The 72,089-nt window shown below is 34.2% G+C and overlaps 1 protein-coding gene and 1 long non-coding RNA gene across 2 annotated transcripts; both read left to right on the top strand.

The window, feature by feature from the left end:
- The first annotated feature begins 12,397 nt into the window (after nt 1-12,397).
- On the top strand, nt 12,398-43,853 carry LOC138693846 (uncharacterized). Its single transcript, XM_069817669.1, has 7 exons — nt 12,398-12,502; nt 14,963-15,007; nt 21,327-21,371; nt 25,509-25,583; nt 28,044-28,088; nt 35,990-36,067; nt 43,779-43,853. The coding sequence occupies exons 1-7, from the start codon at nt 12,398-12,400 to the stop codon at nt 43,851-43,853; spliced, it is 468 nt and encodes a 155-aa protein (XP_069673770.1).
- A 542-nt stretch (nt 43,854-44,395) lies between these two features.
- Nucleotides 44,396-67,490, top strand: LOC138693842 (uncharacterized). The gene is made up of 4 exons (XR_011330534.1): nt 44,396-44,445; nt 51,565-51,624; nt 56,178-56,237; nt 67,445-67,490. It is a non-coding gene; the product is annotated as an uncharacterized lncRNA (long non-coding RNA).
- Nucleotides 67,491-72,089: the final 4,599 nt, after the last annotated feature.

Genomic DNA, 72,089 nt, shown 5'->3' with positions numbered 1-72,089 from the left:
CAGCACCTAGAGCTGAAAACCCGGGTTTAAATCCCGGTGCCGGAGAGAATTTTTCTCCGTTCCACTACTCTTTCGTCGTACGATGACACAGAATATCTGCAAGGAAAGATCATATATATGTACTTCGGTACATTAAAATTATATATATACATATATATATATATATGTATATATATATCATATGCGTAAATCACTTCGTGATTTAAGACGGCGCTTATTCCGTCGGATCCCGGCCAACCATTAACTCATAACGAGTGCACCTCCGCACATATGTGGACATTAGTCCTACGTTCATAGACATCTATGACGTAGTGAAGAGGGCGGCCACCAGAGGGAACTCAAGAGGTGGAACTTAAACTGAGAGGATTCGATCCGACACCGGGATGGGAATCCGGTGTGGCTTAGTGGATAAAGCATCAGCAAGTATAGCTGAAAACCCGGGTTCAAATCCCAGTGCCGGATAGAATATTTTTCTCCGTTCCACTACTCTTTCATCATACGATGACACAGAATATCTGCAAGAAAACATCATATCGTCGCTTAAGAACCAATACCACGTAACTGACAAAATGTAAATTTTACAGGAGAAGGAAAAAACCGAATAAAAACCATAAATATAACGCAATAGTCTTGAAAATTGGTGTATGGCTATGAAATAGCATAACTAATTTGTAACTAAGTGAAAATGGATGATCACGGCCGTAGACATTTGGCCATGTCACTTACGCGGTATTGGAATTCTGCCGTTGACTACATTTTGTTAGTTACGCGGTATTGTGAGACAACTTTAGCAGCTTCAGGACACATGCCGACAAGCGTTTTCTTTGCGTGTAAACTGCCTTCTGGAAATATTATTCGTGCTCTTGTATATGTCAATGTGTTATCTGAATTGTTGTCCTACCATCTGACTTGAGGTCAAGGTCGGTAGGCTGTAGCTTGAATCAGCACTAGATTACGTTCCAGACAATGATTGCTACATTCTTAGTCAATCAAATGCTGAAACTATGGGAAAGGAAAAAGAAGACACAGTTCAATGCTTATTGTTATAATAATAAGAACAATAATAATAAAAATATAATAATAATAATAATAATAATAATAATAATAATAATAATAATAATAATAATAATAATAATAATAATAATAATAATAATAATAATAATAATCTGATACCAGGTACTTTATTTTTACACTACGTATTTGAATAGATAAGTAGAATTGTTACTAAAAATGTTGCTAACAAATATAATTTTATAATAAAATAATGAATAATAACAATATTATTATTATTATTATTATTATTATTATTATTATTATTATTATTATTATTATTATTATTGACAATGGACTTGACTGACTTGCGAATAATGAAAAGAAAATCATATAAAAATGTAATAATGATGATAATTTTTCAGGCACAATATTTGTTAAACATAATAAAGAAATAATTATAGGTCTATGCTGAAATCACAAAAAGTAGTCCTTGAGTAACCCTAGTGTGGAATACTATAATAAAAACTATGGCACAATTGGTTCTATATACAATAATGTCACGGTAATTTAGGTAGGCTACTAATGCTCTTTTTTTCTGTGCTTTTGCACGAGATTTTTTTTTTTCATACTGAAGGGACGCCATCAGTACTATTAGCTAACCTATATCGCACAGTTCATTCTTTAATTCCCAATGTACACAGGAACATCTTTTTGCAAACCTGAATTTTTTTTCTCAGCAACTTTTAGGTTGTAGACAAATGTTCCCTTTCTTCTCGATTCAGAACTTGTACTACCAGGTCTTTTCGTAGGAGTGAAATCCAACTGAAAGATTTGATACGTAAAGGGTCTTCTGTTCCCAAGTCATAGTTTTCCAGAATGCCTGAAAGATGTGTCTTCTCTCATTAGAAATTAAATTAGAGCCCCTTACTTTCGAATTTTGGCACATTTTATAACTACACTCTGGCCCCAAATTCCTTGCATCTCTTTCCGTATCATGTGTCACTTTGCCATCTTTCCACCTCTTGTAGCTAAGATAAGCTTCCTCTTCCATTCTAAGTTTTCTATTTTCCATTTTCTTCCACTTACCCTTTTGTGGCTTTGAACTACTTTTTCTTTTCTGTCAAATTTCCATGAAACACTTGTAGATTCTTCTCTTTACCTTTTTCTGACGAATGTAAAGATGTAGAATAAGTAGCACTCACGAATTCTTCGGGGTCGTCTACATCTGAAGACGCATCCGAAATTTGGTGTAGATCCTTCATTGACGGGGTATTGTCTTCAGTTTCTGTCCTATCCTATTTCTAGCGGTATTATTTTAATAGTGTGCTTTAAATCATACCAGACTGCATAATACGATCATAACCTTACCGTTAACACTGGACGGACAATGCCTGATCTGCAGCAGCCATTTTCAGAAGGACGGTTTTCTTTTGCATTTGAATTATCAGGCAGTACACCTACGAATAAGATGAGATTACTAGTGTTTATAAATGTGATATAAATGGATTAAAAATATGTGTAGTAAATATTATCATCAATTTAGATCTTCCTCCTACCGGAGGAAATGGAAGGAACAAGCTCAGCACCACTGAATGTAGCGTAAATTATTTTAGCGGCCCATTCATGATTATTTACATAAAGTACTTAAATTAAGTTTGTTGTTATGATTCCGTAACGGAAGAAAAATAAACGTTTAATAACTGTGATATTTCTTATGCCATACCTTCGTTAATGTTCACAGAAGTTTCTCCCGTCTTGAATGCAGAACATAGCACAGATAGGATTTCGTTCTCGCTGAACTGACTGTCGTCTGATTCATTATCCTCTTCTTTTCTTGTATCTGTAGGCCTATATAATAATAAAATAATAAATGTACTATATTTCAGTGAATGAAATTGCAGTAATATTCTGCGGGAATTCAGCTCAATTAACATTCAATTAGTGAAATAATTCTATTATATTTACCTTTTAAATAATTGAAACTGAACACTTCTTTAATCTTCTCAGAATATTACACACTGTTGATACAATTTCACAAGGCAGGGAGTAGACATAACAGCCTATCTGTTGTCAGTCAGATACGCGGTATTTCCAACAGACTTCTCGTGACTTCAGATACGCGGTATTGTACCCCCCTCCTTCGCACGCAGACCATACATGTAATTAAATTCCCGAGCTTGTCAATGCATGCAGTGACAGTGGAGGCACCATCTGTGCAAAAAAACAGTTTTGACCAAACATGTCAGTTACGCGGTATTGTTTCTTAAACGACGATATGTACTTCGGTACATTAAAATAATATATATCATATGATATCACATCAGCATTTACAATTTTATGACCTATTTGAAATAAAATTCAGTTATAAATTTTAAAAACAGTTTGAAAATATTATATCAAAGATTTGTTTAAAACACACAGCATGCAAAATTGGGGTCACCCAATTACGGTGGTTAATATCAATAATACAGGGTAGAAGTGAAATAACCCTGTAGATTGACAGGGACGATAAGTACATTTGAAGGAATAGAAGACATATTCGTTTAGCAATAAAATGCACGGTTAATTACAAAATTAAGTTTGAAGTTTCAGCAGTCCGGCAACATCGCCACTAACAGAGTAATTTTTTTTCTAGTAATAAAGATGTAAAAGGTCAAAGAACTCAGGTCTGTCTCTGTACGCGAGACTTTCTCACTACGACGTTACAATCTGTTCGCAGCGTTCAGTGGCTGAAAATTAGTGGTTTAAATTAAATTTACAGGAAAAGCGTCCACAATATTGAAATACACCAGGGGGATATATGATTTTTTATTAGATTTTCTATCGATATGGAGAAAAGTCACTATCCTATCGCAATAGTTAACGAATAAGAGGGTATTAAACATTTGGGAAAATAAAAAAACATTTTTTCTGAGAAATCTATGAACTTTCCAATATATTGCACACTTTTTTTATTAGAGAAATCATGATCTGTTCGATTTGAAAATATGCAGGGTTATTTCAATTCCACCCTGTATGTCAGGCATGTTAAAAATCAGACACTGAAAGTGCAGTGTATGTGCGCGGAACGCCGGTCTGTGCAGATTGCGCCATTCACGTGTTGCTCTTACCAGTTCTTAGCGGGAGTGATGTACAAGAATCTATTCTGCGCTTCTAGTGTTCAATTAAATTGACATTTGGACATTATGAACATATTTAGGAGAAGGAAAAAACACAATTATTGTCAGTGTCTATATTTGACAATAATTGTAACACAAGAAAGAATAGACTTACTCAGTTACAATTCACAATGCAGTCGTTTGTAAAGAATCATTTATTTACATGATTTGTATTCAGTATTTGAAGAAAATATAAATATTACAGTAATTTCGAAACAACAAAAAACGAACACAATATTTCATTTTACATAGTAGGTACTGATTATTTCAAAGTAATACTCTTCATTGTTCCTCAAGCATTATTGGGACTATTGGTGCACAAATGCTAAGAAAGAAACTATTTTACTCCCAGTTACATGCAATAGGACATTGTGAGGCTTTTACACTGCTGGCCTCACGGCCACATGCCGAAGCAGAGGTGGACGATCATCCAACCAGAATGGAGGTACCGTGTGGTTAGCACGATGAGCCCCCCAGCCGTTATAGCTGGTTTGCGTAACCGGATTTCGCTACCTATCGTAGCTCCCCAAGTGCATCACGATGCTGGGTGGGCACCGGTCCCATACACTGGCCGAAATTTCATGAGAAAATTTCTTTCCCCATGAGGATTCGAACCAGCGCGCATTCCGTAACCCGAGTCCTAGGCAGGATGCCTTAGACCGCGACGCCACGGCGCGGGACGGAATCATTTCCTTGCTGTATATTAATATAAATTCACATTATTATTAATAAATTGGATAAATTAAGCTTGAATTTAAATTTATATATAGTTTATTTGGAAAACGTTGAGAGCAAGTATTAGCAAGTTGGGAGCGTTACTGAATTGAGTTAAAAGAGTACTTCACAAGCTGTGAAGCGAGGTCATTTTCTTTATGTCAGGTTTAAAGATTTATTAACGTAAGTATATTAGAAAATATAGTAACGTGAGATGGAAAATTCGCCATTATGTATTATTTTTCCAGAAAATTTTTCCGCCTTACAAATAGTTGCTTTCTTCCTTCCTTTACAACCTCAAGAGCCTCACATGTATTACTCACTATATCCTCATCACTTATCAGCTTATCAAATAAAAGTTGTAAGTCGTCTAACCATTTATGGCTGTCTTAGTACAGACTCCAAAACAACATCATTGTCATGTTTGTTTTGCCGTGAGAGTACTAATTAAGCAATAAGAGCTGGCGAATATCATATTTTGAGAACTTTACTAATATGATTTAAATTCTCATATCACTATTAGGTCCACATGATATGATGAAAGCCTTTCATTTTAAAATAATTACTATTGGCTGAGGAAAACATCATAACAGTTATGTTATATGATTCGTGATTTCTCTTCTTCGTTATATCTGTGGACTCCTCACTTTATTTTCCATAACGTATTCACAATCACAGCTCAACGAGCACCAGTACTGATCTGTGTTACTGAAACAAAAGCTGATCTGCTACTATAGGTACTGTACAGCCCTGTCGCGTACCCCTCCAAGCCGATTCGCTCCCTCCAGGTAGGGGAATAGGAACTGCACGTTGCACGCATCTAGTGCACAATGTGCGCGACTGCACAATGTGCAGGGTTTTGACACGCCTGCTGTATGTAGTTAAAATCAAGGCTTTTGTACAATTTACTTAATTTTGAGTAATTTATTGGAAACGTGTTCCAATAGATTACATGTTTTGGAATTCGATATGTTGTGACAAATTCTATGTAAAATAATGTGCACTGTGCTGACGACGTGGCAGTAACATGAGCAAGTTGGAAAATTAATTTCTATTTAAAATTTAAATTTGAAGCGATATATCTTTTATGCGGAATTATCTGTTGCACTGTTACTTACATATTATATTCTCCAAAGAAGGATGGTGAAGACTGGAACGTTACCCACGTACTGAATGAAGTTCACAGAAATATATCTTCTGACACGCAACTGACTTTGCCGGGAGGAACTGCTTGCTATTCTGCACATGTGATGCAATCGTATAACGGGTTCATTAAGCAATACAGTTTCTTATTATAGTATTTAGCAATATGACACTTTTCAGCGGTGATCATAATTTTACTGCTATTACTAGGGCTAGGATTTTGATGACATTGCATCTTTTTTCTAGTAAGCCAGAAACATAGTTGCTTTAGTATTTATATGTTATGTGATAAACTGAGTGTTTTAAGACATATTTGTTAGGGCATTTTTTTTTGCATTATTTGCCTGTTTCAACTCATAAGAGCAGCTTTTGTTTTATTCGGATATTTTTGAGGAATTTTCATTTAATTTTGGCCATAAATCCCCATTATTAATATAAAATAATGTTTATTCCTTTAATATTTGTCTACATATTTTGTCCATTGATATCCATTATTTTTTTACTTGGTTATTTAACGACGCTAGATCAACTACGAGGTTATTTAGTGTCGATGGAATTGGTGATAGCGATATTATATTTGGCGAGATGAGGCCGATGATTCGCCATAGATTACCTGACCTTTGTTTTACAGTTGGAAAAAACCTCGGAAAAAACCAAACCAGATAATCAGCCCAAGCGGGAGTCGAACCCGCGACCGAGTGCAACTCCGGATCGGCAGGCAAGCGCCTTAACCGACCAAGCTACGTCGATGGCTAATACCCATTATTTTGTATAATATTTTAATCGTTTTTCTACACAAATATTGCCATTTTAACGTCGTACACTCCAACCACCCCTCCAATATAGACTCCTCTATTCCTGCTAATTCCGGGTAAGAGTGGCCTTGTGGTGAGCTACATGGAAATTACATAATGTAAAATAATTAATTAAAGTGTACCACTTAGAAAAAATTATGTAAAATTAAATAAACTTAAATGTTGGTACTACTCTTAGAATTTAATTTTAATTACTAGTTTAAATATTAAGTAGTACAAAACCTCTTTTCCTACTAAGCCAATTATGTAAGAACAATTTTTAGGGTATTTTAAGGGCATTTTTGAAAGATTTTTAGGTCATAAATGCATTGTTTTTAGGTCATTTTTTCATGATTTATACGTCATCAAAATCCTAGCCCTAGCTATTACTTTCAAAATTTTAAGTGTGTTATTAAAGTTAGTCAGTTCGCGGCCCTCTAAGATTAAACGGGTTGCAATTTCTTTTTTCAATTGTTATGAAAATCTACAACATGTTCACTCTACCTGGTTCTGAAATTTCTTTTGTCTGACCGATACATATTTTGTTATAATTTTTCTGGTTTATTTTCTTGTTACAGGAAGCCAATGCAGATGGTAGGCTCTACTTCAGGAAAGAACCAAATGTAAGTAACTCATGGATATACATAAGTAACAGTGTAGTAATATACAAATCTGGCTTTCAGGTAGGAGCTCCCTGTAAAGCAGGTTTGAATAATTTCAAGGAAAAATTGTTCCGGAGCCGGGTATCGAACCCGGCGCTAACGCGCTACCGACTGAGCTACCCCAGGAACTATACACGACACCGTCACAATTTTTCCTTTTATATCCACAGAACTCAAATGAGCTGACAAGACGCCAGAACTCAACTGTGAGTGCCACAAATTAAGTCACACAGTATTTTGTGTGCACTCATAGTTGAGTTCTGGCATCTGGTCAGCTCATTTGAGTTGTGTGGATGTAAAAGGAAAAATTGTGACGGTGTCGTGTATAGTTCCTGGGGTAGCTCAGTCGGTAGAGCGTTCGCGCGCTAAGCGAATGGTCCCGGGACCGATACCCGGCTCCGGAAAAGTTTTGCCTTTAAAATTATTCAACAGTGTAGTATATTGTGTGCAGTGCATTTCTTATGATACGTGTTTATTTGTTTATTTATTTTCAAAATTAAATTTAATTTCAGGACAGAGATATTAATACCAGTTTCGAACTACATACCTTCCTTCATTATCGGTAATTGAATTTTGTTTGATGAAATAGGCAAGTAGCTTCGTAATTAATAAAATTTCTCTAGGACTTACTGTCTTTAGATATAAAAATAAATGCTACAAGAAAGAGAACACTTCTCATCATTCATATTGCAAACGACCCATAGACCTTCAGTAAATAATTTTAAATGTGCGCGCACAATATTCACATCGTGTTTTACAATACTTTGAAAATTCTTGAATTCAGTCAATGTTCCAACTTTATACGATATCTCATCGGTGGTCTTTAATCCATATTTTCGTCGTCGTCGTCGTCATCATCACCATCACCACCATCATCATCATCATCATCATCATCATCATCATCATCATCATCATCATCATTTGAAATATTTAGGCTTCATGACTAATATCGTTTTCCGCGGTTTTTTCTGCTATGAAGTTAAGCACGGGCAGGGCATGTAGCTCGTATGGGCGAATCCATAAATGCATGTAGTGTGTTAGGAGAGAGGCCGGAGTGGAAGAGACCTTTGGGGAGACCGAGACATAGATGGGAGGATAATATTAAAATAAATTTGAGGGAGGTGGGATATCATTGTAGAGACTGGGTTAACCTTGCTCAGGCTAGGGACCGATAGCGAGCTTATGTGAGGGAGGCAATGAACCTCCGAGTTCTTTAAAAATTATATTTGCACATATTAAGAGATAAATGTTTTCGGCTCGAAACTGCCACCTTCATTTACAATATAGTATACCTATCCAATACATTCTATATATATATATATATATATATATATATATATATATATATATATATATATATATATATATATATATATACACACACATTTTGATTACACAACTTTTAACACTGTATCACTTCGGAGTATGTATGATGAGACTTTCTTGTGTTAAATTTTAACATACCTTGTGAACATGTTTCGACCTATTTTGGGTTATCGCAAAGGGAGAGGTATTTTAGGAACAAAAAGAGAAATAGGAAAAGTTAATTGTATGTAAACCATTTTCTTGTTAAAAGCACTTATTTATTATGCAAATAATTCACTTCATTGGTTAGGAGAAACTAATAGGGGCTACCTGCTCGACGTGTGTGATCTCTAAGTATTTTTGAGTATTCATTGAAGAAATATTAATGGCAATATTGATTGAAATAGAGTATATCGATTGTGTGATTGTGAAAATGTAGTCCTTACTCTCCAGTCGTAATTATGTAATGAGTTTTCTTAGAGTGATTTGTGAGATGCACGTAACGCGAAAAAACAAATTGATTAAATTAATATATTGAGAGACATCGTAATTTTTGGGGTCAATCATTTAAGGGGATATGTATGGATATGTATGACTTTGAAAACTTCCACAATTTCGGCTCAAAATTTGTGAAATTTAAACTATATCAACAGATCTATAATAATATCATCGGTACAAAATTTGATACAATTAGGTCTAATAGTTTTGAAATTATATTTTTAAGTATATTTTATATTGACGTTACTAAAAAAGTTTCTTGCATCAAAGTTTTCAAAAAGTTTAGTTCATATTTGCTCAAAATCTTGAAAATAGTTATTGGAATAAAAGTGAATTAGCTTTTTGAGCTTAGTAATAGTATAAGTTAAGGTGCAATCAAAGATAAAATATTATTTCTAAATTAAAGATACACGTAGTCCAATAAAAGTAAATATCCAGAAACGAGCAACAAATAAAACATCAACAATACATTTAAAATAAAGAAATAAAAGGAATCTAGATACAAACTATTGATCTTAATGTAAATTAATTTATCTTCGATGACAATTACGACATCAATTTATTTCTCTCTTCTCCTGAATAAAGCTATTTTTTTCATGTTGCGTCTCATAATGCCGTTTTATGTTGCTTTTTTTTGCAAATGATATTTTTTTTACACAACAAACACTGGACTTCATCACCATGTTCGAAGCATAAATATTCCTTGAAAGCTTTAAGCGCTTCCGTTCCGTCATGATGCGCTGCATTTTAAGATCTGTACATCCTTTAGCAATGTTTACAGGTAAAAGAGCTCCGCGCGCGCGCAGCTGGCATAAAAGAGTTCTAGCTCGAAATTATTAGTCACCATCGCAAGACTGGCCTACGTTATGGTAAAAATTTTAAGGGAAGAGAACATGTATATTTGGTTTATTTTTATTAAACGATGTGACTGATATAGATTGTCTGCTTTGGAATAAATTTGACACACATCACAAAATCTCTGTTATTTATATACAATCACATATTTACAAAGATTCATTAAATATCTTCATTACTAATGTAACAAGTGCGACAAGATGGATGTTGAATAACATAATAAATAACAAAAGGTATTACTTCATTTAAAGAATTCTGTTATTTAAAAATTAAATTTTCTTGTTTAATTGTTCAATATTACTTTCCAATTTTCGCGCACTGTGAAATAAAAAAAAGAATCTGATTAATAGCCGTTCGATTACGCTTAAACACATTTATAGTGCCCAATACCAACAATAAATAATAATAATAATAATAATAATAATAATAATAATAATAGTAATAGTAATAATAATAATAATAATAATAGTAATAGTAATAATAATAATAATAATAATAATCATAATGATTAATTTAGCTGGCAGTGTTAATGCCGTAGGCCTTCTCTTCCATTCAACGAACAAAAAGTAAAATAGTAATAGTAATAATAATAATACATTATAAAATAATAATAATAATAATAATAATAAAATAATAACTGTAATAAATCTGTGCCTCCTTTTTAATTCTCTTTGGCTGGTGCTCGTTATTTATGAATTATTCAATTTTATTTGGAGACAGAAATTTGAAATATGATACTTTTTCGTCGGAAATCACTTTTGCATCGCTTTCAACCAAATTTTCAAGCCCTTCGTCCAGTTCCAATGTTTTTCTTTACAATACAATATATGCCTTTGCTGTCGTGTTTAGGGTTATTAATATCATTTGTAGTTTGTATTGGTTACTGCAATATAATTATAGCGGAATGATTTTCCTTTTTTTTTCAATTTTATTTGAAACGAAATATTTAGAGATAGTCTGAGTTATAAATTTTAAGCAAATTGTAATTGAAAAATATAAATAACAATAACAAACACTTTACGTTACTCAATTTGAAGATTCTTATATTGAACAATAAAATATAATAGTTATTTATGCAACAAGTGGGTAATCTTGATGTTTATGGCATAATAAATGTTTGTCGCACGAACGATAATGAGTGCTACAATTTTCATGAATTTCATAATAAGATTATCTACGAGTTGATACAACACTTTATGGCATTTTAGCATCATAAATTGTGGGAAAAATTTATGAAAGATATTCTATTCGGGATCCATAGCTGACAAATTGAAATAATATATTGTTATCGATTAGTTACACCTCGCTTTTACATGCAGCAAAGAGTAATGGACGACCTTGAAGGTTACGTCACAAATGTTCTTTTATTTTGTAAACGTAGATTCTCGTCCACAACCGCGGAGTAACGGTTAGCGTGTCTGGCCACGAAATCAGGTGGTCCAGTTTCGACTTCCGGTCGAGGCAAGTTACTTCGTTGAGTTTATTTTCCGGTGTTTTCCCTCAACCGAATATGAGCAAATGCTGGGTAACTTTGGGTGCGAGACTCCGCACTCATTTTATCGTCATTATCATATTTTCATTCAGACGCTAAATAACCTGAGATGTTGATAAAGCGTCGTAAAATAAGCTACTAAAAATTGTCGGACCCACAGAACTGTGTTATGTGATATTACAAAATTTATACAAAAGTGTTAAAGATTGAAAATAAATGTTACGTTACTTTCTGTCCTGCAATTCATTTCCTGTTACTTTGCGCGTAGAATGGAAAACGAAGATAGCAAGCGTTCCGGTATTACATTATAGCAAATACGACATTGCTTTTATCGGCACGCGTGCCACATAAAGGCAATTACGCACAACTTTCGACGTAGTAACAATCTGTTTATAATGCTAGGATGGCTTGAAAGTCTTTATGCAGTATGTTTTATGTATTTGATTAATGTCTGTGAGAGTCATGATGTGAGACTTCTTGCTATTTGATGATTTCATTTTCTGTGATGTGTTTGCTTCAATTTGCATGACACGTTTCGTTGCTGAGACTGAGGTTTCTTTTTGTTTACTATTGGCATATATCATCTTGTTCGTAAGATGTTTTGACGAGAAAACACTATGGCATTAATTGAATGCACCAGCACTTTCCCAATAAAACCTTTTTTCTGGTCATTAGATATTTTTTGAGAACGCTGAAGTCTACATTCCACTTTACCACAATGAGTACTTACATTTCGGTCAGGAAAATTGTTTGGCCTGAAGACGTTTTTCATGTTTTTGTACAATGCCTGATATTCTTCACTTCGTTTTGCAGCAATCCCCCAATTTGCGACATCAGAAAGCGACAGAATACGCTGACCAGCTAGCGTCCACGTCCAGTGATCAGGGGGTAAGTAAATTTTTCATATATACATGAATTGACGTGGAATATGCGTATAGTTTGGGAGAATCATTTAGAATTCACCTGCGGCAGAAGGGCAGAAGAGACCAAGGACGTCCATGTAAACGATGGAGAGATCAATTTAATTAATATTGAATAATATTTCAGTCTTTTGAACTGTAAATTTTAACATTTTATAAAAACTCAGTACAATTTTAATAGGCCATATTACTATAATATTTCATGTAAGCACAATACTTGAAGCCGGAAGAGCCAAAGGCCAAAGCCATACTGTTGATGATATTGATGATGAGTAATGATTTCAAGGGCAAACCTCTTTGGAGATATATTTGAAAAAGGATACATTTAATGCCGTAATCATTACAACAAGAGGTGCAATTTTAAGACATATATTTGCCTTATAAAAAAAACTGCATGAATAATTTTTAGTTGTATGGGGTTATTTCTATCGATGTCATAAATTGTAACGAACTACTACTTCACATACGGTATAAATAACGAAATCGTGGATTTCGTAATACTTCGAAAAATTACCTCCACAAAGGCCAAATACACAGCTTTAAGCAGAGTCATATCAGTGATCAATAAAACTAGTTGAGATTACTTGCTCAAAACCCCGCTACTGCAATCAACTGGAGCTTGTGATAAAGGATGATTAAGTTCTATCTAAACAAATCGATGTGCGCCACGAAAAAGGCAGATTAGAATTCATCTGAGTGCAATAGAAGCGTTATATTCCTTCGCTCTAGAATATTCCAAGAGGAAAGTTCAGAATAACATACAGGATTTGGAATTGAACGGGTAACATCAGCTTCTTGTCCATTCGAATGACGTGAATATGTTAAGAGAAAATCCACAAAATATTACGAAAAACACGGAAATTTTACTTGAAGCAAGTAAAGCGATAGGTGTGGAAGTAAATCCCGAAAAGACAAGGGGAATGAATACGTATCGTGACCAGAATATTGCACGAAATGGAAATATAAAACTTGGAGATTTATTCTCCGAAAAAGGTGGAAAATTTCAAATATCTTAGAGAAAATAACAAATTTAAATGACACTCGAGAGGAAATAAAACACAGAATAAATTATAGGAAATGTTTGTTATTATTCGGTTCAGCAGCTTTTGTCATCTCGTCTGAGTCTAAAAAATCTGAAAGTTAGCATTTATAAACCATATGTATTATTTTAATGTACCGAAGTACATATGATATTTCCATGCAGATATTCTGCGTCATCATGCGATGTAAGATTAATGGAAAGGAGAAAAATTCTCTCCGGCGTCGGGATTTGAACCCGGGTTTTCAGCTCTACGTGCTGATGCTTGATCCACTAAGCCACACCGGATACCACCGCGTCAGATTAAGCGCCAACTTTTGGGTTTCCTCTAGTAGCCGTCCTCTGCACTACGTCATAGAGTCTATGAACGTGGGACCGAAGTCCACACATGTGTTGAGGTGAACTTTTCTCCGTTCCATTACTTTTACATCGAATGATGACGCAGAATATCTGCATGGAAATATCATATGCACTTCGGTACATTAAAATAATATATATGATATGCGTAAATCACTTCGTGATTTAAGACGGCGCTTATTCCGTCGGATCCCGGCCAACTAGTCACTCATAACGAGTGCACCTCAACACATGTGTGGACTTCGGTCCTACGTTCATAGACTTTATGACGTAGTGCAGAGGGCGGCCACTAGAGGGAACCCAAGAGTTGGAGCTTAATCTGAGACGATTCTCTCCGACGTCGGTGTGGTATCCGGTGTGGTTTATTGGATAAAGCATCAGCACGTAGAGCTGAAAACCTGGGTTCAAATCCCGGCGCCGGAGAGAATTTTTCTCCTTTCCATTACTCTTACATCGTATTTATAAACCAGTTATGTTACCAGCTGTTCTGTATGATTGTCAGACTTGGACTCTCGCTTAGAGAGAGAAACAGAGATTAAGGGTGTTTGAGAATAAGGGTTTAGGAAAATATTTGAGGCTAAGAGGGATGAAGTTGCAGGAGAATACAGGAAGTTACAACGCAGAACTGCACGCATAGTATTTTCACCTGACTTAAATAGCAACATTAAATCTAGTCGTGTGAGATGGGCAGGTCATGTAGCACGTATGGGCGAATCCACAAATGCATACAGAGTGTTAGTTGTGAGATCGGAGTGGAAAAGACCTTCCTATCTTATTTATGAATGCTTTGATGTGGCCTATTACGACCTAGTCTTCGAAGACGGCATTTAGTATTCATCCTGGATGTATATGTTATATGCGTAGATGTAAGGATTTCTTGACAGTTTGTCAGACGAACATGGCAGTAGCCTACATTGTTTCCTTGGTTTGTTCTTATTAGCATTAGTGATAAATCAATAAGTACTGCTGGTAATTACCGACGCAGTACTATGTTTTTAACATTAATTTTAATAGTTTTTTTTCCTTTTCTAGGTTAAATTACATCGATCAAAAGGAGAAACAAACTTACTCGAAGATGTAAGTAACTATATATGTATTCAAGCAGTATTATATTATAAAGCTTAGAGGCTCTTCCTTAATATTAGTACCACTGGCTCCCATACCAAATGGGTCTATTGAAAGAAAAAATTTCAAAATTATTTTCATTTTAGAACACGGGTGTTGATACTGGTTTCGGACTATATGCCTTACTTGAAAAATCTCAATTTTTTTTTCAGTCTCCACAATGGATACAATGAGTAATTGTCTCATTTTTTAAATATATGAAAGAAACCAAGGTGTAAATTCTAGATAAGATTAAAAAATATTAATTTTATAAAGAAATGACAATTTTTCCATTGATTCTTTTAATTTTGGAATAATTTCAGCACGTGTTTTGCTTTCTCCATCCTCGATATTTCTTGATAAGATCGTTGAATGTGGAATAATAGAATGTATATCCACCTTACCATAAATATCTCTAACGTGAATCATTGTCTGTTATTAAGCATCTCTTAATATAGCCTACATTATGGTAAAAATGTTAAGGGAAGAGAACGTGTAGATTTGGTTTATTTTTATTAAATAATGTGACTGATAAGTTATAGATTGTATTAGTATTAGTGTTTTTGTATTAGTATTACGGTCTTACTAATAAACCGTGTGTAGTTTCTAAACTAGGCGTATGCAGAATTGAGACAGAAAACGTTACTAATAACCCTTGCATAAGCGATGGGTGTATAAACATGCTGTAAGTATACAATGGGAATTCCTTTTCAGTAGTTATATACACGAAAACCCCTTGATTAAGCGTTGTATATAGAGAAAAATTGGCCGCCCCTCTAACAGCTGTTCGTGTCGACAGTCATTTAATGATGATGGTTGCCTTGTAACCACAGAAGAACAAACCAAAGAACACAGAATAATAGGAATAATATTGCTGTAGCTTGTACTCTTTGACCAAAATATAGTGTGGTAATCGATCAGAGCTAGTTGTACTATCGATACTTAACACGGCACACTAGAGCGCTCTACCGGATTCAATAGAGAACCTCAGATGTTCTATTACTTTCGTAATGAAGTAATGACGTAGCTGTGTAACAGCTATACTGTTATACACGACGTATGTAGTGAATATTAGTAAGGAATTTACACACGACTTATAAACGAGCTACTCATTGTTTTTTTTTTATTTTAGTTGGTTATTTAACGACGCTGTATCAACTACTAGGTTATTTAGCGTCGATGAGATTGGTGATGTCGAGATGATATTTGGCGAGATGAGGCCGAGGATTCGCCATAGACTACCTTGTATTCACATTACGTTTGGGGAAAAGATCGGAAAAAACCCAACCAGGTAATCGGCCCAAGCGGGGATCGAATCCGCGCCCGAACGCAACTTCAGACCGGCAGGCAAGCGCGTTAACCGACTGAGCCACGCCGGTGGCGCTGCTCATTGTATCAGACAGTTAAACGTCTGCATATAGAGTCTTTATTAATAAGACCGTTAGTGTTTAATTATTTAACCTGGTAGATATATGACCGCCAGGCCTTCTCTGCCCCTGCCTCTGCTTTTGAATAAATTTGAGACGCATGACAAAATCTCTGTTATTTTATTGCAATCACATATTATTTACTAAGCTTCATTAAATACTTTCATTACTGATGTAATAAGTTCGACAAGATGGATACTGAATAACATCATAAATAGCATAAAGTATTATTTCATTTAAACTTATTGTGTTATTTAAAAAATAAATTTTCTTGTTAAATTGTTCAATTTTACTTTCTAATTTTCGTGCTCTGTGAAATAAAACAAAGAATCCTATCAAAAGCCGATCGATTACACCTCAAACCACATTTATAGGTACCAATAATAATAATAATATTAATAATAATATAATAATAATAAAATAATAAAAATAGTATAATACTACTACTACTACTACTACTACTACTACTACTACTACTACTACTACTACTACTACTACTACTACTACTGATAATAATAATAATAATAATAATAATAATAATAATAATAATAATGATCATTTATTTTAGCTGGACGTAAGGTCTTCTCTTCTACTGATCCAGCAAAAAGACGGTGGTGGTGGTGGTAACATTAATAAACTGTGCCACCTTTTTAATTCTCATTTGCCTGGTGCTCGTTATTTATGAGTTATTCAATTTTATCTGGAGACAGAAATTTGAAATATGACACTGTTTTGTCTGAAATCACTTTTGCCTCGTTTTCAACCAAATTTTCAAGGCCTTCGTCCTGTTCCCCTGTTTTTCTTTACAATGCACTATATCCCTTTGCTGTCGTCTTTAGAGTCATTAACATCATTTGTAGTTTGTGCAGGTTACAGCAATACAGTATATAGAGGAATGAATTTCCTTTTTCTTCAATTTTATTTGAACAGAAGTACTTAGAGATAGTCTGACTTATAAATTTTAAGCAATTTATAATTGAAAAATATTAATAATAATAATAATATAATAATAATAATAATAATAATAACAATAATAATAATAATAATAATAATAACAAACTTTTTACAATACTGAATTTGAAGATTCTTATATTGAACAATAAATTATAATTGTTATTTATGCAACTATCGGATAATATTGATGTTTATGGCATGATGAATATTTTTTTGTCGCACGAACGATAAAGAGCGCTGCAATTTTCATGAGTTTCATAATAAGATTATCTAAGAGTTTGATACAACACTTTAAGGCATTCTATCATTATGAATTGTGGGAAAAAATTATTAAAGAAGTTCAATTCGGAATCCACAAATGACAAATTGTATTCATATGTTCTTATCGATTATTTGTGCTTGGCATTGACTTTGAGTAAAAAGTAATGTAGGTTACGTTATAAATGATCCTTTATATTGTTAATATAGATTCTCGTCCACAACCGAGGAGTAAGGGTTAGCGTGTCTGACCGCGAAATCATATGGCCCAGTTTCGATTCCCGGTAGAGGCAAATTACCTCGTTGATATTTTTTCCGTTTTTTTTTTCTTTAACCGAATATGAGCAAATACTAGCTAGCTTTCAGTGCGAGGCACCGCACATGTTGATAAAGCGTCGTAAAATAAGGTACTAAAAATCCCTGAACCACAGATCCGTTTTATGTGATATTCCAAAGTGATACAAAATTGTTAAAGATTGGACATAAAAGATACGTTACCTTCTGTCCTGCATTTAATTTCTTGTTACTTCCCGTGTAGAATGCATAACCAAGACACCAAACATTCCGATATTACATTATAGCATATAGCCTACGACATTGCTTTTATCGGCACGCGTGCCACAATAAGCCAGTTACGCACAATTTTCGACGTAGTAACAATCTGTTTATAATGCTAGGATGGCATAAAAGTCTTTATGCAGTATGTTTCATGTATTTGATTAATGTCTATGAGAGTCAAAATATGACATTTCTTACGATTTGATAATTTAATTTTCTATGATTGCATGACACTTTTTGTTGCTGTGACTGACGTTTCTTTTTGTTTACTATTAGGCATATATCTTCTTGTTCGTGAGATGTTTTGACGAGAAAACACTATGGCATTAATTGAGGGCACCAGCACTTTTCCAAAAAAAATTGTTTCTTGTCATTAGACATTTTTTGAATTTGGAGTGGAAGGGTAACCATCAGCTTCTTGTCTATTGGAAAGACGTGAATATGTTAAGAGAAAATCCACAAGGGATTAGGGAAAACAAGAAAATGTTTACTTGAAGCAAGTAAAGCGATTGGTTTGGAAGTATATCCATGAAAGACAAAGGATATGATTATGTTTCGTGACCAGAATATTGTACAAAATGGAAAATAAAGCTTGGAAATTTATATTCTGAAGAGGAGGAAAATTTCAAATATCTTGAATGAACAGTAAAAAATATAAATGACACTCGAGGGGAAATAAAACGCAGAAGAAATGTTGGAAGTGCTTGTTATTATTCGGTTGAGGAGCTTTTGTCATCTAGTCTGCGGTTAAAAAATCTGAAGGCTAGAATTTATAGACGAGTTATATTACCGGTTGTTCTGTATGGTTGTGAGACTTGAACTCTCACTTAGAGAGAGAAACAGAGATTAAGGGTGTTTGGGAATAAGGTTATTAGGAAAATATTTGGGGCTAAGAGGGGTGAAGTTACAGGAGAATGGAGAAAGTTACACAACGCAGAACTGCACGCATTGAATTCTTCACCTGACATAATTAGGAACATTAAATCCAGACGTTTGAGATGGGTATGGCATGTAGCACGTATGGGCGAATCCAGAAATGCATATAGAGTGTTAGTTGTGAGACCGGAGGGGAAAACACCTTTTGGGAATCCGAGTCACAGATGAGAGGATAATATGAAAATGTATTGTGATGTTGGAGACTTGATTAACATTGCACAGGATAGGGACAGATGGCTGGCTTATATGAGGGCGGCAATGCAGCTGCGGATTCCTTGAAAGCCATTTGTAAGTACCGTAAACTGGGGTTACTTTGAACACAGAGGAAACTCTGACCATTTTTTTTTTTCAGAAAATCATATTTAGGTTTCTACATGTTGCATTTGTTATAGATGGAGGTAAATTATCATAAAATCATTCTCATACCAAATTTACCTCCATCTATAACAAGTGCAGCATGTAGAAGCCTAAATGTGATTTTCTGAAAAAAATGGTCAAAGTTTTCTCTGTGTTCAAAGTAACCCCAGTTTACGGTAATAACAATAAAACTGACAATGATAATGGTATATACGTAGGCTACATACATAAATACATACATACGTACATACATACATGCATACCTGCATGCATACATACTTATATACATATATATATATATATATATATATATATATATATATATATAGATACATACATACATACATACATGCATACATACATACATGTTCTGACTCCGGGCAGGTCTTTCACTGCAATCCCAGCATTCCACAATCTTTCGTATTTTCTCCCTTCCTCTTAGCCTTCGCATAATGATCCATATATTTTAATATCGTCTATCATCTGAAATCTTCATTTGCCCCGAACTCTTTTCCCGTTTCCCATTCCCCATTCCTTCCTTCAGTAGCCAGTTTTTTTTTTCATCCAGTGATTCAACCAATTCCTTTTTCTCTTTCTGATCAGTATCAGTATCAGTCTGTCTTCACCCACTTTTTCCAACACAACTTCATTTCTTATTCTGTCTACACACTTCACACTCTTCATTCTTGTAGATATTCAAATTTCAAACAAATGCTTCTATTTGTTTCTTAATCGTAATGTCCATGTTTCTGCCCCATACAATACCACACTCCACACAAAGCCCTTCACTAGTTTCTTAATAATAATAATAATAATAATAATAATAATAATAATAATAATAATAATAATACTTACAACTTACAAAATCGAATCTCCTCGAAGAGGATATAACAGGTCATGCACTCTCTGTGATGGGGAGCCATAAGCTGATATGTATGCAAGTTTGCGTCTTTACATGAGAAGGTTTTGGAAGTTACGCAAGCTCCGAAAAACCTCTTCGTGCTGCTAAAAATTTTCAGATTTAGAGTGTGTTTATGAATTATTTCTTAAACAAACCGCAAATAATAATAATAGATCAATTTTATCATTCATTTTTGTTTAAAAAAATGTTCAATACCATATCCAGTTTTGACAGGGAATGCCTTTTTCAAACATATGGTTAAACGTGCTTGTTCAATTTTACATGAGTGAAGACATGGCTGTTTGTTAAACTACTTACGTCTCTATTATCAAAGTAGAAACAATATACTATGCATTATGTGTTTTTTAATTAAATAATATATTCCAAACCAACAATAGGAAAAGTTCAAGATATAGCTCACTTTAATCAGCTTCTGATGTGGACTGAATCCTAGTAAAACTGTGTGCGTCATGCTTGGAGCAAGAAAGTGTAATTTCGAAGTGCGGGATGTTTGATATGGACAAGTCGGAGTCACAGTCTGAACTGAAAGCTTCAATACAAAAGCGTTTCACACGGAAATAATATTTGATCCTATAGACAATTGGGGAAAATAGCAAAATAGAGTATTGCTTCCTATCTTATTTATGAATGCTTTGATGTGGCCTATTACGACCTGGTCTTCGAAGAAGGCATTTATTATTCATCCTGGATGTATATGTTATATGCGTACATCTAAGGATTTCTCGACAGTTTGTCAGACGAACATGGCAGTAGCCTACATTGTTTCCTTGGTTTGTTCTTATTAGCATTAGTGATAAATCAATAAGTACTGCTGGCAATTACCGACGCAGTACTATGTTTTTAACATTAATTTTAATAGTTTTTATTTTTCCTTTTCTAGATTCATCTTCACCGCACAAAAGCGGAGACGAACCTGTTGGAAGAAGTAACTATATATATGTATTCAAGTAGTAGTATATTATAAAGCTTAGAGGCTCTTCCTTAATATTAGTACCACTGGCTCCCATACCAAATGGGTATATTGAAAGAAAAATTTTCAAAATTGTTTTCATTTTAGAACACGGGTGTTGATACCGGTTTCGAACTATATGCCTTACTTGAAAAATATCAATTTTTTTCAGTCTCTACAATGAGTGCAATGAGTAATTGTCTCTTTTTTTTAAATATATGAAAGAAACCAAGGTGTATATTCTAGATAAGATTAAAAGATATTAATTTTATAAAGAAATGACAATTTTTCCATTGATTCTTTTAATTTTGGAATAATTTCAGCACGTATTTTGCTTTCTCCATCCTCGATATTTCTTGATAAGATCGTTGAATGTGGAATAATAGAATGTACTTCCACCTTACCATAAATATATCTAACGTCAATCATTGTCTGTTATTAAGCATCTCTTAAATAGCCTACATTATGGTAAAAATGTTAAGGGAAGAGATCATGTAGATTTGGGTTATTTTTATTAAACGATGTGACTGATACAGATTGTCTGCTTTTGAATAAATTTGAGTCGCATCACAAAATCTCTGTTATTTATAAACAATCACATATTTACTAAGCTTCATTAAATATCTTCATTACTGATGTAACAAGTGCGACAAGATGGATGTTGAATAACATAATACATAATATAAGGTATTACTTGATTTAAAGAATTGTGTTATTTAAAAATTAAATTTTATTGTTTCATTGTTCAATATTACTTTCTAATTTTCGTGATCTGTGGAATAAAACAAAGAATCTGACTAATAGCCGTTCGATTATGCGTAAAACAAATTTATAGTGCCCAATAACAACAATAAATAATAATAATAATAATAATAATAATAATAATAATAATAATAATAATAATAATAATTTATTTTAGCTAGCAGTGTTAATGCCGTAGCCCAGGTATGCTCATTCTCTGACTCCCGATTACGTTCTGTAATCGCAACCTTCGAATGTAGAGCGTGCTGTTCCCCGTTCGAAGCTCGACGGATGACTGCGGAAGGCAGCTCAAGTACTTAGTGAACGCACGAACTGTGCGGGACAATGACACAGTCAAAACCTTCTGTAAGCAAACGATCATTCCGTACAGTGTGGGAGGAAGACTATTTTTGTTGTGAAAACGTAAAGTGTTTACTATGTTGTAAGGTATTGTCAGGAATACTACTGAGCAACATAAAACATTATACGCTCTGCCATCCAGAACATGCCGAAGTGACAGGGAAGCTGTTTTCTGTAATATGTAGGCCTATTCATATATCAACATTATTATTATTATTATTATTATTATTATTATTATTATTATTATTGTTATTGTTATTACTACTACAACTATTGTTATTGTGGTGATTTTATTCCAATAGAAATATATGTTATGATAAAATAATTTTTCAGGGGTCCAACGTGCAATAAAGTTTCAAAAATTGAAAGCACTTCATGATAGGCCAAACATTGAAGAGAGTCGAACAGTTCAGAGTCTTTGTTTAGGAGCAAGTTATGTAGTATGTTGGGAATTAGCTAAGGCACTAAAAAGCCTTCACGGATGGTGAACTTCTAAAGAGATGTATGGTGCCTGAACAAAATATAGTTAATTACATCTCTGTACTGGAACAGCACAAATGTGAATTCACAGAACATAGATTTAATGATTTTAGACGTACGGAAAGTGATATTAATCTTTTTGTTAATATTTCATAGTAAATTTAGTACAATCTGTGAGAGTGCAGTTCCAGGACGAGTTAATTGATCTACAAAGTAACGCAGAATTATTCTGAACTAAATGCAGAGAATATGACTTGCCAAGCATAGAAGTGTTAAAAAATGAACAAAACGCAATAACCCAAGATGAGCTTATTCGCTGTCACTCGAAATATGTGTGCAAACAATTATTTTCGAGAATGAAGGTTGCTAAATCCAAATATCCAAACGTAGATCCCGATTAACAGATGAGAATCTTTTGTGCATTGCAGTAAATTAGTTGGAAATAGATTTCCGATTACTTGCAGAAAAGAATACACATGTTGAATGTGGAATATGAAAATAACATTATTTATGATATAATAGTATCATAACTGTATAAAATATAATAAATAATGTAATAACTGAATATTGCAGTGTATACTCTTTCCTTTTTCAAATTCAGTTTCTTATCCGTATTTGTAAGACAGTGAGAGCTATGCCACGGTCGGTGCTGCAATATAGTTGCGGAGCCCAGTCCGTACGCTGTGTGTGTTATGCAGTGCAGCATCATCCGTGTAATCGGCGCTTTTACAATTTTGAGCATACCTGCCGTAGGTCTTCTCTTCCACTCAACGAACAAAAAGTAAAATAGTAATAGTAATAATAATAATAATACATTATAAAAATAATAATAGAAATAATAATAATAATAATAAAATAATAACAGTACTAAATCTGTGCTTCCTTTTTAATTCTCTTTGGCTGGTGCTCGTTGTTTATGAATTATTCAATTTTATCTTGAGACAGAAATTTGAAGTATGATACTTTTTAGCCCGGTAATCACTTTTGCCTCGCTTTCAACCAAATTTTCAAGCCCTTCGTCCAGTTCCAATGTTTTTCTTTACAACGCAATATATGCCTATGCTGTCGTGTTTAGGGATATTAATATCATTTGTATTTTGTATTGGTTACTGCAATATAATTATAGCGGAATGATTTTCCTTTTTCTTCAACTTTATTTGAACCGAAATACTTAGAGATAGTCTGAGTTGTAAATTTTAAGCAAATTGTAATTGAAAAATATAAATATCAATAACAAACACTTTACGTTACTCAATTTGAAGATTCTTATATTGAACAATAAAATATAATAGTTATTTATGCAACAAATGGGTAATCTTGATGTTTATGGCATGATGAATGTTTGTCGCACGAACGATAATGAGTGCTACAATATTCATGAATTTCATAATAAGATTATCTACGAGTTGATACAATACATTTAAGGCATTTTAGCATTATAAATTGTGGGAAAAAACATATGAAAGATATTCTATTCGGGATCCATAGCTGACAAATTGAAATAATATATTGTTATCGATTAGTTACACCTCGCTTTTACATGCAGCAAAGAGTAATGGACGACCTTGTAGGTTACATCACAAATGTTCCTTTATTTTGTTAATGTAGATTCTCGTCCACAACCGCGGAGTAACGGTTAGCGTGTCTGGCCACGAAATCAGGTGGTCCAGTTTCGACTTCCGGTCGAGGCAAGTTACTTCGTTGAGTTTATTTTCCGGTGTTTTCCCTCAACCGAATATGAGCAAATGCTGGGTAACTTTGGGTGCGAGACTCCGCACTCATTTTATCGTCATTATCATATTTTCATTCAGACGCTAAATAACCTGAGATGTTGATAAAGCGTCGTAAAATAAGCTACTAAAAATTGTCGGACCCACAGAACTGTGTTATATGATATTACAAAATTTATACAAAAGTGTTAAAGATTGAAAATAAATGTTACGTTACTTTCTGTCCTGCAATTCATTTCCTGTTACTTTGCGCGTAGAATGGAAAACGAAGATAGCAAGCGTTCCGGTATTACATTATAGCAAATACGACATTGCTTTTATCGGCACGCGTGCCACATAAAGGCAATTACGCACAACTTTCGACGTAGTAACAATCTGTTTATAATGCTAGGATGGCTTGAAAGTCTTTATGCAGTATGTTTTATGTATTTGATTAATGTCTGTGAGAGTCATGATGTGAGACTTCTTGCTATTTGATGATTTCATTTTCTGTGATGTGTTTGCTTCAATTTGCATGACACGTTTCGTTGCTGAGACTGAGGTTTCTTTTTGTTTACTATTGGCATATATCATCTTGTTCGTAAGATGTTTTGACGAGAAAACACTATGGCATTAATTGAATGCACCAGCACTTTCCCAATAAAACCTTTTTTCTGGTCATTAGATATTTTTTGAGAACGCTGAAGTCTACATTCCACTTTACCACAATGAGTACTTATATTTCGGTCAGGAAAATTGTTTGGCCTGAAGACGTTTTTCATGTTTTTGTACAATGCCTGATATTCTTCACTTCGTTTTGCAGCAATCCCCCAATTTGCGACATCAGAAAGCGACAGAATACGCTGACCAGCGAGCGTCCACGTCCAGTGATCAGGGGGTAAGTAAATTTTTCATATATACATGAATTGACGTGGAATATGCGTATAGTTTGGGAGAATCATTTAGAATTCACCTGCGGCAGAAGGGCAGAAGAGACCAAGGACGTCCATGTAAACGATGGAGAGATCAATTTAATTAATATTGAATAATATTTCAGTCTTTTGAACTGTAAATTTTAACATTTTATAAAAACTCAGTACAATTTTAATAGGCCATATTACTATAATATTTCATGTAAGCACAATACTTGAAGCCGGAAGAGCCAAAGGCCAAAGCCATACTGTTGATGATATTGATGATGAGTAATGATTTCAAGGGCAAACCTCTTTGGAGATATATTTGAAAAAGGATACATTTAATGCCGTAATCATTACAACAAGAGGTGCAATTTTAAGACATATATTTGCCTTATAAAAAAAACTGCATGAATAATTTTTAGTTGTATGGGGTTATTTCTATCGATGTCATAAATTGTAACGAACTACTACTTCACATACGGTATAAATAACGAAATCGTGGATTTCGTAATACTTCGAAAAATTACCTCCACAAAGGCCAAATACACAGCTTTAAGCAGAGTCATATCAGTGATCAATAAAACTAGTTGAGATTACTTGCTCAAAACCCCGCTACTGCAATCAACTGGAGCTTGTGATAAAGGATGATTAAGTTCTATCTAAACAAATCGATGTGCGCCACGAAAAAGGCAGATTAGAATTCATCTGAGTGCAATAGAAGCGTTATATTCCTTCGCTCTAGAATATTCCAAGAGGAAAGTTCAGAATAACATACAGGATTTGGAATTGAACGGGTAACATCAGCTTCTTGTCCATTCGAATGACGTGAATATGTTAAGAGAAAATCCACAAAATATTACGAAAAACACGGAAATTTTACTTGAAGCAAGTAAAGCGATAGGTGTGGAAGTAAATCCCGAAAAGACAAGGGGAATGAATACGTATCGTGACCAGAATATTGCACGAAATGGAAATATAAAACTTGGAGATTTATTCTCCGAAAAAGGTGGAAAATTTCAAATATCTTAGAGAAAATAACAAATTTAAATGACACTCGAGAGGAAATAAAACACAGAATAAATTATAGGAAATGTTTGTTATTATTCGGTTCAGCAGCTTTTGTCATCTCGTCTGAGTCTAAAAAATCTGAAAGTTAGCATTTATAAACCATATGTATTATTTTAATGTACCGAAGTACATATGATATTTCCATGCAGATATTCTGCGTCATCATGCGATGTAAGATTAATGGAAAGGAGAAAAATTCTCTCCGGCGTCGGGATTTGAACCCGGGTTTTCAGCTCTACGTGCTGATGCTTGATCCACTAAGCCACACCGGATACCACCGCGTCAGATTAAGCGCCAACTTTTGGGTTTCCTCTAGTAGCCGTCCTCTGCACTACGTCATAGAGTCTATGAACGTGGGACCGAAGTCCACACATGTGTTGAGGTGAACTTTTCTCCGTTCCATTACTTTTACATCGAATGATGACGCAGAATATCTGCATGGAAATATCATATGCACTTCGGTACATTAAAATAATATATATGATATGCGTAAATCACTTCGTGATTTAAGACGGCGCTTATTCCGTCGGATCCCGGCCAACTAGTCACTCATAACGAGTGCACCTCAACACATGTGTGGACTTCGGTCCTACGTTCATAGACTTTATGACGTAGTGCAGAGGGCGGCCACTAGAGGGAACCCAAGAGTTGGAGCTTAATCTGAGACGATTCTCTCCGACGTCGGTGTGGTATCCGGTGTGGTTTATTGGATAAAGCATCAGCACGTAGAGCTGAAAACCTGGGTTCAAATCCCGGCGCCGGAGAGAATTTTTCTCCTTTCCATTACTCTTACATCGTATTTATAAACCAGTTATGTTACCAGCTGTTCTGTATGATTGTCAGACTTGGACTCTCGCTTAGAGAGAGAAACAGAGATTAAGGGTGTTTGAGAATAAGGGTTTAGGAAAATATTTGAGGCTAAGAGGGATGAAGTTGCAGGAGAATACAGGAAGTTACAACGCAGAACTGCACGCATAGTATTTTCACCTGACTTAAATAGCAACATTAAATCTAGTCGTGTGAGATGGGCAGGTCATGTAGCACGTATGGGCGAATCCACAAATGCATACAGAGTGTTAGTTGTGAGATCGGAGTGGAAAAGACCTTCCTATCTTATTTATGAATGCTTTGATGTGGCCTATTACGACCTAGTCTTCGAAGACGGCATTTAGTATTCATCCTGGATGTATATGTTATATGCGTAGATGTAAGGATTTCTTGACAGTTTGTCAGACGAACATGGCAGTAGCCTACATTGTTTCCTTGGTTTGTTCTTATTAGCATTAGTGATAAATCAATAAGTACTGCTGGTAATTACCGACGCAGTACTATGTTTTTAACATTAATTTTAATAGTTTTTTTTCCTTTTCTAGGTTAAATTACATCGATCAAAAGGAGAAACAAACTTACTCGAAGATGTAAGTAACTATATATGTATTCAAGCAGTATTATATTATAAAGCTTAGAGGCTCTTCCTTAATATTAGTACCACTGGCTCCCATACCAAATGGGTCTATTGAAAGAAAAAATTTCAAAATTATTTTCATTTTAGAACACGGGTGTTGATACTGGTTTCGGACTATATGCCTTACTTGAAAAATCTCAATTTTTTTTTCAGTCTCCACAATGGATACAATGAGTAATTGTCTCATTTTTTAAATATATGAAAGAAACCAAGGTGTAAATTCTAGATAAGATTAAAAAATATTAATTTTATAAAGAAATGACAATTTTTCCATTGATTCTTTTAATTTTGGAATAATTTCAGCACGTGTTTTGCTTTCTCCATCCTCGATATTTCTTGATAAGATCGTTGAATGTGGAATAATAGAATGTATATCCACCTTACCATAAATATCTCTAACGTGAATCATTGTCTGTTATTAAGCATCTCTTAATATAGTCTATATTATGGTAAAAATGTTAAGGGAAGAGAACGTGTAGATTTGGTTTATTTTTATTAAATAATGTGACAGATAAGTTATAGATTGTATTAGTATTAGTGTTTTTGTATTAGTATTACGGTCTTACTAATAAACCGTGTGTAGTTTCTAAACTAGGCGTATGCAGAATTGAGACAGAAAACGTTACTAATAACCCTTGCATAAGCGATGGGTGTATAAACATGCTGTAAGTATACAATGGGAATTCCTTTTCAGTAGTTATATACACGAAAACCCCTTGATTAAGCGTTGTATATAGAGAAAAATTGGCCGCCCCTCTAACAGCTGTTCGTGTCGACAGTCATTTAATGATGATGGTTGCCTTGTAACCGCAGAAGAACAAACCAAAGAACACAGAATAATAGGAATAATATTGCTGTAGCTTGTACTCTTTGACTAAAATATAGTGTGGTAATCGATCAGAGCTAGTTGTACTATCGATACTTAACACGGCACACTAGAGCGCTCTACCGGATTCAATAGAGAACCTCAGATGTTCTATTACTTTCGTAATGAAGTAATGACGTAGCTGTGTAACAGCTATACTGTTATACACGACGTATGTAGTGATTATTAGTAAGGAATTTACACACGACTTATAAACGAGCTACTCATTGCTTTTTTTTTAATTTTAGTTGGTTATTTAACGACGCTGTATCAACTACTAGGTTATTTAGCGTCGATGAGATTGGTGATGTCGAGATGATATTTGGCGAGATGAGGCCGAGGATTCGCCATAGATTACCTTGTATTCACATTACGGTTGGGGAAAACCTCGGAGAAAACCCAACCAGGTAATCGGCCCAAGCGGGGATCGAATCCGCGCCCGAACGCAACTTCAGACCGGCAGGCAAGCGCGTTAACCGACTGAGCCACGCCGGTGGCGCTGCTCATTGTATCAGACAGTTAAACGTCTGCATATAGAGTCTTTATTAGTAAGACCGTTAGTGTTTAATTATTTAACCTGGTAGATATATGACCGCCAGGCCTTCTCTGCCCCTGCCTCTGCTTTTGAATAAATTTGAGACGCATGACAAAATCTCTGTTATTTTATTGGAATCACATATTATTTACTAAGCTTCATTAAATACTTTCATTACTGATGTAATAAGTTCGACAAGCTGGATACTGAATAACATCATAAATAGCATAAAGTATTATTTCATTTAAACGTATTGTGTTATTTAAAAAATAAATTTTCTTGTTAAATTGTTCAATTTTACTTTCTAATTTTCGTGCTCTGTGAAATTAAGCAAAGAATCCTATCAAAAGCCGATCGATTACACCTCAAACCACATTTATAGGTACCAATAATAATAATAAAAATATTAATAATAATAATAATAATAATAATGATAATAATAATATAATAATAAAATAATAAACATAATATAATACTACTACTACTACTACTACTACTACTACTACTACTACTACTACTACTACTACTACTACTACTACTACTACTACTACTACTACTACTACTTCTACTACTACTAATAATAATAATAATAATAATAATAATAATAATAATAATAATAATCATTTATTTTATCTGGCCGTAAGGCCTTCTCTTCTACTGATCCAACAAAAAGACGTTGGTGTTGGTGGTGGTGGTGGTGGTGGTAACATTAATAAACTGTGCCACCTTTTTAATTCTCTTTTGCCTGGTGCTCGTCATTTATGAATTATTCAATTTTATCTGGAGACAGAAATTTGAAATATGACACTGTTTCGTCGGAAATCACTATTGCCTCGTTTTCAACCAATTTTCAAGGCCTTCGTCCTGTTCCACTGTTTTCTTTACAATGCACTATATCCCTTTGCTGTCGTCTTTAGGGTTATTAACATCATTTGTAGTTTGTGCAGGTTACAGCAGTATATAGGGGAATGAATTTCCTTTTTCTTGAATTTTATTTGAACAGAAGTACTTAGAGATAGTCTGACTTATAAATTTTAAACAATTTATAATTGAAAAATGTTAATAATAATAATAATAATAATAATAATAATAATAATAATAATAATAATATTAATAATCTTATATATAAAAGTCAATGTGTGTATGTATGTATGTATGTATGTATGTATGTATGTATGTATGTATGTATGTATGTATGTATGTATGTATGTATGTATGTATGTATGTGTGTACTCAATACGAATCTACAAGCTTTGACTGATATTTGCCAAAGTTTGCACATTTAATATTCATAACCCGGAGAAGAACATAGGCTACATTAAAATTGGACAGATGGACGTTAAATTATTGAAAACAATAAAAATTAGAACGAAAAATGGCATTTATCATAGTAAAATGGCCTAATCTACAATCAATTGTTTTTTTATTGACGTCATCCAGCCATGTCTTCTTCCGTTGTAAAAGCGGCCATATTGTTATTGAAATATAAAATAAAATAATATTAAATTAAAACTACGTAAATGAGGGACGATCTCTTGATTGAATGTATCATGGGCAATAATATACAATACCAAATGGCATAAAACACATTTTTGTTTAATTTTTAAAAATTCAAAATCAAACATAATATAGCAAATATGAAAGCATTCCTAATACATTAATTCAATCTCTTCGATACGTAGTTCTCTGTATCGTCGTGGTAATGTGAGCGGCTTTAGTGTATGGGGTCACAGGTTCGAAGCTCAGTTTACTCCTCTTTTTTTATTATTTTGATAATTTATTTACATTATTTTAGGTACGTTATTTTATTTTAGTCCGCCACAAGGAGAGTTTTACTACATAAATAATAAAAAAAAATCAAAATACAATTATACTGAAATCTTAATATATATGGTAAAAGTGAAAGTTATCTATACAGATCTACACGCTTTGACTGATATGTACCAAAGTTTGCACTATTAACCTTCATAACCTGGAGAAAAACATAGGCTATATTAACATTGTACAAAGACCGTAAAAGCATTCATTTGTGTAACTCTTCGTTTGGTTGGTACACTTCTTTGAAAATGTACGTGAGGATTCTCTATAAAATGCATGAAACAGCATGGAGCAGAGCAATAAGCACAACACGCAGAAGCACACCTCAACAATCTTCTGAACCACACTCCAGTGCTGAACAATCAAATGCCACCTGAATTACATTTTTGAACTCCGAGACTTGTTCACAATCCACGTAACCAGCTGACAGCCGGGAATACAGAAGCATAGGTCAGTACACTGGAGCAGACAACTGGTTATGAATAACAGAGTGCGTTTTCATTATAAACACTCGATTTCCCAAGTTAAGTACTGGATTCTCAGCAAGAGTCCTTATGTAATCTGTTATCCTCCGAGCATATATTTTGTATTGTCTAAGTAAATAGATATTCAGAGGCTGGATATATTTACTTTTTTAGGTGGAATGATCATACATTCCATATCCTAGCCTTGGAATGATTAATTTATTAAGGTTGCGTCCTTGTGCGCATTCAGTGACTCATACAACAGTGTACAGTTTTGATTACCTGCAATATTTTCAGACAGAACGTTGGAGATAAATGTTCTTAAATGGGCTTTAAACATTTTACCACGCGCATTAGCTTCTAGGCTAGGCTAGGCTTACGGGTAAGGTGTCCCATCCCCTTAACTTGTGCAGTGCTCTCCCTACCCCTCAACTTGTACAGTGCTCTAACAGACAAACCACACATTACAAAAACGAATGCTTTTGGGAGCTTTACAGAGATGTAAAGATGGGCCTGTATACAAATTTTGGATACGAAATTCCTGTTTGAGCCGAAACCCTTCCCTTGTCAGTGGCCACATTTTCTTGGAAATTATCCGGTCGTCAATGAAACATTCAATTAGCTTCATGGATTCGTTTGGTGCGTGGCATGTGGCACCTTCTTGTTGAAAGCATCCGATATCCACATACGAGGGTGGACCCAAAAGTAACCGGAACTGCGCCATGCTTGGAGTGAAGAAAGTGTAATTTGGAAGTGCGGGATGTTTGATGTGGCCAAGTCCAAACGTATCTCCTTACTTGTTTCAAGTAAATTTCCCGTGTCTTCCCTAATCGATTATAGATTTTCTCCTAACACATTCACGTCATCCGCATTAATAAAGACCGTTCAATTCTAAACCAACCAGATTTCCTTGGACTTGCATAATGGCGTATATCACAACAAGTTGAAAGTATAAGGGTTATTGTGCATCTCTTGATTTACACCGCAGTGAATTTGAAAAGCGTCGGACAGAAGCTGACCTATTATAATGACCAAAGCTCGGAACTTGGGGACTTATGTCTTTGAACTTGGCTAAGCGACCGGACTTCAATGTCAACAAACTCCCGCTTCCAGCACAGAGGTACTGTCAGGTCTGCTATAAAAGTGGTTCCTGGCTGGAACAACATAATGTAATATTATGATAGGTTGAAACACCTAATTTTATAGCATATATATAAATAAACATGCAAAATACATCAAATTTACAGTTCTGCTCTGTACATTTTATTACAGTGTATGACTACATGCATTCGAAGATTTTTGAACCCATAAATTCTTCGTCTCTTAGTTAAACATGATTTGAAACAAAGGAAACTTATTTCCACGTCATATGAAGTGACGGGAGGAAACTTAAAATTTTTTTATTTTATTTATTTTAACTAGCTACCTAGTGAGTACAAATTGCATTTATAAAATAAAAATGTTTCTAGCCACTACCGTAAGAGCCAGGCACGTGTACTGTGTGGTCTTAGTGAATAATATAACATAAAATTTACAAGGACAGTTTACTAAATACAGTAAGTAACTTAATTCAAACCAATAAATACAACACAAGAGCAAGAATAAAGAAGAAAGAGTAAACGAGAGAAAAATACACATTTAATATAAATTGACAATCCGACAGAAGCCAGTAATATTCAATAAAAACATGAATATAGTCGATAGAAATAAAAGGTAAAAAAGTACATTTGTTACTATTATATATCATGGATAATTTTACAAATTTCTTTTTTAAAAGTTTCAATTTTAAAAAATTTCAAATTTGGAAAATGTTTTGAAATTTTATTATAAAGTCTTGGGCCTAAATAAAATACTGAATATTTTCACTGTCACTGTTTCCTGTTCGATTTTCAGCAGATCTCGTATCTGAGAAAGATGAGTAACTTATATCCTAAATTTTTCTCGCAAATAGTTTTCAATTAGTGTATCACTACTAGGGAAGGTCCCTCTACGACTTGATCCATGGCTATGGACAAATTTTCCATCAATTTAAAGGACTGCAATGTCTTTCAATGAATGCCCGTTTCCAGCTCTAGTTTATGTGTGGCACAACTTACAAAATATAAACTCTTCATTCGAAGAAAATAATGTATCTCCTCAGAATTCCTCCACGAAATTCTGTACCTAAAATTTAAGAAATGTATTTTCAAACTTCCATAACACCCATTCGAATAACACGTATTTTCTCATTCCTCAGACATACCATTTACCTGTAATTCTCTTAATGTCATTGGCTTCGACATGACACAGTTTCTTCGTCCGTCTTCCTGTCATTCGATGTGACCACTTTCTTAGTACACATGACTGTCCCTGAGCTCTTGCAGCGTGAGCTTTGTGTACGCTGTACCTGTAACCTTACTCAAGCGCACGACACGCAAGTCCCCAAGTTCCGAGCTTTGATAATGACTCTGCTGTAAATTTTATTATTTTAATTAATGCTACTAGTTTCTTATGAATAGTACTTGTAAATTAAATAAGAGTATTATATAAAACCTCTCTTAACCGAGTCATATGACTTTCTAAATCTACAAATAGCTGATGTAGTGCAAACTCATATTGCGAATTATCCTTCAATATCTGTCGAATATAAAGAATATGATCAATAGCCGATCTATTACGCCTAAAACTTCATTGATTGTCCCAATAATGCCAATAAAATTGGTAGTAATAATGATGATGATGATAATAATAATAATAATAATAATAATAATAATAACAGTAATGATCTGAGCTTTGTTTTAATTCTCTTTTGCCTGTTGCTTGTATTTTATTAATTATTCAATTTTATCTGGGGACAGCAATTTCAAATATGGCACTTTTTCATCAGAAATCACTTTTGCCACTTCTATATCCAAATTCTCAAACTCTTCATTCTATTCCACTGTCTTCTCATTACAGTATATATTTCTTTGCTGCCTTCATTAGAATTATTAATATCTATTGTAGTTCGTGTTTTTTACAGGAGTATAGAGAAATGAATTCTTTAAATCTTCAATTTTATTTCAATAGAAATACTTAGAGATAGGTTATAAATTTTAGGCAAAATATATTTGAGAAATATGATTAATAATAAAAAAAACTATTAAGCACTTTACGTTACTCAATTTGATAATGTTATATTGAACACAGAAATACTGGGTGTTCATTACAAAGTGTGTCATGACGTCACTGTTGTGAATCAGCGATTTGAAGCGAGTTTCAGCTTTTATGTCAGAGAAGTTGCCTATTAATCAAGGGGTTCAATCTGAACTTGAAAACGTGTAACTTGAACGTCGTAGCAACAGATGGTGGTCTGTACGGTCTGTGTGCTACCATAACCTCTTTCGAACTGTGTTTTGCGCGGCCAAGTCGTACGCAGAGTATTTGTTATCGGTTGCGTACGGCAACATTCCACAACACAAATCAAATGCTCCGTGTCTATGTTGACCGTCCATGTTAATGTTAACAAATACGTAAGAAATCGTCTTAACCCTCTCCCCATATCCTGACAGTAAGTAAAAAACCCACCTCAGTACATGTTTTCAAACAGTTCACATTCCTGCCACTACCGGCGTTGCCGTACATATCAGTAGGTACTCTTCAGAATGAACGCCGTCCTCGCTATGCAACTTCTCTCACTCATAGGTAATACACCTCTGCTGCGGAAGTGTAGGAAGATTGAATTCTCTAGGCTCATCGACTAGCCATATGACAGCATACAGCGAGCCATGACACACTTTGAACTGAACACCCAGTATAAGAGTCTGATATGTTTTAGGGATGTGATTAATGTTTATGACAGTCAAAATGTCTGATTTCTTATGATCTGATAATTTAATTTTCTTTGATATGGTTTTTCCAATTTCCATGACACTTCTCGCTCCTGAGACTGAAGTTTCTTTTTGTTTACTATTAGGCATTCTCTTCTCGTTCGTAAGATGTTTTGACAAGAGAACGCTATGGGTTTGATTGAAGGCTCCAACATTTTTCAAATAAAACTTTTTGTGGTCATTGGTTACTTGTTTAGAACACTGAAGTCAGCATTGCACCCTATTGCAATACGCATATTTCGTTCTGGAAAATTCATTAGGCCTAAAGATGATTCCACGCTTTTGTAAATTTCGTGCTAATCTTCTATTGATTTCGTTTCTCAGGACACCTTCGAGGCAAACGCAGGAAAGGAAAACGAACAACCTATGTCGCCCAACAAAAAATCGGTGCGGGGTCCGATGGTGAGTAACTCTTCCATTTGTATGAATTAATAATAATAATAATAATAATAATAATAATAATAATAATAATAATAATGTTTTATTTTCGCTGGCAGAGTTAAGGCCATAAGGCCTTCTCTTCCACTCAACCAGCCTTAATCAATACAATACTTATTTAAATTACAAATATTTACACTACACTTAAAGGTTCTCCAGCTATATTCTTCAGTTAAGTTTTAACGACTAGTAGACTACATATTTATTTAAATTTAGATAAACCTATAAGGTAAAGTAGTAACTTAATTTATGAGCTAATTTAATTCAATCAATTATGATTAATTTGAGATTTGAGATAGCTAGTAAAATTATGAAAATGAATTTAATATAAGCTTACTAGGACTATGTTACAGGGATAAAAAAAAATATATATAAATCTAAAATATATTTCTATAATGATAAAATTAATGTAATTGCCATTAGAGGTTTTGTAAATCTATTTAGAGAAATTAATGATAATAATAATAATAATAATGCACAGATGTTAGTTTCATTATAAGTAACAAATATTAATCAGCAATTAATCTGTTAAGTAAGAATTTATGTAATTTTGGCCTAAATGAAGTTATTGTCCAACAACCCCTTACATCATTCGGAAGCGAGTTCCAAATTCTAGCAACTGAATTAGGGTGGAAGTTGCGTACAGGTAGGGAAGGGCTTTTGAAATTCACCTGCGACGTTATTTCTCTAATAGATTTCCACATTTCATAAGGAATTATTGTATTTGTTCCCTTGGTTAGTGCTGTTGTCGAACTGGACAGTGCACACAATTTATTCTCTTGTTAACATTTTACTAAAGTTTTCAAGGGAGAAAATGTTATTTGATAACCTCTTTGCTGATGTATTTTAATAAACATTAATTGAAAACAATAATCATTTATATCAAGAGGTAAAATTCTACGATAAACATATTTGCTTTATCAAATAATAATATTGCATGAATATATTTGGTTGCATGTAGGCTACGTAGTTCTTTGTATCGATTTAATAAAATGTAATGAACTATTATTTCACATATGGGATCAAGAAAAAGATAATGGATTTATAATACTTCGAAGAAACTAACCTCGCCAAGGCTATATAGTCCTATACAGTTTTAAGCTAAGTCATATCAGTGGTAAAGGATGAGGAAGTTCCATCTGAACAAATCGATGTAGGTCACGCAAGAAAGCTGATGAGATCTCATCTGACCGCAGTAGAAGCATTTTGTTCCTTTGTTATGGAAAAAGATTTAATTACAATAAATTACATTAAAATAATATATTATAAACAATTTTAATAATCCCTTAATAATACAAAATTAACGAATGAATTATGCAAATGCATCAAATGAGCAAAATAACTGTGCCTATTTATTTCGATAGAGGCTTCAATTCTTTTGTGCATATTATCGCACTATAGCCTATTGTACCCAATTCCAATTTCCGGTTTCGTCCTTCGTACCAGTAACTCATGTTGTCATAATTCCGTACCTACTCTATAAAAGAGTACCTTACGTACTGTAAATTCAATATTCACTTCTGCCCGATCCGCACAGATAAATTTACTCAGACATACTATCTACTGTCCGTCCAAATGTTTATGTCGTTGGATCGTAGAAATGACGTGACAGTTAATTACTTAACGAGGTCCTCTTATTTAAGTTATTTTAAGCAGTTGTATAATATTACGTAGACTTCCAATTCCTAACAGAAAATATTTTCAAAACAGGGCTAGGACAGCCCAGCGGAAGCGGGTGAGGAAAATCGGGATGCGACGTAACTAAAAGAACGCACAGTACCTGTACGAAAATATGATTAAATAATGAATGTCCTTTTTTCACTGGAACGTACTATACTCACTCACTCACTCACCCACCCACCCACCCACCCACCCACCCACTCACTCACTCACTCACTCACTCACTCACTCACTCACTCACTCACTCACTCACATCACTCACTCACTCACCCACTCACTCACCCACTCACTCACCCACTCACTCATCCACTCACTCACACACCCACTCACTCACTCACCCACTCACTCACTCACTCACTCACTCATCCACTCACTCACTCATCCACTCACCCACCCACTCACTCACCCACTCACTCGCTCGCTCGCTCGCTCACTCACTCATTCACCCACCCACCCACCCACTCACTCACTCACCCACCCACACACTCACTCGCTCACTCACTCACCCACTCACTCACTCACTCACTCACTCAGTACTGTTTACTGTGACCGTAAGACGACTTTGCATATGCGGCCTTGGTTCTGTGCGGAAGACGGGTGGAAGTTCACTAGTAGAAGGGGTGGGAGTGAAGTAGATTAAAAAACTCAGGTACAATAAAAATTGAAGTAAAAATGAAGTGATGTCCCTGGTCATATTAGAAGAAGCGTAACTTAATAATACAACGCAGAAAGCTGATAAAAATACTCGTGAGCGGAGATTAAAATGGAAGAAAAGTGGGCGAATTGTACTACGAGAATGATACCGAGTTTTAAAGTGTAATAATGAAACTAAAGGCTGGTTCACAATAAACCGGAAACGAGAATCGGAACGAAAACGAAAACGGTAAACTTGTTAAAATGTGTACATTTAAATGTGAGCATTCACAATTAACGAAAAGCTTGTCGGAGCTCGGGATCGGGAACGGAGAGTTGGCCAAGTTTCAACTTTGGCGTTCACGTTTCCGATCACAGCCCACAAGATTCATTCTATTGCCATCTAAAAGCTACTTTGTCGTCATATATTTTGTAGCAAGAAGACCGTGACATAACCTATGCATTATTTTGTTCTGTGCTGTGCATCATGGAGCAAGTTTTATTTGATGAGATTCTAATATTGAGTGTTGAGGAAAATCCTTACGTTTACGATAAGCGGCGCGCCTCGTATAAAGATGAGAAAATGAAGGAGAATACGTGGCTATCAATAGCTGCATCTTTGAACACCCATCGTAAGGGAATCATATTTTATTACTGTATTGGTTGTATTACACACTACATATTCATGCTTCAATTCAATAACTGCTGTTGTTCATTTTTGTTCTATTACAAATGTTTCTTCTCTAATTATTTTACGTTATGGTAGATTTAAAATAGGTTGTGATAATAAAGATGGATGGGCATATTTATAGTACCGTACCTAATGAAATGTTTCAGTTGAAATTTCGAAGTTGGTTAACCTGTGTTTACGTTGGCTGCCTCGTACTCATGAGAGAATGCCATTGGTCAATTATACACGAATAACATCAGAATGCGTAATACCGACTTTATATATCGTTATTGACATGCATATCGATATGCATAGTCGTCTACGTTCTCGGTTTATTGTGAATAAAACATTTTCATATTCACTTCATCTGCTTCTCGTTTTCATTCTGGTTCTCGTTCCCGGTTTATTGTGAACCATCATTAATTCTAATAAGAAGGAAATGAATATTATTAAAATAAATGTGTAATAATGAAATAGCAATAATATTTTAAGGATAAATTGATTTCAATTATTACTTTTCATGTTATCTAAAATTACAACCCAACGAGTGTTGGCTTAAAGATAATCAAACAACAAAGTAGGCTTACTGTTATCAGTGGCGGACACCTTCATTGGACAACACGTTGAAGTTGAGATATTAAAATCAAACCTGTATCCAAATAAAATTTAACACAATTACCTGGCCAAAGTAGATTATGGTCAGCATGAAGAAGGACGTCTTGAACCTTTGAAAACGAAAACGGTAAAATTGTTAAAATGTGTACATTTAAATGTGAGCATTCACAATTAACGAAAAGCTTGTCAGAGCTCGGGATCGGGAACGGAGAGTTGGCCAAGTTTCAACTTTGGCGTTCACGTTTCCGATCACAGCCCACAAGATTCATTCTATTGCCATCTAAAAGCTACTTTGTTGTCATATATTTTGTAGCAATAATATTTTAAGGATAAATTGATTTCAATTATTACTTTTCATGTTATCTAAAATTACAACCCAACGAGTGTTGGCTTAAAGATAATCAAACAACAAAGTAGGCCTACTGTTATCAGTGGCGGACACCTTCATTGGACAACACGTTGAAGTTGAGATATTAAAATCAAACCTGTATCCAAATAAAATTTAACACAATTACCTGGCCAAAGTAGATTATGGTCAGCATGAAGAAGGACGTCTTGAACCTTTGAAATACTATCATTAGCTAAAGCATTTTAAAAATACATTACTGAGAATTCATATTACATTGAATGTCTGTTTCGAGAAGACAAACTGTCGAGGAATCTGTGTTTTGAGAAAATCCATAACAATTTTCCTTATCTTGGAGGGCTAATTACTCAAATGCACTCTCATCACCTACACGTTGGGGTCCACTGGCAGCTTTTAAGGTGCTAAAGAGAGAGTGGTGTGCGGAAAGCAAAGGGAAGCTACCGTATTTATCTTTACGAAGAAAAACTGCGAACTTGGAATATAGACATTACGACGAAGTGAAGAGAAACGACCAAAAGAATTTGAAATGTGTATATGGAGAAGAATGGAGCATGTGAAATGGACAATCAGAATAAGAAAGGAAGCTGGGTTGGAAAAAGTGAGTGAAGAAAGAATGATGCTGAAACTGATCAGGAAAAGGAAAAGGGATTGGTTGGGTCTCTGACTGAGAAGGAACTGCCTACTGAAGGATTTACTGGAAGGAATGGTTAACGGGAGAAGAGTTCAGAGAAGAAGAATATGTCAAATTATATGGACCATATTCGGAGATTAAGAGGATGGAAAAAGAATAGGAAAGATTGGAGAAAGATGTGTTTGCAGAACGCTATCAATGGATGACAATATGAATGTTTGGTTGGTTCTCATTATTACTAGGAGACTCTTCGTATTTTAGGCACAAATTTGCGTGTGAGTAATTCAGGGTGGAAATATTATATTTCATGTTATTTTAGCAGATTGTTTTCCTTTTTACCTAATTTATTCAACTGTTATCATTGTTGTAAGAATAGAGTTTGTTTTTACAAAAATGTGTAATGTTATTGTGTTAGTTTACTTTGTGGGTACTTCTTAAAACTGTTAAGTAAAAAAATTAATAAAATATGGATTAAAATATAATATTTTAATTAAATATAAGCTTGTTATATCTTTGCGTTTAGCGACTTAAAAAAAAAGAAATCGATTTTGTACTCTCACTTCTCCATTTATAAATACATACATTCATTCATTTATAGTTTACTACCAAGGGTAGGCCTTTCACCGCAAACCCAGCATTCTACAATATTTCCTATTCTATGTCGTATTCTCAGTCTCCACATACTCGTATTATCGACATCCTTTTATAAATCTAAATTTTAAAATATTAATTAACCAATCCCATTAGTACTTTAACAATATAATAGTAAAATAACAAAATATTTAACGTAACATATTTTGAACATATTTTATTTTTATTTTATTTCTTTTTATGTATTTTTATTTTGCTAATAATCGTAACATAAAATATAGCCTAATATATACAAAAAAAAACTTTAGCGGATTCCTGAATTAAAATTAATAAGTATACAATACAATTTGTCTTATGTCTACTATGCAATTATAATATATAAATTTAAATTTACAATTTTTCAATTTTTATAAAATCCATACATAACTTTTTAAATTTAATACTAGGACTATTAGAATTGATAAGATTAGGATATTCAAATATAAATTTGTTATATATTCTTGGGCCTAAATTACTACTATGATTAAATACTGTAACAGTGTTGCATTTTGGTTCAAACAATTGTAAAGAATTCATACCTTTTGTGTCATAACTATGAGAATACAATTCAAAATTATTTCGATTTTTATGTATGAATTTTATTAATACAATATAATAAATTTGTCTTATGTTAAGTACATTAAAGTCTTAAAAACAATTTTTGAGATCGAAAATCAATAGGTTTATGAAGACATATTTAAATTATTTTCTTCTGTAATAAATAAAGTGGATTGAAATTGGATTTAAATGAGCTACCCCATCCTAATATCCCATACATAATTACCGATTGAAATAAAGTTAAATATATTGTGCGTAATAAAATTATTGACAAGTAATTCCCCAATAAGACAAAATAATATACTATTTTACGTAATTTATTACAAAGGTAATTAATGTGTTGGTTCCATTTTAAATGATTATCGAAAATTATGCCTAAATACTTAACTTCAGCGACTCCTTAATAATGGAACATTTACACTGTATAAGACAACAATCAGAATTATGTAATTTAATACTTAATATAGATGTAGGAGGTATAGTACATTTTTCAGATAATGAGAATGTAATAATTATGGTTTTATTTTCGTTGATAGAAAGATAGTTTATGTCAAACCATTTTTTTTTATTAATTTAAGTCCATTATTTGAATTATTATATGCATCATACCAGGTTTTTCCATCAAAAATTAAAACTGTGTTATCTATATAAGAATAGTGAACACCATTGTATTGTTGTAAGTAAATTTTTAATGAGTCATTAATATATATTAAAAATGGAATAGGGCCTAGAACTGTGCCTTGGGGAACACCTATATAAATAATTGAAGGTTCACTTGAATAATGGTGAATTTTCGTTATTTTAATTCTGTCGTTAAGATACGATTTTATTAAGTTTAAAGCATTACCTTTGATTTCTAATAAGTCTAATTTCTCAATTAAGATATCATGTTTCACTGTATCAAATGCTTTTCTTATGTCCAGGATAATACCAATACATTACCTTGATCAAATTCTCTAACAAATTTGTTAGTAACTTGATATATTGCGTTATCTGTACTGAATTTTTTCCGAAAACCAAATTGATTATCACTTAATGGAGCAATCAGCAATGTTTATCAAGATAATTCATTAATCGAACTTTAATACATTTTGTAGTAAACACATAAAAACACATTTCTTAACAAATTTACTATACATCTCAATTAATACAGTTATTCTTAGCAAATTTCTTCTTCGCCCAGTTCAGTTTTAGAATTCATTGATTATTAAGTTATGGTCTCAATCCACCGTCCTGCTGATTGCTCCATATTCTCTGGCCAAAAGAAACGTATTACGACATCTTCTTCGGTACACTGGTGTTCAAAGATATCTGACACATACTAAAAATTATTGATCGATAATTTTCTTGTGTAAATGAGGCTTCTTTAGTTATTACTTCTATGAATAGATGGCGAAGATAGCAGTCAGTTTCGCCAATAGTGCATAAATATATAGTCCCGTCGCTCTAATTTCCGGCAGCCAATCGCGTTGCAGGTCGGCTACATTTAAACGTGTGCGTCTTGTCATTCGCTTATGAAGACGTTATTAATTTCTTAAGGCTCGATAAATACTTAATATAATCGCCCGCCATTTTGGCTCTTTCGTTGGCGTTCGCAGAAAGCACACGAAGACGTTATTTTCCGCTCAATTATTTGCTGAATTACAGTGTGTTTGATTTATTATCATAGGAGCTGCGACATGATAATGTTTAACGGTGTGGCAAATAGATTCCTCGTATGGTAGCTCGGGAACGAAACAACAAAAATGGCGAACGATACTACCTACCTAGACTTTATAGAGCCTTCACTTCCTAAGACGTAAGAAAAGAGGTGGAGTCACGCCGGAAATAACAGCGTCGCGACTATAGGTACCCACATTCTTATTGTTGTTGTTTAGTCAACTGTCCGAAGACAGATTTCAACCTCACAAGTGATACCAACAAGGCACCACTTATGAGGCAACTAGGCCAAGGGATAATGGTGTAGAGTGGCCAGATCCTTTGCATACATATCCTATTAGCTACATATTAGGCTACACTAATCTGACTTCAGATGCATACGAACAATTGTTCTTCCTTTAACACATACCGTCAAGTGAGATGTACTGCCTGATAATGGATGTGCGTATCAGCCAGAACCTCAATCTGAAGTGAACACCAACATTATAGAATTCAAAATTTCATTCCTCTCTATTGATTGTAAAGAGTACTAGATTCAGCGAGAAACCGCTGATATTGTTAATTATGAAGATACTTAATACCTAAATTACGTCAGCATTTTACCTAACTCATCTTTAACTATCCCAGTAATAGTGTTTCCTATTGAGAACTAACGGAACCATTTAAAAGTTTGTCAAATAGTTACATCTTTGGTTTTTATTTAGCCTATGGCGTGGTTAGAAATTTCGCTTATACTAACAGAATATGATAGGTCAGATATCTTTGAAGATTAAAGCACCTATTCGAAGAACATCTACTTTCTAGGATTTCCTGTACTCATAATGGTAAATTGTTTACGTTTCCAGCACCGGTTTTTGTCGTGGTTTCGCCTGTGTTCCAGACGTAGGAAACGTAAATCGGTACGTGGAACACTTTACACTATATTATTAAACTATTTATTAATACAATATAATTTGAAGAAAGTGTATATTTTTGAAATTATTAGTATAATATTATTCCAAATATTAAAAAACCGATGTCATAAAATATTATTTTTCATTATATGTTTTTCTTTGTAAGCGAAGTGAATGGTAAATGTTTCTTCAATGTAAAATTCTTCGAAATTTGCTTTTATTCGCAAACAAGACTTCCATTGTGATGTTCTCTTTCTTTGTCAGGTGAATTTTAAGGAACTTAATGATATGATAACAGATTATATGAGCTCCTATTATGCTAGCTCCAGTTTCGTGAAATGGCCCATAAATTTTGCTAAGAACTCTCTTCTTTAAGAACAGGGTTCTTTTATATGACACAGATGTCAACTCAGAATTTTCAACTTTCCTTCTTTCCATGCTTTGGAATTTTAATACTTTTAAAGCCCGTCACCCTCGTCTGGATGGGAATCTGCATACCTCAAAACTGATGACTAGCACTCAGGAGGCCGTAATTGTGTGTGATTCTTCACGGAACATCTGCCAATTGAACAGAGAATTGAGCTTGAGGAAGGTGTCATTTGGTTAAAATATTTTGATTGACAGTAACTGTTAGAATTTAGACATCATACTTGCGCCCTCTTCTGCCCCTTTTATTCAAATAACATGGAATATTGTGGCGATATTCTCCTTTTTTGTCTTAACACCATGAATTAATTGAAGTTTTGTTTAATGAAGCAGCATTTGACAGTGGAAAAGATCAAATATCTCCATTGTTTTTACACATATAAATATGAAGACTAGGATGCTATTCATAGACATTTCGCTAGTCCGCGCTACGAGAATGCTAAACTAGCCCCGGCTATCGACTGGTTACTTGTACGGAATTCATATTATATTATATCGCTAACACTGGTTTATGAATACGAAAAACGTTGGTTCGCCGATCATCCACCGGAAGTCCGCGCTAAGAATGTCTATGAATACGGCCCTGGAAAAAAAAGAAAGAATAGTTCTTATTCGTAACTGAGATTCGAAATGAGCTATAGACTGTATATCCCTATTAAGTATATAATTTGGAAAGAGCTGACACATTGCACATGAGATAGATAAGTAGTGTAAATAAAAAAAACGATATGACATAGTTGCGCCCCGCTGTCAATTGGGAGGCCTAGGCATGGCATAGTTGCGCCCCGAAGAAACCAGGTAGCAGAATGGACATGGCATAATTGCGCCCCGAAGAAACCAGGTAGCTGAATGGACATGGCATAGTTGCGCCCCAATGGACATAGTACACACGAGAGTTATTGTCATAATATAAACAAATTACATACAAATATTACAGTGATAGCTGCATTGAAATCATGTAGCCCTAGCATATGATCAATTTTACTATTTAAAATACCGGTAACACTTTTTTATCGATCACACACAATAAATGAACTGCATTTTTTGTTTGTACATCGATATCTTAACCCTACGGTATAGGGTTTCGAAAATTGAAACTTAGAACCATTGTGAATTATTAACTCTTTACCCTTTTCACTAAACTTAACATTCATTTTAAATTAACCTCTATATACGCAACAGACGGTGTGAAAATCACTAACAAAATGTCAAGACTGCTTAGGCCCCATATTCCAACAGGTCATTCATTTCAATATGTCAGTTAATAAAGTACTACCAACTTCATGGTGTCCATTTTAACGGTAGGCTATTGATAATTACTGCATAAACAGTAGAAAAACAGTTAATAAAGTACTGCCAACTTCATGGTGTTCATTTTAACGGTAGGCTATCGATAATCTATTCATAAATAGTATAAATATAGTTAACAAAATATTGCCAACTTCATGGTGTTCATTTTAACGGTATCGATAATGAATATTAAATCTCATAAGAAATCAATAAGGTTGGTTGATTACAAGGCTCGGGTTTCCGTAGTGTATTTTTCTCTACCTATTTCATCGGGGCGCAACTATGTCATCCCCTTTTCTCTACCTGATGGGAACAGGGCGCAACTATGCCACAAAACAGGGACCCTTTTTTATCTGCTGCATTTTATCTGACCGTGGGGCGCAACTATGCCCTGCCCAAAAAAACATAACTTTTCAGGAGAAAAAAAAAACTGGTCTAATAAATAAAATCGATGTAATGCTAAAGTTAAAAATACAGAAGATACTATTATCGTAAAAGATATAGCTATTGATATTCACGCTGTAGTTTTCCAAGTTTTGTTGATATGGGGAGAACAGTAGGGATTTAATTTGAATTTGTGCATTTTTTTATAATATGGAAACTAAATATATTTCATATTTTGGCATCAATATTATGATAACAGTGCTTCAAAGGTTACAAACCTCCTCTTCCACTCATCTAGATCTATAATTAGTACAAACACATACGTAGTGGTAATAATAATAATAATAATAATACTTACTTACTTACCTACTTACTTACTTACTTACTTATTTAATTACTTACTTACTTACTTACTGGCTTTTAAGGAACCCGGAGGTTCATTGCCGTCCTCGCATAAGCCCGCCATTGGTTCCAATCCTGAGCAAAATTAATCCATTCTCTATCATCATATCCCACCTCCCTCAAATCCATTTTAATATTATCTTCTCATCTACGTCTCAGCCTCCCTAAAGGTATTTTTCCCTCCGGCCTCCCAACTAACACACTATATGCTTTTCTGGATTCGCCCATACGTGCTACATGCCCTGCCCATCTCGAACGTCTGGATTTAATGTTCCTAATTATGTCAGGTGAAGAATATAATGCGTGCAGTTCTGCGTTGTGTAACTTTCTCCATTCTCCTGTAACTTCATCCCTCTTAGCCCCAAATATTTTCCTAAGAATCTTATTCTCAAACACCCGTAGTCTCTGTTCCTCTCTCAAAGTGAGAGTCCAAGTTTCACAGCCATACAGAACAACTGGTAATATAACTGTTTTATAAATTCTAACTTTCAGATTTTTTGACAGAAGACTGGATGATAAAAGTTTCTCAACCGAATAATAACACGCATTTCCCATATTTATTCTGCGTTTAATTTCCTCCCGAGTATCATTTATATTTGTTACTGTTGCTCCCAAATATTTGAACTTCTCCACCTCTTCAAAAGATAAATTTCCAATTTTTATATTTCCATTTCGTACAATATTCTGGTCACGAGACATAATCATATGCTTTGTCTTTTCGGGATTTACTTCCAAACCTATCTATTTACTTGCTTCCAGTACAATTCCCGTGTTTTCCCTAATCGTTTGTGGATTTTCTCCTAACATATTCACGTCATCCGCATAGACAAGCAGCTGATGTCACCCGTTCAATTCCAAACCTTCTCTGTTATCCTGGACTTTCCTAATTGCATACTCTAGAGCAAAGTTAAAAAGTAAAGGTGATAGTGGATCTCCTTGCTTTAGCCCACAGTGAATTGAAAACTCATCTGACAGAAACTGACCTATACGAACTCTGCTGTACGTTTCGCTGAGACAGATTTTAATTAATCGAAGTAGTTTCTTGGGAATACCAAACTCAATAATAATAATAATAATAATAATAATAATAATAATAATAATAATAATAATAATAATAAAAATAATAATAATAATATTAATAATATAATAATGACACTAACTTACAAATGGCTTTTAAGGAACCCGGAGGTTCATTGCCGCCCACACATAAGCAGAACATCGGTCTCCATTCTGAGCAAGATTAATCCAGTCCCTACTGTACCATCATATCTCACCTCCCTCAAATGTATTTGTGACCATGCGGAGGGTAGCGTAGTCGATATAGCTCTGGTCTTCTGTGCTCGAGGTTGCGGTTTGACCCCGTCCCAGGTAGATGCATTTAAGTGTGCTTAAATGCGACAGGCTCATGTCAGTAGATGTACTGGCATGTAAAAGAACTCCTGCGGAATAAAATTCCGGCACACTGGTGACGCTCATATAACCTCTGCAGTTACGAGCGTCGTTAAATAAACATAATTTTTGCCACGCTTAGGGATGCCAATTCCGAACTCATAATTTTACAGGATAAATAAAATCTTGACTTGCTTGAAAATGTTATTTCTGGATTTTAGAATGATGATTATTTTTACGTTCAATGTTACTTACCGTAACTTTAAAGCCAGAGAAGAGCAATTCATAATATTAACTTGAAATCGTTGTAAAATGTTGAAATTATTTCTATCGACAACAAACTTTTGTTTTAAATGTTAGATTTTCAATTCTGACGTAGAAAGAAACAAAAACAGAAAATTAATTGAGGGCCCATTCGTATGCAGGACCACATTTTAATATTATCCTCCCAAGTACACTTTGGTTTCCCCAACGGTATTTTCCCCTCAAGCCAACTAACACTCTGTATGCATTTCTAGATTCACCTGTACGTGCTACATGCACTTCCCATCTCAAAGAAATTCATTTAATGTGAAGAATACAATGCGTGAAATTTTGCGTTGTGTAACTTCTGCATTCTCCTGTAACTTCATTCCTCTTAGACCCAAATATTTTCCTATGCACTTTATTCTCGAATATCCTAACCTCTATACCTCTCTCAAAGTGAGAGTCCCAGTTTCACAACCATACAGAACAACCGAATAATAACAAACATTTCCCATATTATTCTGCGTTTAATTTCCTCTCAAGTGTCAGTTATATTTTGTTACTCTTCCTCCACGGTATTTCAGTTATCCCACATTTCAAAGGATAAATTTTTAATTTTTATATTTTAATTTCGTACCATGTTCTAGACACGAGACATAATCAACTACTTTGGGGGGGTTATTTACTTCCAAACCTATCTCCTTACTTGCTTCAACTAAATTTCCCGTGTTGTGCCTCATCGTTTATGAGTTTTCTCCTAACACATTCATGTCATCCGCATAAAGAAGGAACCGATGTAACTCGTTCAATTCCAAGCCCACCCAGTTTTATTGGACTTCCATAATGGCATATCTACAACGAAGTTAAAAAGTAAAGGTGATATTGCATCTCGTTGATTTACACCCAATGAATTTGAAAAGCGTAAGACACAAACTGGCCTAAAAGGACTCTGCTGTAAAATTCACTCAGGCATATTTTAATTAATGGAACTAGTTTCTTGGAAATAATAAATTGAATAAGAGTATTAAGTAAAACGTCTCTCTTAACAGAGTCACATGAATTTCTTAAGTCTACGAATAACTGATGTACTGTGCCCTTTTACTCCCAATATAATAATAATGCTTACTTACAAATGGCTTTTAAGGAACCCAAAGGTTCATTGCCGCCCTCACTTAAGCCCGACATCGGACCCTATCCTGTGCAAGATTAATCCAGTCTCTATCATCATGTCCCACCTCCCTCAAATCCATTTTAATATTATCCTCCCATCTACGTCTCGGCCTGCCCAAAGGTCTTTTTCCCTCCGGTCTCCCAACTAACACTCTATATGCATTTCTGGATTCGCCCATACGTGCTACATGCCCTGCCCATCTCAAACGTCTGGATTTAATGTTCCTAATTATCTCAGGTGAAGAATACAATGCGTGCAGTTCTGCGTTGTGTAACTTTCTCCATTCTCCTGTAACTTCATCCCACTTAGCCCCAAATATTTTCCTAAGCACCTTATTCTCAAACACCCTTAACCTATGTTCCTCTCTCAAAGTGAGAGTCCAAGTTTCACAGCCATACAGAACAACTGGTAATATAACTGTTTTATAAATTCTAACTTTCAGATTTTGTGATAGGAAACTAGATGATAAAAGCTTCTCAACCGAATAATAACACGCATTTCCCATATTTATTCTGCGTTTAATTTCCTCCCGAGTGTCATTTATATTTGTTACTGTTGCTCCAAGATATTTGAATTTTTCCACCCATTCGAAGGATAAATCTCCAAGTTTTATAGTTCCATTTCGTACAATATATTGATCACGAGACATAATCATATACTTAGTTTTTTCGGGATTTACTTCCAGCCCTATCTCTTTACTTGCTTCAAGTAGAATTTCCGTGTTTTCACTAATCGTTTGTGGATTTTCTCCTAACATATTCACGTCATCCGCATAGACAAGAAGCTGATGTAACCGGTTCAATTCCAAACCCTGCCTGTTATCCTGAACTTTCCTAATGGCATATTCTAAAGCGAAGTTAAAAAGTAAAGGTGTTAGTGCATCTCCCTGCTTTAGCCCGCAGTGAATTGGAAGAATAATAATAATAATAATAATAATAATAATAATAATAATAATAATAATAGTACTTAAAATAATAATTATGATATTTGTAATAACAATAATAGAAATAATCTGCATTTTCTTCTTAGTTCTCTTTTGTCTGGTGCTGGTTTTTTTTATGAATTATTCAAATTCATCTGGGGAAAGAAATTTCAAATATGGCACTGTTTCGTCAGAAATCACTTTTGCCACATCTTCATACAAATTCTCAATCCTCCCGTTGTGTTTTGCTGTCTTCTCATTATAGTATAATCCTTGGCTGTCTTCATTATAATTATTAATATTTATTGCGGATCGTGTTAGTAACAGGAATATAGAGAATTTAGTTTCTTAATTCTTTAATTTTATTTGAGTAGAAGTTCTTAGATATACTGTAAGTTATAAATTTTAGGCAAAATGTAATTGAGAAATATCAATAGTAATAAATAAAATTTTAAGCACTTTACGTTACTCAATTTGAAGGTTCTTATATGTATTGAACACTGAAATATAAAAGTCTTTATATGTCTTACGGATGTGATTGGGGTCTATGGTAGTCATAATATCAGATTTATTACGATCTGATAATTTAATTTTCTTTCAAATGCTTTCCTCAATTTGCATGGCACTTGTCGTTGCTGAGACTGAAGTTTCCTTTCGTTTACTATTATGCATACTCTTCTTATTCATAAGATGATGGGAAAAGGAATACCGTGGGATTGATTGAAGACCCCAACATTTTTCAAGTAAAACTTTTTCTGGTCATTGGGGATTTTTTGAGAACACTGATGTTTACATTTAAACTTACTACGAAGTGTTAGAAAATTTTTTTAGGCCTGAAGAAGATTCCACGATTTTGTAAAATGCCTACTAGTCTTCTTTTAATTTCGTTTTGCAGGATACTTCCGATACAAAGCAAGATCCAACAACAGAATCCTTTGCCTCGAGACATGACAAGGTGAGTAACTCTTCTATGTATTTGAAGTAGTATGGAAGTTGCGTACATGTAGGGAGGGGGATTTGAAATTCACCTGAATCGTTTTTCTCTAATAGATTCCCACATTTGATAAGCATTTATTATATTCGTTCCCTAGCTTAGTGCTGTTATCAAACTGGACGGTGTACATAAGTTAAGTTCACACAACTTAATCACTTACTAATATTTTACTAAAGATTTCAAGAGAGAAAGTATTATTTGATAATGCTTTTGGAGATATATTAATGAAGTTAATTTTGAAGCCAAAATCATTTATCAAGAGATATAATTTTACGATGAAGAAATTTCCTTTGTGATAAAAAAAACTATCAATATTTTTTTAGTTCTTTGTGGTTCTTCCTATTTCGTAAACTGTAATGAACTACTACTTCACATATGCTATCAAGAAAAATATTACGGATTCATAATACTTCGAAGGAAGTACTCCGCCAAGGCCAAATGTACAGTTTTAAGCTGAAACATATCAGTTGTAAGTGATCAATATAAGTAGTTTAAGATTACATGCTCAAAATCCTGCTACTGCAATCAGTTGAAGCTTGTGATAAGGGATGAAGGAGTTCCATCTAAACAAATCGGTGTATGCCACGCAAGAAAGTTGAAGAGATCTCATCTGACTGCAGTAGAAACATTTTGTTCCTTTCTTAAAAAAAAAAAATAAATAAATACAAATTCAGTACTATACAGAATTAAAGAATGAATTACTGAACTGCGTTCAGCAAAATTACTTTCATATAGAAAAAATAATAAATAAGGAAAACTAGGGTGTTACTTTTAGACAATACTGCCAAAGTGTGAATGATCGAATTAAATGCCTTCGTGATGTTTCACTGTTATTTAAGGAAAACATACCGAAAGATAATATCCTTGCATTTATGTTCGAATACTAATAAAATCTTGTTTAATATTTTTTGGATATAGATTATCAATCTAAAATATATTGATTATAGGAGTAATTTATTTCCTGTGATGATGATGATGATGATGATGATGATAATAATAATAATAATAATAATAATAATAATAATAATAATAATAATAGCCAAGCGGGTAGAGCAACAAGTTAATATTAGTAGATTCAATATCCTGAAATAAAAGGGAAAAGAAACTAAGCAACATTATCGAGGTCGAAATTTCAAATAGGTTTTCCACTTAAGAAAGCTCTGATGAAGTTGAAGAGTTAGATGTTAATAGTATGTGGGAAAATATCAGAGATAGTATCAAAACTGCAGCTGAGCAGAGAATAGGTTTTTATGAAACTAAGAAAATTAAATCGTGGTTTGATGATTGTTGCACGGTAGTAGAAAGAAAGAAACAAGCAATTCTTACAGGATCTAGTTGAGGAGGATAGAGACAATTATTTCAGTGATAAACGGGAATAAAAAGAGAGTTTACTTGAAAGAAAAACTGAATGAGATAGAAACAAATAGTAACAATACGAACATTCGAGATTTATATGAGGGTATAAAGAGATTTAAGAACGGATATCAGGCAAGGATAAATGTGGTAAGGATTGGAATGGTGACTTACTTGCAGACTCTTCTCATTCAATTCTGAACAGATAGAAAAACTATTGTTGGCAATTACTAAATGAATCAGGAATTTGCAAAAGCGATCAAGTCCATATTTCTTTGCAAATTGAGTTTATATCCGTTTCTGGCTCTCCATACATTCTTTCTGGATTTCGGCATTAAAAGGAACCACTTTTTATAGAATGTACACATTAAATTGTGTATCAACATGTTTGGACTGTTATAAATCCAGATCCATACAAAAAGGTTTTATGTTGTGTTCTTAAAATTTACATTTTCGGGCTTGGTCCCTTTTGCATATTCCTTATTCAAATGTACATAGGTCAAATAGAAATGATCGATACGAATTTCAGATAGAAACTGCTGAGCCATTTATATCCGAACCAACATTTTCTGAGGTCGAAATTGAGATAGAAAATCTGAAAAAAATACAAGTCTCCAGTTATCGATCAAATTCCAAAAGAATCAATACAAGACGGCGGAAGCGCATTGCCTAGCGAAATTTATAAGCTTGTACTTGCTATATGGGAAAAGGTAATTATACCAGAACAATGAAAGGGGTCTATAATTGTACCTATTTTTAAAAAGGGCTACAAGACTAACTGTAGTGTCTTTAAGGAATAACTTTGTTGACGTCGTTCAAAATTTTGTCCAATATTCTTTTGGGAAGATTAACTCAATATGTAGATGAAATTATTGCACATCATTAGTGCTATATTAGGCGTAATAGATCGACTATTAATAAGACTTTGTATTCGACAGATATTGGAGAAAACATGAGAGTATAAGGGTACAGTACATCAGTTATTCATAGATTTCAAAAAGGCATATGATTCGGTTATGAGAGACGATTTATATAATATTCTTATTGAATTTGGTATTCTCAAGAAACTAGTTCGATTAATTAAAATGTGTGTCAGTGAAACTTACAGCAGAGTCCGTATAGGCCAGCATCTGTCTCATGATTTCCTAATTCATAGCAGGCTAAAGCAAGGAGATGCACTCTCACCTTTACTTTTTAACTTCGCTCTAGATTATGACATTAGAAATGTTCAGGATAACAGACAGGGTTTGGAATTAAAAGTGTTACATCGGTTTCTTGTCTATGCAGAGGACGTGAATATCTTAGGAGAAAATCGAGAAAGGATTAGAGAAAACACGGAAATTTTACTTGAAACAAAGAAAGCGATATTTTCAGAAGTAAACCCCAAAAAGACAAACCATATGTTTATGTCTCGTGACGAGAATATTGTACGAAATGCAAATATAAAAATTGGAGATTTATCCTTCGAAGAGCTAGAAAAATTGAAATATCTTGGAGCAACAGTAATAAAAATATAAATGGCATTCGGGAGGAAATTAAAATCAGAATAAATATCGGAAATGCGTTTATTATTTGTTTGAGAAGCTTTTGTCATCTAGTCTGCTATCAAAAATCCTGAAATTTAGAATTTACAAAACGGTGATATTACCGGTTTGTCTGTATGGTTGTGAAACTTGGACTCTCACTTTGATAGAGGAACAGAGAGTAAGGGTGTTTAAGAATAAGTTTCTTTGGAAAATATTTTGGGCTAAGAGGGATGTTGTTACAGGAGAGTGGAGAAAATTACACAACGCAGAACTTGTGACATTATATTCTTCACCTGACATAATTAGGAACATTAAATCCAGACGTTTGAGATGGGCAGGGCATGTAGCTCGTATGGACGAATCCAGAGTGTTAGTTGGGAGACTGAGAGAAAAAGACCTTTGGGGGGCCGAGACGTATATGGGAGGATAATATTAAAATAGATTTGAGGGAGGTGGGACATAATGATAGAGAATGGATTAATTTTGTACATGTACAGGATAGGGACCGATGACGGGCTTATGTGAGGGAGGCATTGTACCTGCGGGTTCCTTAAAAGCCATTTGTAAGTAAGTAATAATAGTAATAATAATAATAATAACAAAATTAATAATAATAATAATAATTATTATTATAATAATAATAGTGGTAATAATATTAATGATAATGCAGACATTGATCAAGATGATACTATTTTTTATTCTCTTTTACCTAAGTTTTTTATTGTGTGAATCCTTTTGTTTCACTCAACCAGGACTGCAATTAAAATACATAATAATAATGTTAATAATAGTATTAATAATAATAATAATAATAATAATAATTTAATCATAATAATAATAATAATAGTAATAATACTAGTAATAGTCTTTGCTTTGTTCTTACTACCTTTTAGACTGTTGCTCCATTTAATATTATAAAATATTATCTTTATATATCTGTGGACAGAAATTTCAAATAGCCTATGACTTATTTTGTCAAAGATAACTTTTGCCACATCTTCCTGTTTCACTCTCTTTTCTTTACAATATATTCCTCTGCTGCCTTGTTAAATATTGTTAATATTTATTGTAGTTTTTCTTGGTTAGGTATATAGGGAAATGAATTACTTAATTTTTAATTTGTATATGAATAGATGTACTTGCAGATAAGTTGTAAAACTTAGACAAAACATAATTGAGAAATAGTAATAAAAGAAAAAGAAAATTTAAACACCCAACATTACTAAATTTCATCATTTCTGTATTTGGCACTGAAATATGAAAACCTTTTATGCTTTAGGTACATGATTAATGTCTATGATAGTCATATTATCAGATTTCTTGAGGTTTGATAATTTAATTTTCTATGATACTTTTTGTTGCTGAGACTGACGGTTCTTTTTATTTACTATTAAGCATAGTATTCTTGTTCTTAAGATGTTAGGCAAGATAACTCTATGAGATTGATTGAAAGCCATAGTACATTTCAAATAAATCTATTTCTGGACATTGGGCGTTTTCTGAGAACACTGAAGTCTACATTCCACCCTACTAAAATGTGTACGCATCTTTCGTTCTGGAAAATTCTTTAGGCCTGAAAATGATTTCACAATTTTGTACCATGCCTGATATTCTTCTTCCTCATTTCGTTCGCAGGATAACACTGACTTAAACGAGCATGAGGAGAGCTATGACACATCAGGATATAGGCAGTGGGTGAGTAACCCTTACATGAATTAAGGCACGGTCACACATCGCTACTTTTGCAGCGCAACTTTTGTACTGCAGCTGCAAAAGTTGCGTGTCGTGTTCACACGTAAGCCAAAAGTAGCGCGCTGCACGCTACTTTTCGTGCTGCGCAACCCGAGTGCTGCAAAAGTTGCAACTGGAGGTTGCGAGTCTGTTCACACACAAGGCGCTACTTTTGCAGCCGCAGTCATGCTGCAGGTTTCTATCTGCGTGTTAACTTCTCGATATACATTTTGTGGTTATGTTCGCATTATTAAGAAACTCATGCGAAAGATTCCTTTTCTATTATTTGTTTTTCTGTCGTATCTAGTATTCAAAATTGACATTATTTTTACTGTAAAGCTTTTAAAAACGCCTATTTACTTAAATGATAACCAACAGTATATTCACTTAATCAATGTTGGCAACCATCCTGTTTGGAACTACGCTACGGAAAATTTAAAAAATGAATTATATCGTCAGCAATTATGCTCAGACTGTGTTGTGTATTTAATAACTGTTACAAATAATTTATTTTCATCACATTTAACATTAAAATATATCCCTACAATAAAAGTGTCATTCGCACATTTGGGTGGTAACACTGGTCGCAACCGCAGCAAAAGTTTCAACAAAACCGATATCAAAAATGCTGCGGCTGCAACCCTGAGAACCCTGTTCACACGTCGCTACTATTAAGCAGCGCGCAGCATGGAAAAGTAGCGGGCAGCAGGTTCGGCAGCCGCTACTTTTCGGGTTGCACCGTTGTTCACACATCGCAGTACAAGAGTTGCGCAGTTTTTTGTACTGCAGCGCTGCAAATGTAGCGACGTGTGACCGCACCTTTAGAGTGGAAGTTGTGTACATGTAGAGAGGGGCATTTCGAATTCACCTGCGTCGTTTTTTCTCTAAGACATTTCCACATGTGATAAGCAATTATTCTGTTTGTTCTCTTGCTTAAAGCTGTTGTGGAACTGGACGGTGTACATAAGTAAACTGCACACAATTTATTCACTCATTAGCGTTTTACTAAAAATTTCAAGGGACAAAATATCATTTCATAACCTCTTTGGAGATATATTTTAATAAAAATAAATTTAAAGCCATAACCATTGTAACAAGAGGTACAGTTTAACGATAAACATATTTGCTTCATAAAAGAAAACAGCATGAATATTTTTTAATTGTATTTGGTTCTTTCTATCCATTTCATAAACTGTAATGAACTACTACTTCACATATGGGATAAATAACAATATCATAGATTTCATAATACTTCGAAGAAACTAACCCCGCCAAGGTCAAATATTTTATTTAATCATTTTATCCTGTAACCACTACAGGTTGCCATTGACAAAGAGTACCATGATACAATAAATACAGCAAATGTCTTGAGGCTTAGTGATATATTGTTGTTAGAGTGAAAAATAACAATTTGAATTATGTTGAAACACATGCTAATAAAACGAAATAACGTCGAGAAGATGCGAATTAAAGTCCTGGTCCATATATATGATGCATGAAAATTGTAATTGATCCTTTGAGTTTTGCAATCGTTAGGTCTCTTAAAATATCTTTATACAGGCCAAAATGTTTACAGAAGTCGACTAGGAATCGAGATATGGTTCTACGAGCTCCTCTCATTAGTTCCGTAATGACGATTGATTACAGATGGTATTGGTCCTTATAAAAACTGATGAAAGGTGCATATATATTCCTTTTTTCCTCGTGTAGTTTTTCTGGCTGGTGTTCATGCGATTGGAATCTCACAGTAGGGTCTATGATGTAACCTTCAAGAGAGGGGGGTTTAAATGCAATTATGTCGATTCTTCGATTACTGCCCTCACTGGATATGCCGTGTACTTCTTCATATACTGAATAGCCTTTGTTCCTTAAGGCAGTTGCTATTATAGATATTACTGTATGATGCCGCGTATTTCGTAGAAGTTCACCGTGTGGATAGGTCCCCCAGGACATGGGCAAGAGTTTCAACCTCCCTGTCGCAACGTCGACAGAGATTACTGCCCGAAGACCTGCCAGGTACACTACGCACAGCTGATACGTTCGCATTCATCTTGATTGCTTCCCTCCACTCACTACAGGAAAGACCCTTGTGATTCCGGATCCACTTATTGGCCGAGGTATATTGTTGATATCAGAGCACGCCTGTGCCTTTATGTTTTTTCTGGCTCCAGTTCTCAAACGCTTTTTATCTTAGTACTTGCCGTACCTTTGCGTATCTACAGTGCCGTATTTGTCTAAAATATTTTGTGATTCGGGGATATTGAGTGCTGTGAGACAGGATGTAATTTCTTGGGTTAATTGCCTTGTAGCATGTAGGAAGGAATTATTTGATTTAAGCAATATCTTACATGCATTTATATGTTGTAAGTATAATTCCCATGCCGAACAAAATAAATCTAATCCCTTGAATTTTGTGTGTGTATGCAACATATATATAGGAAGGTCGTTAGGCAGTTGCAATATTTCTTTCAGCACACGCCTTATCATAATATTTGCATCCAGAATGAATTTATTACAAACATTTTTTGGAAGCTCTGTCTGAAATAATATATATTACTGTAGTCTAGGACAGATTGAGGTGTTAATGATGTATTTTTGATCCGCTTATAAGTGTGGTGAAGAAATAAGCAATTCTACGTTTGTTCTTAATTTAGTCAATGTTGAAAGATGATCAAAATTAATCTCGTCATAAAAATTGACTCCTAGATAGCGAATGAAGTCACCTTTTTGCAAACCAGCTATTTCATTTCCAGACGAGATGTTGAAATTTTCTTCAAACAGCTGACCCTTTTTAATACACATGCCTTTACACTTGTTAATGTTAATATCTAGTCCAATTTCATGGAATTGTTTAACTGCATGATTGAAGAGTGCTAAAGCAGGTTTTTTGTCTTTACCAATGATAACAATATCATCTGTGAAGCCCATTACAGTTAAATTGATCTTCAGATGGACTTAAGTTAAATCCATTCTGAGTAGTCATGCCTGTTCACTAAGTTCGTTCAAAATATGATCAATACATAGATTGAAAAAGAGTAGATAACAAAGGGGAACTTGTGACACACTTCTGACTGTGGTGATGGGTTTTGTTTTTTAAGCTAAATCATATTCTCATAGTTATGAAACAAAAGGTATAAATTGTTTGAACCAAAATGCAACACTGCTACAGTATTTAATCATAGTAGTAATTTAGGCCCAAGAATATATAACAAATTTATATTTAAATATCTTAATCTTGTCAATTCTAATAGTTCTAGTATTAAATTTAAAAAGTTAGGAATGGCTTTTATAAAAATTTAAAAATTGTAAATTTAAATTTATATATTCTAATTGCATAGTAGAAATAAGACAAATTTTATTATATACGTCTTAATTTCAGTTCAGGAATCCGCCCCTGAGCACAAGTTCTACTCTTTCAGGGGCGAGCTAAAGTTTTCTGTATATATTATATTTTATGTTACAATTATTAGCAAAATAAATAAATATACAAACAAATAAATAAATAAATAAATGAATAAATAAATACATGCATACTTAAATAAGTGAATAAATAAATAAATAAATAAATAATTAAATAAAACTTTCTAAATGACCAATGTAACTAGTTTAAGTTTACATGCTCATAACCCTGCTACTGCAATCAGTTGAAACTTGTGATAGAGGATGAGAAAGTTCCATCTAAGCCAGAAAAAAATTTATTAATAAAAATTTATTAAAACTAATTTTAAACAATTTTAATGAAACCGGTATCATACAGAATTAACGAATGAATTTTTGAACTGCATCAAATGAGCAAAATTACTATCATATTATAGAAAAAATAACGAATAAGGAAAACTACAGCGTTGCTTTTAGAGACCATGGTCAAGGGATGAATGATCGAATTAAATTCCTTCGTGATGTTTCAATATTATTTATGCTCGACCATGCCGAAATGTACTAATTATACAACTGGTAGCAGTCCTTTAATGCACGTCATTAAAGTACACCTACTCATTAAAGTACAGGTCTTCAGCCAATGATAACTCAGCTTACATGTGTTCAGCCAATGACAAGTCAGCTTTGTACCATTATAAAACCGCAAGTATCGATTATTCTCGGATATGCAATCGAAAGAGAATTAGCTTTGTCACGGAGGCTGGAAATCCAATACTGTCGCAGAAGGTTATGTTCTGTTACTATAATAATTAGCTTTAATTGTAAATAATATTCAAATAAATTCAATTTGTCATCTCGTTATTCAATGTCGAATTCAATAATCAAGGTTATAATATTATAATATTATCAACTTTAACGGGACTACGTCAAGGTCAATGACATTATTATTGCTCGGAAAAAATCAATACTTTCGCGTCTGCGCACATCTCACAATTCACGACCTAGAACAAGGTCACTTCCGACCTTGTCAGATACAAATAAAATGTATACATCTCAATACCGGTAATTTCAAGTTAGAAATATGGTCGAGCATAAAAAGTCGTATGAAACTCGCCTATAATGGTAATTAAGAAACTCGTATGAAAATTATGAAACTCGCTTGCGCTCGTTTCATAAATATCCATACTCGATTCTTAATTACCATCATTATAGGCTCGTTAAATAATGTACTATTAAGGAAAGTTACCTAAAGAAAATATTTATCCTTAAATTCATGTTCGAATATTCATATAATCTTACTTCATGTTATTTGGATGTAAACTATTAATATACTCGTAAAATATTACGGTTTCAGGACTAATTTCCTGTGCTTTTCTTCTGCTACGAAGTTAAGTACACAGACTCTAATAATAATAATAATAATAATAATAATAATAATAATAATAATAATAATAATAATAATAATAACAATAATAATAATAATAATGAACATGTTAATGGTAATAATGATAATGATTACGTTAATGATAATAATAATAATGTTAATGATAATAATGATAATATTAATAATAATAATGATGATAATAGACTGAGCTTCGGACAATGACGTAGAAACTAGTCAGACGGGTAATTCTATGTTATTAACACAGTATAAAACACTTATTATTCGTTCAATAACATTAACCAGTGATAATAATAAAAAAATTATTTTATTTTACCTGAGATATCTGAGACTTTGAGGTCTTTTCTATACTCAACCAGGTCTATAATTATTGAAAATAGATACGTAATAATAATATTTAGAATAATTTAAAATAATAGTTATAACAATGGTAGTCTAGACTTTCTGAGTACTTATTTTTAGGCTGTTGCTTATATTTATGAGCTATTCAGTTTTATCTTTATATGTATGTCTGTGGTAAGGAATTTCGAATATGACTCATTTTTGTCAAAGATCACTTTTGCCACATTTTCATCCCAAATTTTTAGTCCCTTCTTTCTGTTCCTCTGTCTGTTCATTCCAGTACTGCCCTTTGCTCTCTCCGCTTTAGAATTGTTTGAAGCATCCTTCATTTCTCAGGATTTTATAGAACTGAAGCTTACTCTATTATATGATCTAGTCGTCTCTGATGTAACGAAATTCTTCAGGAATTCCTGAACAGACTCACTTTGAATCAATGACGACATTATTTTTTAGGGTAGATTTCTTTTTTTAAGCGATGTGGGTTTTAAACATAAACAACAGACTAACAAGTGAAGATCAGAATCAATTTTAGGACCTCTGAAAACCCTAACATCTAAAACTATATTCGCCAGCTTATAGATAAATAGATGGATTTATTGAGTAATATTATACATACCGATTTTATATTATCATAATTTTCTCTAAAATCCAATGCACGGGTCTTCTGACCGTACGTGCTTTGTACCTAAAACAAGTTCTACTTTGTAGGTTTCACTCCCCTCACCTATGATTATATCCAACCACTCTCTAAAGAACACACATATTAAAATGAAAATGACACAACAAAACACATTATATAATATATCCTAACCTAAAACAGACATAAAGTGTATAATTGGGTAAATACCGTTATCCTTCGTCAGTTTGTGTCGCAAACTTCAACAGCTGAAGTTCTAATCTGTCTCGCCTTCAAGAGGAACCATTCAGTCTTTAGTTCGTATTCTCTATTCTACATGAGGCCGAGACATGCAAGCGAGCTCCTGTTGTGATTTAGCATCGAGGGTGGTAGATATTTTCTTCGTACATGTTCCAATTTGACACTGTAATAAAATATGTTTATAGGAGTCCCTTTCTTTGCACAGTGGACAAAGTCGCTCTCCTTCTTCGTTGACAATTTTATTACACTTCCATGCCCCCAATCTTAAATTTGATAAACCTGCTCTACTATTTTATCTAAAACTATATTCGCCAGCTTATATCTTCCTTATGAGATGTGATAGCTATAGAATTCCTGCCGGTTGGTTGCCAGCCAATAGGGATCTAGTCTAGTAGCAGGGCTGCTACCAAGCGTGTAGAGAGGCATATCAGGTACTTACAGCATATTTTCTCTATCGCCATGATTCTGTCTCCAGAGCCTCGTTTGTAAAATAAGGTTATACCACGGAAGGGTGGGGATGGAATTTGTTAAAGAGAAATTCACCTAATGGAAGTATAGCTATAATTCAAAATAATGGTACAACTAGATTGTATATTGTTTGACTCTTACAACTTCTTCAGGGAATAATCTGCAACGTTCTGTTTAAACTTTCATCTAAAGTTCTCGTTTTTTGTGGAAAATATTCTGTACGGAGCAAAATGTGTTGAAATAATAAATTGTTGGAAAAAGTTAACAGCTTTACATATTTAGTTTTCAAGCTTTCATTTGTTCAAGAACTTGATATGCGAGATAAAATTGTCAAGTAGAACAGTACTATGGGAATAACTCTCCTCGGGTTCTCAGCCAGGTGAGTTAGAGATTTGCTTCCAAGCTTTCGACGGCTAGCTCTGCCATCTTCTTCAGGGAATGAAGAAGATGGCAGAGTTAGCCGTCGAAAGCTTGGAAACAAATCTCCAACTCACCTGGCTGAGAACCCGAGAAAAGTTATTCTACATCAAACACCGGGAAAGCCTCAAGTCATACAGTACTATGGGAATTTAATAATGTATTGAAGCCATCCTAATTGCGAAGATATACTATATTATCACTTTATAAAACATTATCAAGACTTGTATTAAGTTACGAATGTGAAACGTGAACAAAAGGAAGAATGAAGGAAGCATGAGAAGAATGGCAGGGTATAAATAAATGGGCCGTTAAAGGAATGAGGATGTGTTACAATAATTAAAATAAATCCTCTAATGCCCTACATTGAGGAATAGCACATCTAATGGTTCAATCAATTACGTCGAATCTTCTCGAAGAGGATACAACAGGTCATGTACTACCTGTGGTGGGGAGCCATAAACTGATATGTGCAAATTTGAAACTTTACAGGAGACGTTTTTGAAAGTTCGGAAAGATACCAAAATCCAGTTAATGCTCCTAATAATTTAAAAATTTAAAGTGTCCTTGTAAAATAGTTTTTAAACAAACCACAAATAGCAATACATGATTTTTATAATTAACTTTTGCTGTAAAAAATAATCAATTACATACGAAGTTTTGATAGGTAATGTATTTTCAGATATAGAGGGTGATTCACGAGGAAAGGTAAAAAATTTATGATGCGACTTCTGAAGTAATTCTGAGTCAAAATATTCATATGAATATAGGTCCGTTTTCGAACGGTTACGGAGATACTGCTCTTTGATTTCAGGAAAAATTCTGAGATTCCATTGTACTAACTCTCATTTAGACACAGATAACGGACAAATTTCTAGACGTAGTGGTCGATTTTTTCGCACATTTTCAAAGGTACCTCCTTCTGCTTCAATGCACTGTTGCGCTCGGGCGTGAATGGCACTCGTCGCTCGGGACAGATGCATGTGGCTGTTCTTTATGCCGCATCCAAAATACGGTCGATTAGCGCTTCTTCTGTTTCCCATTCCTTTGCTATATCAAGTCTTTCATCCAACCCCATATACAGTAAGTACCCTTCGATATGGTACCCTTCTGTTCGGAAAGCGTCGTTCATATTCAGCGACGGCACGCAAGGAACTTCCATCGCACAAACCATACATATACACAATATCGACATATCCTTTAGTCGAAAATTTATAAGGCATCCTGAAAAACACAACTTAACAGTTCCGATAACTGTACCTGTATAACTACTGAACTGCTGTGAACTAATGGGAGTGTATTTGTGTTATCTGCGAGTTCTGTGTCATTACATCAGACAAAGGCAGGCGATTGGACATTTGTAATTTCCCACCAACCGGTTTCTTTTTCTTATCTACATCGCTCACAATGCAGATTCCAATGTTATGTCATTCATTGCGGTCGATGACCTTGCGCCTATTTCACGAGTGTACAAATTACAAATTACATGCAAGAAAAGTTACAGATCTACAAATTCACAAATTTTTGTTTCACAAAGACATTCTTGTAAATTTGTAAGTGAAGTAGAAAGTAACAGGTTCAAGGCCATGATAATTGTGATTTGTTTACAATTTTACAAATGGTTTGTTACAAATTTTGTAACAAATTCTTATCCTACTCTTGGAGGTTATACCGCATTATTTTAGATCCTAAAATTGTCTGAAGTGTGTTTTGTTAAAAGAAAAAAGGCATGTATTCTTCTTCTGGTGTTGATGAACTTAATATTTATCAACATAATCGACGTAGAAGAATATTTAGAGAAATAATTAATGTTAAATTTGAAACTTCAGCGAAGTTTAACCACAGATTCGAGAAACGTAATTGCTACTAAATGATGATAATGCGCTGGTGGATCTCAATACATTAATGGGAGATGTTTAAATGACTTACAAAAAGTCCATAGTTATTCTTTATTACATACATCACATTTAATTGTAACGTTGTTCAATTTTTTATGCATTGAACAAGTTGTAGATTTGAAATTAAAACCATCTTCTTAGCCGGGTATTTACCAGAAGGTATCGCTTCAGTAGCAGGGTGTCATTTAGAGAAATTGGACAGATATTTAAAGTGTCACAATTCGCTTATACCAGCGTTTCTCAAACTTTTTAAAGTGGGCACCACTTTTTTAAGTCAGAACAGATCTGCGGACCACCTTATTCTTATTCTCTTCGAAAGCAAATTTATCATTTTTGTAGCATATTTTAATGCCAGTTTACTTGTATTTTAAAACGTAATTAATTAATTAGAATAAATTTATTTCAATTAATTTTATATTAGTATTAATTAATTAAGTTAATGTTAATAGAAGAAAATTCATTTTAGTTTTTTTTAATAATTCAAGTCGATTAGAGTTTGGATAATATTTAAATGTTAATTAAAAAATTAAGTAAATATTAGTACTCACATTAATACTGTAATCCGACAGGTTTACTTTTTACACTTCTGTGTTTCAATTTTGAGAGTTTCATACACTCGTTTGAAAGCACTTCGTAACAAACAACGCACCGAGGTTTTGTTTCACTCTCATTGCCACGCCAAGTAAATCCAAGTTCCAAATAACTCTTGTTATATTTACGAAAGTATTTTTTTTCTTTGAACAGCTACCACTAGGACTAGATATTTCGTTCGTGGCACTAGAATCACTGATATTAATATCTTCACACACAGCTTCTGAATTATTAGCACTGCCTAAATGAAGCGTCTCATCATATTCCTTTCTTTTCAAAGATGTATAATGGACACTATTTAACAGAGACATGGACAACTACCACATAAGAAGGATTTTAAACAAGTAACAGGCAAGCGATGAATCAATACTGCTCAGAATGTGTTGTAAGTTGCTTGTGATTGGCTGCAAAAATATAATTAGAAAGGTATTATAATTTGTATTTCTGGATCTGATTCGTCCGGATTTTAAAATAGGCGGAGTCTAAAATTTCTTATATCATCCAGGAAAACAGAAATAAAAAAAACATGTCCGATTTTGAACAAGTAAAGCTGCAATTTGGCAAGTTGTACTATTGGTGTAAGTACTGGGGAAAAAATGAAAGGCGATTGCCATGATTGTGTCATTTTCAAGCTCTGAGATTTTCAGCTATGGTGTGATACGCAATTCGTTTGAATTTTATTTTTTCTTCTGTCTTTTTCGAAGGACCACAAGAGCAGACCTCGAGGACCACAGGTGGTCCGCGGACCATAGTTTGAGAAACGCTGGCTTATACTAACCAGGCCACTAAAGCACAATCCTTACTAACAGAATTAATAAAAACAGTGGAATATTGCATTTAGTCCACTGTTGTCCTTTGTTCCTCTAAACATTTAGCTTAAAAAGTGTTAATTTCAAATGTCCAATATGTTCAATGCACAAATATGTTGATATATATGACATCTTCGAAGACCGGAGCGTGACAGACGACTTTGTGGCGATGAAATTCGAGATAAGAACCGCCATGGTATGGTGATTAATTATGGAGTTATGAGAGGCAATACCCAGAAGTCAAATGGAGTAATAGTTACTTTTGATCCACAGCGTTTAGTAATTGAAGTAAAATGTCAAAAACACAACAACGGTGTGATGTGTGCGACATGTACCCATCTGTCCCTGAAATGGTCTGATATCTCGGTTTAAACGCAACAACTGCGAAGAAAATAACTGTAGTTGGTTTGTTTTCAAGTACTGCACAGCGAGTTCTCTGTGCAATGTCACAGTTTAAATTGGCATTACAATACTTACCTGTTTCTCATTTTGCAGTAAGTTAAGCACGTGATGTTTACATTGCGAACGTCTCGCAGACGCCGGTTTTCAAAATGTGTTGTGCGATTCACCCGATGTTCGGCGTTGGACCAAATCCTAGCAAACCTGTGTGCGTCATGCTTGGAGTAAGGAAGTGTAATTTCGAAGTGCGGGATGTTTGATATGGACAAGTCGGAGTCACAGTCTGAACTGAAACCTTCAATACAAAAGCGTTTCACACGGAAATAATATTTGATCCAATAGACAATTGGGAAAAATTGCGAAATAGAATATTGGTTTCTATCTTATTTATGCATGCTTTGATGTGGTTTATTACGCCATGGTCTTCGAAGATGGAATTAATTACAGTTGTTCTGACGAACATGGGAGTAGATTGTTTTCCTGGTTTGTTCTTATTAGCATTAGTGATAAATCAATAAGTACTGCTGGCATTTACCGACGCAGTGCTATGTTTTTAACATGATTTATAATAGTTTCTTTTCCTCTTCTAGGTTGTTCCACGGGAGGACGTAATAATTACCAGCGTCTATAACAACGTAAGTAAATATATATGTATACAGGTAATAGTATATATTGCTTAGAGGCTCTTCCTTAATAGCAGTACCACTGCGGCCCGTATCAAATGTGCTTACTGAAAAAAAAATTGAAAAATAGATTTCATTTTAGAACACAGGTGTTGATACCGGTTTCGGACTATATGCATTACTTTAAATATATCAATTTTCTTCAATCTCCACAATTGATACAACGAATTATTGCATCTTTTTTATCCACCTCCCTTAATGCATAATCATTCATAGGCACACATATTCCCGTCAGATAGAATTTGTTATTCGCGCATGCATTATCGGTAATTTAATTGTTTTGTGAACAGCTATTTGACGGCAGTATTGATAGAATTTCCCTAGGACCTAAAATGTTGTTTCATCAGCTGCTTGTCTATTCTAATGACGCGAATTAGTTAGGAGAAAATCCACAAGTTTATTAGGGAAAACACTGGAATTTCATTTGAAACAAGTAAAGAGATATGTTTGGAAGTAAATCCCAATAAGAAGAAGTATACAAATTCATTATGCCTCGTTACCAGAACATAGAAGGGAATGGAAATAGAACAATTGCAATTTATCCTTTGAAGATGTGGATATATCTTGGAGCAACAGCAGCAAATAGAAACATAAATCAGGAGGAAATTAACGCAAAATAAATATGGGAAATGCCTCTTATTATTCGGTTGAGAAGCGTTTCTCATCCAGTCTGCTCTCAAAAAAGCTGAAAGTAAGAATTAATAAAACAGTGATATTACCAGTTGTTCTGTATGGTAGCGAAACTTGGACTCTAACTTTGAGAGGGGGACAGGGGCTAAGGGTGTTTGAGAATAAGATACTTAGGAAAATATTTGGGGCTAAGAGGGATGAAGTTACAGGAGAATGGAGAAAGTTACACAATACAGAATGCACGGATTGTATTCTTTACGTAGCATAATTTTGGACAATACATCCAGACGTTAGAGATGAGTAGGGCATGTAGCACGTATGGGTGAATCCAAAAATACATATAGAATGTTAGTTGGGAGTCAGGTGAGAAGAAGACCTTTGGGAGTCACAGACGTAGTTGGTATGATGATCATTTTAAAATGAATTTGAGGGAGGTGGAATGTGATGGTAGAGACTGAAATAATCTTGCTCAGGAAGGGACCGATAGAAGGCTTGTATGACAGCGGCAATGAACATTCGTGTTCTCTAACAGCCATAAGTAATTAAGTGAGGGCCTATAGTGTTTAATTAAAAATTAATGCTACAAGAAAGACAATTTCTCTTATGTCCAATATTGCAAACACACCATGTAGCTCCAGTATATAATACGAGTATTAAATGTGGTTGGAAAGTTCAGATCATGTTTTGCAATATTTTGCAAATTCACGATTTATATCAGTTTTACAACATTATAAGTTACTTCATTGGCCATTAATAATCGTCATTTTAATTGTCGCCATCATCATAATTAGCAATAAGTGTTACAGTTTCTGGACACTTAATTTCCCGATCTTCTTTCCTGTTACGGGGGTAAGTACAGGGAGACTTTAGAGCAGAGGTCTCCAAAAAGCGTATCGTCTTTCGTGCTCTCGATGCTGCCCGCCGAACACAGTGTGATGTAAGGCTAGAGAAGGGGAAGAGACTCGTACCTCAACAGATGCGAGCAGTCAGTGGGGGATCGCGGCAACGGTCTGCTTATGTTTACAAATAATAACATCAAAAGAATAAGAAATATCATACGTTTCTATATTATTTTCAAATACTATGAAGCTGGTGCCTCGTCTGTTGCTATTGACACAAGCCGTTGCAAATTCAACCTCTTCTGTTCTATGGTGCCTTTCAGTGCCTGGAAAAGATCTTCTCCAATTGCATTATGTAATTACACCTAGAAGACATTCAGACACAGTAAAATGTTCATTAACTCCTCGGATGAAAATGGCTAGGTGAGCTTTGTCATTTCTATCTGTGCTTTCGTCCAATGCAAGTGAGTAAGCTACAAACTGGTTAATTGTGGTTTCGACTTCAGATTCAATTACATTTACAATCTTGAAATTCCTTCTCTGAACTGTAATTGAAAACAATTAAATTTTCTTAAACTTTGACTTTGTTCTGGACACAGTATTTTTGTAACGTCCTGTATGCACGATTTTACAAATGATGCTTCTGTAAAGGGCTTCATTGATTTTCCAATATTCCAAGCTAGAACATAGCTAAAAAGAAGCTTTTCTTTGTTTAAGACTGACTGAGGACACGTGTTTGATTTGTGTTTGTATTTTCTTGTTTTATATTTATCAATATTTGTAGGCCTACGCTTTTCACCTAAAATTAAACGAAAGCTATATGTTTTTCAAGCCGAACTGAGTGTAAACGTATTGCATTATACTGATTATTATTATAATCAACAGTTATACAGATAGCCCCAAAATAAATTATTTTCACATGTCCAACATGCCTGTAATTGTATGATATTCTTTGTGAAGAGTCGAGTATTGTCGTCGCATGTTGAACTTTAACACATCGTTAAAAATTTTCGAACACATTAAGTATTTCACATTCTCCCCACTAACACAAAAAAATTCTCTTCCTATTCATCCTTGAATGTACTACGTCCATGATTAGAAGACATTGTGAAACGTGGAATACTCCGACCAACACAATGATAATGGCAGTCCGCCACTACTCTTCGTTTGCGCATAAACATTGACTACAGTACAGGTGGGGATGGGTGAGGCGGAGCGTGCTCATCACGTACTGGCTTCGGTTCCGTTCAGGGGCTTACTCGCGAGTACGCTTTTGGAGACGTCTGCTTTAGAGGGTCACTCAGTGACGTCATCATACTACCCCTATTCTTGTCGTTCATTTCTCGTTGCAACACCAGGAAATTATTCACTGCTTTCCCATAGAAACCGATTGAACATTCGCTTTTCCCATTCCTCCACCAAACACGGAATCTATCAATAAATTCATTATATTGTATTATATTATATTATATTTTTATATTCACACCAAAACTCAGCCCTATTCACAGGCTGTGTATAATGCAGAATGTTTAATATAAAATTAACACATTGCTTTATTTATTTCAACAAAAATTATGCTAAGAATAATTTATAGGGGGATTACAGAGATGACATTGACCCCCCTCCTGTCCAAGGCGTAACTCTTCATGTCAATCCATGTCACTCTTACTAGACGTTCGTTAGAGTACTCTGTTGTCAATACCATCGATCTCGTGTGTAACATTTTGCTTCAAATCGTCCATTGTTAGGAATCGTGTGACGTAAGCTCAGTCCTTCAAGTAACTCCACAGGAAGAATTCTGGTGTTGTTAAATCCAGAGATCTCAGTGGCCACATTTTCTTGGAAATTATCCGATCGTCAATGAAACATTCATTTAGCTTCATGGATTCGTTTGGTTTGTGGCATGTGGCGCCGTCTTGTTGAAAGCATCCAATATCCGCATATCATTCAACAAACACCTATGCTCCCAGCGAAAGTAGTGGTTTGGTGAGCAATTTCCGCACACAGGATAGTGGAACCAAATTTTATTAACCAGTCTGTGAAAACTGCAGAGTACCGTCGCATTTTCATGAAGTTTTTGAGCAACTTGGAAGATGTAGAGGTGGGTCAAGAATATTTCAACAAGACGCTGCCATATGCCACACATGAATTGAGTTTATGGACCTAGTGGAAAGTTTCCTTGACGACCGGTTAACTTCGAAGACCTGTTGACACCGAGATATCTTAATTTTTCAATACTCGACTTGTTCCTGTTGGGTTACTCAAAGGATAGAGTTAACGAATCACGGCCCGAGAGATTGGACGATTTTAAGCAGAATAGCCTATTATAAACGAGATCAAAGACATTGACAACAGAATCTTCTAATGAGCGGCCAGTAACAGTAAATGACATGTTGAGTAGTGCCTCGAGCAAGAGAGACGGCATTTTCTACAGCAGAGCTTTGCATTTCACGACCGAGATTCATAATAATACACTCTATCGGTCGCTCCCTTCGTACTATACACAGCAGACTGGCTGTCGCGTGCCCTGGCGCCGCGAAAGACTAAGCACTCAATGAAGCATATGTGCGGATCTGTCGTCTCGATCGTTTGAAAGTATCGTAGACTGAAAACTGTTTTCGAAGTAATGCTTGCAGTATGGAAGTTTTAAACTGCGTGAAGCCCTATCACCTGATAGTCAACTTAGTAGGTATAGAGGCTTTCAGATTTAATAATAAAGTACAATAAAATATTTGAATAATAACAGAAAGAGTCAATAAAATGAAATAAAAATATAACAAACATTATCAATAAGAATATAAATAAAGTATAAGCAACAGTAAAAAAGATAAAAAACTGTTCGTCTTTTTCCCCTAGTTGAACGGAACAATAATAATATTTTGTAACAGTTGTATTCGTAATGCCATGTGACAAAATTAAATATATTAAAGAAACGAAAAAAGAAATTCTAGATAAGATTAAAAAATATTAATTTTATAACCAAATGACGATTCTTTTAATTTTGGAATAATTTCAGCACGTATTTTGCTATCTCCATCCTCGATATTTCGTGATATGATCGTTGAATGTGGAATAATAGAATG

Source organism: Periplaneta americana, unplaced genomic scaffold (genome assembly GCF_040183065.1).
Source record: "Periplaneta americana isolate PAMFEO1 unplaced genomic scaffold, P.americana_PAMFEO1_priV1 scaffold_23, whole genome shotgun sequence".
NCBI classification, from domain to species: Eukaryota; Metazoa; Arthropoda; class Insecta; order Blattodea; family Blattidae; genus Periplaneta; species Periplaneta americana.
The sequence above is the reverse complement of the archived record's forward strand: the minus strand, read 5'-3'. Positions and strand labels throughout refer to the sequence as shown.

Bases quoted from the DNA above. Each gene is read 5' to 3' on its own strand.
- LOC138693846 (XM_069817669.1), top strand. From the start codon at position 12,398: ATGCCTGATATTCTTCACTTCGTTTTGCAGCAATCCCCCAATTTGCGA. The intron at 12,503-14,962 runs GTAAGTAAATTT...TTCCTTTTCTAG, and splicing joins CCACGTCCAGTGATCAGGGG to GTTAAATTACATCGATCAAA. The intron at 25,584-28,043 runs GTAAGTAAATTT...TTCCTTTTCTAG, and splicing joins CCACGTCCAGTGATCAGGGG to GTTAAATTACATCGATCAAA.